The sequence below is a fragment of the Bombyx mori genome, chromosome 23 (assembly GCF_030269925.1).
Source record: "Bombyx mori chromosome 23, ASM3026992v2".
NCBI classification, from domain to species: Eukaryota; Metazoa; Arthropoda; class Insecta; order Lepidoptera; family Bombycidae; genus Bombyx; species Bombyx mori.
This window is the reverse complement of record NC_085129.1, coordinates 10100017-10172105: the sequence shown is the minus strand read 5'-3', so window position 1 is coordinate 10172105 and position 72089 is coordinate 10100017. Positions and strand designations below refer to the sequence as shown.

General features: G+C 38.4%; 1 protein-coding gene across 1 annotated transcript; it reads right to left on the bottom strand.

Moving 5' to 3' along the window:
• Positions 1-16439: 16439 nt before the first annotated feature.
• Positions 16440-62988, bottom strand: LOC101735978 (trace amine-associated receptor 1). Its single transcript, XM_004932613.5, has 9 exons — positions 62774-62988; positions 25209-25602; positions 24732-24857; positions 23160-23276; positions 21685-21824; positions 20217-20385; positions 19109-19237; positions 18901-19026; positions 16440-18822 (listed from the first exon to the last, which is right to left on the bottom strand). Exons 2-9 carry the CDS (start codon positions 25428-25430, stop codon positions 18349-18351), a joined length of 1503 nt encoding a protein of 500 aa, XP_004932670.4. The 5' UTR covers positions 25431-25602; positions 62774-62988; the 3' UTR covers positions 16440-18348.
• Between the last annotated feature and the right edge of the window lie 9101 nt (positions 62989-72089).

Sequence of the window (72089 nt, the reverse complement as noted above, 5' to 3'; positions counted from 1 at the left end):
GCTTCTGCATTGAGCACCGCAGCCTCTGTCGTGCCTGCCGCTCCCGTGTCGCCTATACTGGCGAGAAAAGCTGCTGCGTCGTCCGCCGTGACCATCGTTTCAGCTGAGCGATCATCCGCGGCCTCCGTCGCGCCCTCTAAAACACCTACACTTGCTCGTAGGTCGCCTGCACCCGCCTCCTCGTGCTCCGACTCTGACTCGGACATGGAGGTCGACCTCGCCCCCGCCTCATCGACGAATGGATTCACCCTGGTACAGAAGGGTAAGAAGCGTGCCGCGGAGTCTCGAGCTCCCGCGGCCGCTAAAATTAGCAAAGCCGTGAACGCGTCGCGCCCCCGCCCTCAGACTCCCGTTGCGCCCCCAGCCCGTGCCACTCCGTCGCCGCGTCCGGTGGCACAAAATAAAACCCAGACCCCTCCCCCGGTTATCCTTCAGGAGAAGGCAGCTTGGGATCGAGTTTGCCTGGCCCTTAAGGCCAAAAATATAAATTTCACGAATGCCCGTAACCTCGCGAACGGCATTCAAATTAAGGTTCAAACACCCGACGACCATAGGGCCCTCTCTTCTTACCTCCGTAAGGAGCGTATAAGTTTCCATACGTATACGATCCAGGAGGAGCGCGAACTCCGCGTTGTAATACGCGGAATCCCTAAAGAGTTAGATGTAGAGCTCGTAAAAGCCGACCTGTTAGAACAAGGCCTACCAGTGAATTCTGTGCACCGTATGCACACCGGTCGCGGTAGGGAGCCATATAATATGGTTCTAGTCGCTCTCCAGCCTACCCCCGAGGGTAAGAAAATCTTTAACACACAGACCGTCTGTAGGCTCTCTGGTATCGCTGTCGAAGCCCCCCATAAAAAAGGCACTCCTAGCCAGTGCCATAACTGTCAATTGTACGGGCACTCTTCCCGTAACTGTCACGCGCGCCCCCGATGTGTTAAGTGTTTGGGCGATCACGCCACGGCCCTCTGCGCTCGCGACCAAAAAACCGCGACGGAACCGCCTAGCTGCGTCCTGTGTCGAACACAGGGTCACCCCGCGAATTACCGTGGTTGCCCCCGAGCCCCTAAAATAAATCGCCGCGTCGCCCGCCAAAACCGCCTCCGAGCTTCCGGCCCAGACATCAAAGCCTCGGCACCCTCTGCGTCGCAGGCTAAGCCAGCGTTCGTTCCGGCGGCGGTGCCCAGTGTCTCGGCCTGGGCAAAACCGCTGCCGTACACGAACACGGCTACAACTCCCTCCTCCGCGATTCGTCCCGCCCCCGCGACTCGTCCCTCTCCCGCGACTTGCCCTCCGACCGCGTCCGACAATCTCGCTTTAGCGATCGACTTCTTTCAGTCGATCAACTTTGAGCGCGTTAACGCTTTGGGCGACGCCATTCGCGCTGCCTCCACTGCACAACACTTTATCGCCGTTGTGCAGGAATACGCCGACGTATACGCGTCATTAAATACGTACGTCCTCCCCTCACTCCGCCGGTAATCAATGGCGTATATAAGTAGAATAAAGCCCCTATCCGTAACGATAGGATTTTTTAACGCTTACGGTCTCGCAAATCAACGTGATCAGGTTTCTGACTTTTTGCGTGACCACCAAATTGATATCTTTTTAGTGCAGGAGACCCTACTTAAGCCCGCGCGCCGTGACCCTAAAATCGCGAACTATAACATGGTCAGGAACGACAGGCTCTCTGCCCGTGGTGGTGGTACCGTCATTTACTATAGAAGAGCCCTGCATTGCGTCCCGCTCGATCCTCCCGCGCTCGCTAATATCGAAGCATCAGTGTGCCGAATCTCACTGACGGGACACGCGCCGATCGTTATCGCGTCCGTTTATCTTCCACCGGATAAGATCGTTCTAAGCAGTGATATCGAGGCGCTGCTCGGTATGGGGAGCTCTGTCATTCTGGCGGGCGACCTAAATTGTAAACACATCAGGTGGAACTCACACACCACAACCCCGAATGGCAGGCGGCTTGACGCGTTAGTCGATGATCTCGCCTTCGATATCGTCGCTCCGCTAACCCCGACTCACTACCCGCTAAATATCGCGCATCGCCCGGATATACTCGACATAGCGTTATTAAAAAACGTAACTCTGCGCTTACACTCGATCGAAGTAGTTTCAGAGTTAGATTCAGACCACCGTCCCGTCGTTATGAAGCTCGGTCGCGCTCCCGATTCCGTTCCCGTCACGAGGACTGTGGTGGATTGGCACACGCTGGGCATCAGCCTGGCTGAATCTGATCCACCATCGCTTCCGTTTAGTCCGGACTCTATCCCGTCTCCTCAGGATACCGCTGAAGCCATAGACATCGTAACGTCACACATCACCTCGACATTAGATAGGTCATCGAAGCAAGTTGTAGCGGAGGACTTCCTTCACCGCTTCAAATTGCCCGACGATATTAGGGAACTCCTTAGAGCTAAGAACGCCTCGATCCGTGCGTACGATAGGTATCCTACCGCGGAAAATCGTATTCGAATGCGTGCCCTACAACGCGACGTAAAGTCTCGCATCACCGAAGTCCGAGATGCCAGATGGTCTGATTTCTTAGAAGGACTCGCGCCCTCTCAAAGGTCTTACTACCGCTTAGCTCGTACTCTCAAATCGGATACGGTAGTAACTATGCCCCCCCTCGTAGGCCCCTCAGGCCGACTCGCGGCGTTCGATGATGACGAAAAAGCAGAGCTGCTGGCCGATACATTGCAAACCCAGTGCACGCCCAGCACTCAATCCGTGGACCCTGTTCATGTAGAATTAGTAGACAGTGAGGTAGAACGCAGAGCCTCCTTGCCACCCTCTGATGCGTTACCACCCGTCACCCCGATGGAAGTTAAAGACTTGATCAAAGACCTACGTCCTCGCAAGGCTCCCGGTTCCGACGGTATATCCAACCGCGTTATTAAACTTCTACCCGTCCAACTCATCGTGATGTTGGCATCTATTTTCAATGCCGCTATGGCGAACTGTATCTTTCCCGCGGTGTGGAAAGAAGCGGACGTTATCGGCATACATAAACCCGGTAAACCAAAAAATCATCCGACGAGCTACCGCCCGATTAGCCTCCTCATGTCTCTAGGCAAACTGTATGAGCGTCTGCTCTACAAACGCCTCAGAGACTTCGTCTCATCCAAGGGCATTCTTATCGATGAACAATTCGGATTCCGTACAAATCACTCATGCGTTCAACAGGTGCACCGCCTCACGGAGCACATTCTTGTGGGGCTTAATCGACCAAAACCGTTATACACGGGAGCTCTCTTCTTCGACGTCGCAAAAGCGTTCGACAAAGTCTGGCACAATGGTTTGATTTTCAAACTATTCAACATGGGCGTGCCGGATAGTCTCGTGCTCATCATACGGGACTTCTTGTCGAACCGCTCTTTTCGATATCGAGTCGAGGGAACCCGCTCCTCCCCACGACCTCTCACAGCTGGAGTCCCGCAAGGCTCTGTCCTCTCACCCCTCCTATTTAGTTTATTCGTCAACGATATTCCCCGGTCGCCGCCGACCCATTTAGCTTTATTCGCCGACGACACGACTGTTTACTATTCTAGTAGAAATAAGTCCCTAATCGCGAAGAAGCTTCAGAGCGCAGCCCTAGCCCTAGGACAGTGGTTCCGAAAATGGCGCATAGACATCAACCCAGCGAAAAGTACTGCGGTGCTATTTCAGAGGGGAAGCTCCACACGGATTTCCTCCCGGATTAGGAGGAGGAATCTCACACCCCCGATTACTCTCTTTAGACAACCCATACCCTGGGCCAGGAAGGTCAAGTACCTGGGCGTTACCCTGGATGCATCGATGACATTCCGCCCGCATATAAAATCAGTCCGTGACCGTGCCGCGTTTATTCTCGGTAGACTCTACCCCATGATCTGTAAGCGGAGTAAAATGTCCCTTCGGAACAAGGTGACACTTTACAAAACTTGCATAAGGCCCGTCATGACTTACGCGAGTGTGGTGTTCGCTCACGCGGCCCGCACACACATAGACACCCTCCAATCCCTACAATCCCGCTTTTGCAGGTTAGCTGTCGGGGCTCCGTGGTTCGTGAGGAACGTTGACCTACACGACGACCTGGGCCTCGAATCAATTCGGAAATACATGAAGTCAGCGTCGGAACGATACTTCGATAAGGCTATGCGTCATGATAATCGCCTTATCGTTGCCGCCGCTGACTACTCCCCGAATCCTGATCATGCAGGAGCCAGTCACCGTCGACGCCCTAGACACGTCCTTACGGATCCATCAGATCCAATAACCTTTGCATTAGATGCCTTCAGCTCTAATACTAGGGGCAGGCTTAGGGACCCCGGTAACCGTACTCGTCGAACTCGACAAAGAGGTCGACGTGCAACCTAACCCATGCATCAGCCCGCTGAGTTTCTCGCCGGATCTTCTCAGCGGGTCGCGATTCCGATCCGGTAGTAGATTCATTCGCGAAACAATTGCTCTTGAGTTGTTAGGTCTCCTTCGGAGGCGCTCGGGCAGTTGTTAGCAAATCCCACCCCTCTTGGCTGAGCCTTTGCTCGCCCACCTGTCCTGGTGAAACTGGAAAGGCCTTCGGGCCACCAGTAAACTTTCAATCATAAAAAAAAAAAAAAAAAAAAAAAAAAAAAAAAAAAAAAAAAAAAAAAAAAAAAAAAAAAAAAAAAAAAAAAAAAAAAAAAAAAAAAAAAAACATATTAACATATTTTCCACAATCAGTTTCCACTAACAAAAGGTGTGTGTTGTTCAGTCAAAAAGTTTTTAACTATAAAAATATATGATATATAAAACTAGAATTTTTATTGTGACAAGTGTATCAAATTTACCCGTTCGACGGTGCATCGCGTTCCGGCCGTTTGGTCCTGACTCGGCGGGGTATCCCGGAACATCAGCGAGACTGCGAGGAAAGCCTGACAGACTGCCGTACCGTGGAGACCAACGCTCAACGACCTGTCGACCAGCGGAGACCTGCGGATACCGCGAGTCTAGATATAGTGCTGATCGTGGGAACTACTCTACTCTGACCAGATTCTGATCTCGAGCGGAAGTTGGATGTCGGATGAGAGAGTGCAAGAGGAGTCGCTTAGTGGACAGGACCTAAAAAATTAAGTCTGCTCCCAGACTGTGAAATCCCACACACTCTGCGCCCCTTAGGCGCCTAGACCCCTACACATCTAGTATCTAAAAAAAGTATGAAATTTATTTTCTCTAAACACCAATTACATAACAGAAAGAATGTTTAAAAAGGTCACAAGTCTACAAAGTAAGTCTTCGTAATAAAACATTTCTAATATAAAGCTACAAGCTTGAGATAAATTTTAGATGAACAAATATTGACAGATTTTTTCCATTACTTATTCATGCGAAATGTCTAGTCTTCGTTATACACCTGTGAACCTGAAATATTAGATATTTATTGGTAGATGCCAAGTACGTTTTTCTGTTACATTTACAGTACTTTAGACAAGTACTTAATGTTAGATGAAAAATATTGTTGTTGTTATAGTCCTAGGGTACATAGGGGGGAGGGTGATGGGAGAGATGTGCTCCGCACTAAACGCTTCACTTTCCTTCCTTTGCCTTTTCATGAGTTCTATCTCATGCGAGGTTCGGACGTGGGTTGCTGAGCGACAAGAGGTTTTAATCGGTTCGACTCCGACATGGGAGCGGAAGTCTGGCAATTTCCTTTTGACAAAAAAAAGGGTACATAGGGCCCTCACAAGCGTGTCCACTTCACCCTGTCTTATAATTGCTTCTTAACATCACTCCAGGTCAAGTCGGCAGTCCTCATCTCGCTCTCCACGGTGCGTCGCCAGGTGTGTACAGGGTGACCAGGTCTTCTCCTGCCACGCGGTTGTTACTCAAAAGCAATTGATGTTGCGTTGACTCTGCTGCTCAGTAGAGTAGAGGAAAAGTATTAATTAAAAATACATCTTATGTACTTTCTACTGAAACCAAGATAGTTTTGGTAAGTTTTTCTTTGCTTAGACGGTAGGACGAGCTCAGAGTCTACCTGGTGATAAATGGTTACCGGAGCCCATAAATATCAGCAAAGTAAATGCCGCGACTCACCTAGATACATAATTTCGAAGTCTCAGTTTCATAGTACAACGGCTGCACCGTCCTTCAAACCGAAACGTTTGCTTCACGGCAGAAATTGGCAGGGTAGTGGAAACACCAGGACTCACAGTACGCTCTACCACCAATAGGTAAGTATCAATGCTGCTTCTTCTGCAGTGCAGCTTAAAATGTCAGATATCTGCTATTTTAAAACAATTACAGTGACACTTTACAAAAACCTTGTGGGATGTGAGCTCTGAATGTGTGAATTTTGAGAGTTTGCTTTTGAATAATACATTAAATTAAGACATTCATTCGCAAATGTTCTTATCTATAAAGATTATTTTAGATGAATAGATGCTATGAATATTTGCTAACTAGAAACGAAGTACGAAGATAAAAATCACCAAGAATTTTAATCTCAACTTTCCTTAAGTAATTAGAAATTTCAAAGTCAACATTCTGTGTAAGCCGATCTCAAGAAGATGTAATTTATAGCTGAAACATAGTAAAATATTACGCTTCTTTCAGTACTTCAGGCTTGCAAGATAGGTTTCGGTTGAAAAAAGAAAAATACATTGTAAACGAGAGGCCGGTGCTGAAGTTTTCCCTTGAGAGCGCCTTTAGATAAACACTATGAATATACTACTTCTTCTGTATCTAATAAACGTCTAGTGTTGTTCGTGCTGTGTGAAATATTAAGAGCCAATAGGAAAGGACAAAATCGATTTACTACGTTTTAATCAACACTCCTTGTGTTAGCAAATAAATACGTTTCAAATTGAATATTACACTTGAGCGATTTCTATAGTTCTTTATTTAAAACGTAAGCCATTAAACACAAACTCACTTTCACTCCCGCTTTTAGGTTTCAACATATTGATATTGAATTAAAGTAAAATATATTGAGTTTTCTTTCGCACGTACAATACTAGATAGTATTGGATACTACTAGATACTACTAGATAGTACTAGATAGATATTTTACATCCTAAATAACTTGTTTTCGTAAAGCCTTGGAATTATCGCATTAGACGATAACGGTGCCCGATATAATACTGGTTTGTTTAATTATTCATTAAAGTTCCCTATTAGTTATTTTATTATATTATTATAATATAAAACTTAAATTTTCTGTTACGCGTATTAAAAAAATATTGGGCACATCATTCATGGATCTTATAGCCCCTCTGATATTAAAACATGGTCGAAAGCTCAATCGTATTATTTAATGGCTATTCTACCCTTAAAACAGAAACACATGACATCTTCCCGGAAGATATTATATGTGGGCTGGTGATTGATACCTACTCGTGTAGACTACGCCTTAATACTGGTACAACGAAGACCGCAGTACAACGATACAATACTCAGAGAATACTGCTGCTCATTCTCCGGCAAAGCCTTTGGTCGCCTTTATGACACCCACAGAAAGAGATGGGATAACACCAATCTAAGATGACATGATATGAAAAAGCTATTTTAATTATTTTTTGTATAAACACTTTTTTACAATAATTTAAATATGGTAAAGATTATCTGATATTTTTCGTGAACCACAAAAATACAATAATTTCGGACTCAGCTTATGTTGTAAATATTACAGTCAAAAAAGGTACCGTAGGTAGCACTGGTTGTTTTTCAAAATTAGGATCGTTGGCGGACTGTTTCGTATAAATATTATTTAGACGAAACTTCTTGAACATTCAAATCACTAATCCCGTAATGGGCCGTGTAGAGCGATTCATTCAATGAGGCTATAAAAGGCTTACTTTGTGCGTCTACATGCGATATTCGTATCTTAAACAGTCAAACCTTCGAACGCACTTACACGTTTTTCATTTTGATTGTAATGCTTTGAAATTATCATATTATCAACTTTTATATTTAAAGCAGTATGTATGTACATATTAATTATTATATTAATCTCAAGTATAGTACTGTATAAGAGTGTATAGAATCTGCAGGTATTTAATGTAAAATCGGAAAGACAACATGGTATGGCGTGTCATGGTATCAGTAGTTTTAAATATTTTGTGAACAGATACCTATGAGTAGAAGGGTTATTTCGATAATATCCTGAAAAGCACCCCACGCTTTTTTACAATAAAATCATTTTTTCTTACACTATTTTTAATTAAAATTTATTTTTAATTTTTTAGTTAGATTTTCTATAAAAGTGTATTTTTTTAGTTTTTTTAAACTATTATTTATTTTTAATTTTTTAATTGAATTTCAATTTTTTCAATTTTTTTTTAATATTGAATCGTCATCGATCCTTAATAAGTATGCCAAATTTCGAGTTAATCCGATGTTTTGAAGGGGGTCAAAATCATGTTGAAAGATTCCGTTACATACTAACGTACAGATGTCTGAACCTAATAAAAGCGTAATATCTTAAAGAGTGACATAATATTATTAAAGTATTGCAAATATTAGTTTTATTCTACGCATTATTATTTTTTTGTTTTTGTATTGCGTAGACGGGTGACTGAGGTGCCGGCCCATTTGATGTCAAGTGGATACCGGAGCCCATAATCGCGTAAATCCTTTTTTTTTTTTTTTTATGATTGAAGGATTACTGGTGGCCCGGAGGCCTTTCCAGTTTCACCAGGACAGGTGGGCGAGCAAAGGCTCAGCCAGGAGGGGTGGGATTTGCTAACAGCTACCCGAGCGCCTCCGAAGGAGACCTAACAGCTCAAGAGCAGCTGCTTCGCGAATGAATCTACTACCGGATCGGAATCGCGACCCGCTGAGAAGATCCGGCGAGAAACTCAGCGAGCTGATTCATGGGTTAGGTTGCACGGCGAACTCTTTGTCGAGTTCGACGAGTACGGTTACCGAGGTCCCTAAGCCTGCTCCTAGAGCTGAAGGCGTCTAGTGCGAAGGTTATTGGATCTGATGGATCCGTAAGGACGTGTCTAGGGCGTCGACGGTGACTGGCTCCTGCATGATCAGGATTCGGGGAGTAGTCAGCGGCGGCTACGATAAGGCGATTATCATGACGCATAGCCTTATCGAAATACCGTTCCGACGCTGACTTCATGTATTTCTGTATAGATTCGAGGCCCAGGTCGTCGTGTAGGTCAACGTTCCTCACGAACCACGGAGCTCCGACGGCTAACCTGCAAAAGCGGGATTGTAGAGATTGAAGGGTGTCTATGTGCGTGCGGGCCGCGTGAGCGAACACCACACTCGCGTAAGTCATGACGGGCCTTATGCAAGTTTTGTAAAGTGTCACCTTGTTCCGAAGGGACATTTTACTCCGCTTACAAATCATGGGGTAGAGTCTACCGAGAATAAACGCGGCACGGTCACGGACTGATTTTATATGCGGGCGGAATGTCATCGATGCATCCAGGGTAACGCCCAGGTACTTGACCTTCCTGGCCCAGGGTATGGATTGACTAAAGAGAGTAATCGGGGGTGTGAGATTCCTCCTCCTAATACGGGAGGAAATCCGTGTGGAGCTTCCCCTCTGAAAGAGCACCGCAGTACTTTTCGCTGGGTTGATGTCTATGCGCCATTTTCGGAACCACTGTCCTAGGGCTAGGGCTGCGCTCTGAAGCTTCTTCGCGATTAGGGACTTGTTTCTACTGGAATAGTAAACAGTCGTGTCGTCGGCGAATAAAGCTAAATGGGTCGGCGGCGACCGGGGAATATCGTTAACGAATAAGCTAAATAGGAGGGGTGAGAGGACAGAGCCTTGCGGGACTCCAGCTGTGAGAGGTCGTGGGGAGGAGCGGGTTCCCTCGACTCGATATCGAAAAGAGCGGTTCGACAAGAAGTCCCGTATGATGAGCACGAGACTATCCGGCACACCCATGTTGAATAGTTTGAAAATCAAACCGTTGTGCCAGACTTTGTCGAACGCTTTTGCGACGTCGAAGAAGAGAGCTCCCGTGTATAACGGTTTTGGTCGATTAAGCCCCACAAGAATGTGCTCCGTGAGGCGGTGCACCTGTTGAACGCATGAGTGATTTGTACGGAATCCGAATTGTTCATCGATGAGAATGCCCTTGGATGAGACGAAGTCTCTGAGGCGTTTGTAGAGCAGACGCTCATACAGTTTGCCTAGAGACATGAGGAGGCTAATCGGGCGGTAGCTCGTCGGATGATTTTTTGGTTTACCGGGTTTATGTATGCCGATAACGTCCGCTTCTTTCCACACCGCGGGAAAGATACAGTTCGCCATAGCGGCATTGAAAATAGATGCCAACATCACGATGAGTTGGACGGGTAGAAGTTTAATAACGCGGTTGGATATACCGTCGGAACCGGGAGCCTTGCGAGGACGTAGGTCTTTGATCAAGTCTTTAACTTCCATCGAGGTGACGGGTGGTAACACATCAGAGGGTGGCAAGGAGGCTCTGCGTTCTACCTCACTGTCTACTAATTCTACATGCACAGGGTCCACGGATTGAGTGCTGGGCGTGCACTGGGTTTGCAATGTATCGGCCAGCAGCTCTGCTTTTTCGTCATCATCGAACGCCGTGAGTCGGCCTGAGGGGCCTACGAGGGGGGGCATAGTTACTACCGTATCCGATTTGAGAGTACGAGCTAAGCGGTAGTAAGACCTTTGGGAGGGCGCGAGTCCTTCTAAGAAATCAGACCATCTGGCATCTCGGACTTCGGCGATGCGAGACTTTACGTCGCGTTGTAGGGCACGCATTCGAATACGATTTTCTGCGGTAGGATACCTGTCGTAGGCGCGTATCGAGGCGTTCTTAGCTCTAAGGAGTTCCCTAATATCGTCGGACAATTTGAAGCGGTGAAGGAAGTCCTCCGCTACAACTTGTTTCGATGACCTATCTAATGTCGAGGTGATGTGTGACGTTAAGATGTCTATGGCTTCAGCGGTATCCTGAGGAGACGGGGTAGAGTCCGGGCTAAACGGTAGCGATGGTGGATCAGATTCAGCCAGGCTGATGCCCAGCGTGTGCCAATCCACCACAGTCCTCGTGACGGGAACGGAATCGGGAGCGCGACCGAGCTTCATAACGACGGGACGGTGGTCTGAATCTAACTCTGAAACTACTTCGATCGAGTGTAAGCGCAGAGTTACGTTTTTTAATAACGCTATGTCGAGTATATCCGGGCGATGCGCGATATTTAGCGGGTAGTGAGTCGGGATTAGCGGAGCGACGATATCGAAGGCGAGATTATCGACTAACGCGTCAAGCCGCCTGCCATTCGGGGTTGTGGTGTGTGAGTTCCACCTAATGTGTTTACAATTTAGGTCGCCCGCCAGAATGACAGAGCTCCCCATGCCGAGCAGCGCCTCGATATCACTGCTTAGAACGATCTTATCCGGTGGAAGATAAACGGACGCGATAACGATCGGCGCGTGTCCCGTCAGTGAGATTCGGCACACTGATGCTTCGATATTAGCGAGCGCGGGAGGATCGAGTGGGACGCAATGCAGAGCTCTTCTATAGTAAATGACGGTACCACCACCACGAGCAGAGAGCCTGTCGTTCCTGACCATGTTATAGTTCGCGATTTTAGGGTCACGGCGCGCGGGCTTAAGTAGGGTCTCCTGCACTAAAAAGATATCAATTTGATGGTCACGCAAAAAGTCAGAAACCTGATCACGCTGATTTGCGAGACCGTAAGCGTTAAAAAATCCTATCGTTACGGATAGGGGCTTTATTCTACTTATATACGCCATTGATTACCGGCGGAGTGAGGGGAGGACGTACGTATTTAATGACGCGTATACGTCGGCGTATTCTTGCACAACGGCGATAAAGTGTTGTGCAGTGGAGGCAGAGCGAATGGCGTCGCCCAAAGCGTTAACGCGCTCAAAGTTGATCGACTGAAAGAAGTCGATCGCTAAAGCGAGATTGTCGGACGCGGTCGGAGGGCAAGTCGCGGGAGAGGGACGAGTCGCGGGGGCGGGACGAATCGCGGAGGAGGGAGTTGTAGCCGTGTTCATGTACGGCAGCGGTTTCGCCCAGGCCGAGACACTGGGCACCGGCGCCGGAACGAACGCTGGCTTAGCCTGCGACACAGAGGGTGCCGAGGCTTTGATGTCTGGGCCGGAAGCTCGGAGGCGGTTTTGGCGGGCGACGCGGCGATTTATTTTCGGGGCTCGGGGGCATCCGCGGTAATTTGCGGGGTGACCCTGTGTTCGACACAGGACGCAGCTAGGCGGTTCTGTCGCGGTTTTTTGATCGCGAGTGCATAGGGCCGTGGCGTGATCGCCTAAGCACTTGACGCATCGGGGGCGCGCGTGACAGTTACGGGAAGAATGCCCGTATAATTGGCAGTTATGGCACTGGCTAGGTGTGCCTTTCTTGTGTGGGGTTTCGACTGCGATTCCGGAAAGGCTACAGACCGTTCGGATGTTGAATATTTGCTTACCCTCGGGGGTAGGCTGGAGGGCGACGAGAACCATATTATATGGCTCCCTTCCGCGGCCTGTGTGCATGCGGTGTACGGAGTTAACCGGTAGGCCTTGTTCGAGAAGGTCGGCCTTGACGAGCTCGGCATCCAACTCTTTAGGGATGCCACGTATAACGGCACGGAGTTCGCGCTCCTCCTGGAGCGTATATGTGTGGAAACTTATACGCTCCTTACGGAGGTAAGAAGAGAGGGCCCTATGGTCGTCGGATGTTCGAACCTTAATTTGAATGCCGTTCGCGAGGTTACGGGCATTCGTAAAATTGATATTTTTGGCCTTAAGGGCCAGGGAAACTCGTTCCCAAGCTGCCTTCTCTTGAAGGATTACCGGGGGAGGGGTCTGGGCTTTATTTTGTGCCACCGGACGCGGCGACGGAGTGGCACGGGCTGGAGGCGCAACGGGAGTCTGAGGGCGGGGGCGCGACGCGTTCGCGGCTTTGCTAATTTTAGCGGCCGCGGGAGCTCGAGACTCCGCGGCACGCTTCTTACCCTTTTGCACCAGGGTGAATCCATCCGTCGATGAGGCGGGAGCGAGGTCGACCTCCATCTCCGAGTCAGAGTCGGAGGACGAGGAGGCGGGCGCAGGTGACCTACGAGTAGGTGTTTTGGACGGCGCGACGGAGGCCGCGGATGATCGCGCTGCTGGAACGGTGACCACGGCGGACGACGCAGCAGTTTTACTCGCCAGTATAGGCGACGCGGGAACGGCAGGCACGACGGAGGCTGCGGTGCTCGATGCAGAAGCTTTGCACGCAGGTACAGGCGACGCAGGAGCAGCGAGCTCGGTGGAGTCCACGAGAGGGCTCGCAGTGTGATCGGCCTTGAAGGCCTGAAACTCGGAAGTGAGCTTTGGGTAGCGAAGCCGGAGAAATTCCGCAAATACAGCGTCCATGATGTCTACGTGCCCAGGTGGGGCTACCCTGGGTCTTAGAAAACACTCGCCTTGCGGCGAGGCCCCAACTTCTCGGACCTGAGCGGTTCTATTGAACACAGGTGGCGATGCGGCACGATTACTGCAGGACAAAGAAAAATCACAACAAAACGGAAATAACAAAAAGAAACAAAACAATTAAACACTTCCAGGAAGACAGTTTGTCGGCAGATGTACCACGAACACAGAAATAACAAAAGGAAACAAAACAAATAAAAACTTCCAGGAAGAGCACTTAGTCGGCAGATGTACCACGAACACAGGCCGCGCGAACAATGGCCGGGCTAACAAAAGCCGGGCGAACAAAGGCCGGGCGATCGAGTGGTCGATGAGCACGTCCGCGCGTGACGGGTGCCTCTATCGGAATGCGTAAATCCTGCCACCCACCTTGAGGCATGAGATCTAAGTCTCAAGTGTATCAAGAGTGACCCACGCCTCAAACTGCATTACCGCTTCACGGTAGGAATAATAGCAGTAAGTGAATGTATTAGTAGCTCTTGGTGTGGTCTTCGTGATTTGATCTACAATATGCAACCAAAGCACGTATCAGTCATCTATTATGACCGAGACAGTTCGCCTGCGTAATAAATATGCCTACACATTTACACACCGCGTTTCTTTAGTTGCACAAAACGCCTTGAAAATATTTAAGCCAGAGATTTCTCCGTGGCTATACCATTTGTTACAATTTCCTCGTTAAATACGCCCGTAAAAAATGCTGCTAAATTGTGACAAATTATTATGTCTCTCTTGGATATAAAAAGAGCGTTAAAATTATAGCAGCTTAAAGATCTTACTTTGTAAATATTGTTTTGTTTGTGGATAGGTTTAAATAATGCTTTCAAACAAAACTATCTGGTTATGTAGTTAGCATTTGTTTTATAGTATTTTCAGAACTTTGGCGCACTAAAGTAACATCTTTTGAGCTTACTAAGGTAATAGTCATTATTACATAAAGACTCTATCTCTCTAGTTCTCATAAATTTAAAACAGAGCATCGCCTCGTTGGGGTTGTGGATAGCCATTTAGATAACATAGTATTGAATACGTACTCTAAATTTGATGTGTAGTCGAAAACAAATAAATAAATATAACAATGCTACAATATACTGAAGATTTCGACTTGACGTATAAAAATTAGTCACGGAATTCAGGTTGTGAAGTCTATGGACGTAGCCATTTAATACCGACCCTGGGTTCGTTTACCTCGCAAACCACTAAAAAAATATTTTAAAAGTTTTTGTTTTAATTCCTTACCTTATTCACTGGTAGAATGAGGGGCTATTCCAGCTACACTGTGGAAGGTTTTTATGATTTTTTAAAGGCTCTTTCTTGGTGTAATTACATCAAGAACAGGTGCTCTTGTGATTTATGCTTTGCTAATAGGCATATGGCGAAATAATATTCTAGTTTCCGTTGAATATAAATTTTGCCTTTGTTTAAATGTGAATGAATTACCATGGTATTAATAGTAACGCCAAACGTATTAATAGTAATAGCCAAATCTACACGACAGTTCTCAGTGAGCCATACGAAACAACAAGACTCTAGATCATCTGCTTCCGACGAATTCACGGGTACTTTGAAGACGAGATCCCGAGTCTAGAAAAGCTTCTTGTGGTAAGTAAGGTCGACAGGAAAAGACAACGACATTAAAAAGGTCTGAGCACACAATCCAATGGAACGGGTTGATGGAGAAATTGGTCTGGGAAAATGAAGTCTAAATATTTATTTTATTGCCTAGATGGGTGGACGAGCTCATAGGCCACCTGGTGATAAGTGGGTACCGGAGCCCATAGACATCTATAACGTAAATACGCCATCCACCTTGAGATATAAGTTCTAAGGTCTCAGTATAGTTACAATGGCTGCCCCACCCTTCAAACCGAAACGCATTAGTGCTCCACGGCAGAAATAGGCAGGGTGGTGGTACCTACCCGTGCGGACTCACAAGAGGTCCTACCATCAGTAAAATACAATCTTCTGCAATGAAAACAAAGAAGAAGATTATATGAATGACGCTTTGTCCTCTTTTAAGATATATATTAAATATCTCTATTGTTTGAATCAATTTTATCCACTGAGACATCTCGGACGTAACTCCAGACATCAAGACGTTTAGTACTGCTTACGGCGCGCTCCCAACAGTAAAATGTTGCGGATTGGCAATAAAAAACCCTATAAACTCGACGTATAACAGATGAACTAGTTTCAGAACTGCAGCTTTACGACAACTTCACACTTAAATATAATAGAAATGTCGAATAAATTTCATGTTGCTTTTTTGTTAAATTTAAATTATATGGTTTTGTGATTTTTTCTGGATGTCATTTTACGGCAGTTTAGTAATGTCATCCTACATATGCTAAAAAGTCGTCACAGGTTCTAATTTGAAGAGGTAGCTAATATGGAGACCCATTCTATGAATATTTTTTTTATTGCATAGTAGGGTGAATGAGCTCACCCTACCGCATGTCATGGACATGACAATGTAAATACCACCACTCGTCTTAAAACATATGCTCCAAGTCTTATTGTATTGTAGGTATAAGGGCTGGTCCACTCTTCCAACCGATACTCGTGACTGCTTCGCAAAGAAAATAGACTTACTTGTGACACCTATCCAGATATTCTTAAGAGAATATCTACGTTAATGTTTGATAAATCCTTTTATAACTGTAACAGTAGTTGGTATACTAAATACTGGAATGGAAGTGTTGAATTTGGAGTAATTTGCTATAGTAATATAGTTGCAACCAACGGAAATGTCTGCGCAATTTTTATTTTTTTTTCGAATTAATATTGGCATTAATAATAAATAGCAAGGCCCCCCATAACCTAAGTCTGATAATAATATATTCAAAAGCTGTGCACGGTGTGTGGTACTTGCACTTTTCTCTACTCTTTCTCTATTATTTTATGATTAGTATAGTGAGATACAGGGCAATGTAGCCTTTTCATATGGTTCTTGTTCTGGCTAAAAATAACTGAAGCGAGAGGCGAAGTATTGCAAAAAGCACAATTTTGTGGATAAATTAAACAAAAGACATTTTATTTAAAACAGTTTATTATCATTCTCGTCTGCTTCTTAAACATTATTTTAGACGTCAACAATAATATCAATCAAATAATTATACATATTAATACAGTAGGTATACAAGGAAAACGATTGTGCGATTCAGATCAATTTCAAGAATTTTCCCATCAAACAGTCTTATTATTTACATTATTTGTGGAGCTATCATAGCATGTTAATTAGTATGTCTATTATATACTATGTTTCCACAAAATACGACTTTAGTTCTCAGTATAACTAGATTATAATGTAGGTCGGTCTCATAGTGTCATTTATTACCTCAATGTCGATGATTGCAGTTCAAACCATTTAGCACTCCTGCCTACAATTGGTGCATTAATCTGATTAATAATTCTTACAAACAAAAATTAACAACTATAATATGAGCCCAGTATCATTTTCCCCTCTAAAACTTCAAGTTATGTAACGAATGAAAAAATCACAGTAATTATGAATCTTTGCCTAAATATTCTTAAGAACATTGCATTGACGTTAAAATGTTACAGCAATACCAGTTACAACTGGCATACGCTACAGTAAATTTTATTATGAGGTTGATTACGTACTATCCACAAGCTCACGGCACATTAATTAATAAGTAATAGTGAATTCCGCCAACATCCAAGAACGAATATAACCACCCACATTGAGATAGCGAAGTATTGTAATTTATCGAAATATTGTAATTTCGTCGAACTTCATCGAACACTCTTCGAATCAAAAACATGAATACTTGACAGCAGCAATTATGCGTATAGTGGTACTAATCCGAATGTTCAAAGTCACTCTGCCATCACTAAGTAAGTCAATAAGTTAAATTGTTTTCGAACTCAGACACATTGACGACAACTTTGGCCAGAAGTCTTTGAATGCAGTATTAACAGTATGCTATGTTTGTTTAAGAGCTTTAATATAAGTGTAAATATCTCAATATATTTAAGTCCTGAAACAGTTTTCAGATTTAACAGCATTAAAATTACTGTTTCGTGAGCAAGATTTTTTATGACACAAAATCTCTAGTCGCTCTAATCACTATTTATCGTTACCTTCACCTTACATATATACATCATTATAAAATTCACATTTACCTAAGTACATGTTATAAACCTTATTTTTAAAATAATCTTTCATAAATTTCTGTACTAATATTATTAAATAGAATACTAGAATTTCATTGTTCAGACTACCCACAGACACGTAATAACTTGTTTTGAAGGCTTTAATAAACCTCCGAAATGTTCACACAAATAAGACCAGATACTAATGGTCCACAGATTCTACATCACTAGTTTAACGAAATAACAAAAAATATTAACTACAATATGTTTCTTCTAACACTCATCACACATTCTGGGTCACACTGATGTCTTTGTTCTGATGAATAATCTAAGTGAACCACATTCACTGCTTTATCAAAAGTAACCCTCGGTGTCGTCTCGAGTCATCGAGTTAATGTCACTTCCGTGTCACTGGAGCTTCTAGAACTCTCCTTAATAACATCTAGTTCTCTATTAGACAATGAGGAATTTCGAGAAAATTTATTCACAACACCATATTCATTTTGTCGTCCGTCTGCCACAGTGTCACAAGATTCACGAATACATCCATTCATTTCTTTATTCTCATCAGAATCATCTTCTGTTGTATCATTCACTTCTACTTCTAGCAAATTATTTGATTCACCGAGTCCGTAGGCGTTGAAACTTCGTTCATGACTGAGACTACGTATCCTATCGAGATTCTGTTCAAGAGTATGTATGTCATCATCGACACCATTAGAATCATCAAATTTCCATTTAATGTTCGAATTAAAGTGCTCCACTCCAGGATACATACCTATACTATTACTTCTATGCCCAAAAACTGGGCAGTTTCGGTATTCTCACAATTCCGGATGCCGTCCGTTACAAGTCTTAATAAAGTTGCTCTCATCTAAACTAAGGTTAGAGCGCGATCGTCCGCAGTCCAGGCTTGGACTCGGTTTAAACAAACAAAAATCAGAATTTTTTAATCGACAGTGTCTCGAACATGATTCAATTTGAAAAGCTGATCTATCCAAATGCCGGTAATCAGAGGGACCGTACCCTTCAAAGTATCTATGATCATATTTACAAGCATTTGTGGGGCAGCCTTTGAAGGACCCTGTACATCGGTGAGGGTGCTCTCTGTGGCAAGCTTTTTGAATAGCATGGAGAGATGTTGAGGAAACGGTGCGTTCCAAAATTTCACCCCAATACTTTTCTCCAAGTCCTTCGAATTCACCTTTTGAATTCAAATCAGATGGAATAGGTGAACCGCAGCATCCAGATCGTTTTTCATAGTTTTGAGGAAAAGGTTTCGTTCTCCTGCAGCATACCTATTTAACAATAATTACCAAGATTTAAATATAATAAAATACTTAACATAAATTATGTGTTTACTTGATTTTGCTTACATAATATTGTAACAGCTCATTGCTGATTCTTCTAAAGTGTCCATTTAATAGCCAGTACAGGAAAGGATTCCAGAAACTATTACTCAACGCCAACCACGTCACGATAAAGTCCAGAGAAGGTGGAACCTGTAAATAATATTGGATAAACTGTAAATTATATATTAAAAACGTAATATTTAATTTATAACTGTGTATAAAACAAAAATACCTTGCAACCAGTACAAGCCGCAACAACTTCCTGAATAGTAGCTGGCGTAACCATCACAATAAAACCCAAAGACATAGCGGCCATTGTTCTGGACGTGCTGACGCTATGAGGTCTCACAGGAGCTTGTATCTAAGAATTTTTACAAAATGTTTTAAATCTTTTTAGTTTATGTTATTCAAATTGAACATAATATGTACTTAGGTTTTCATCACAATTTAGATTTTTTGTTTGTCTTGCACGTCAATTGAATATGCCATCCACCTGACGTTGAGTGATTGCGGTCGTTTATAGAGATCAGTAATTCCAGGAGCATCACTTATGTTCAAACTTCATTTGAAAAACGACATGTCATGATGTTCGCGAAATAGCATGGAGAGTAGTTTATTCAATGGTGCAATGCCAAAAGGCATGACCGCATAATCTCAAACAATTAGATTGAGCACTCCCCACGGAATAGACGGGTGTGGTAAGAAAAAATGAGATACAGTTTTTGAAAGCATTTTTACAAGAGTGAAAATATCAATAACAAAGTAGAATAAAAAAGAAAGGAAAATTGAACAAGGAATAGCTTATTCTGTATATTGATGCAATTACTACGCGAGCGAGATTTTATTTATGATTCCAATGTAAAAAGTTACCCTATCTGAATAATGAATGTTCTCCTTTATGAGACCGTAAATCAAATACATTTTTTGAGTGCTCCGGTAATAAGGATTATTATTAGAGGTATTTCACTACAGATTCTTACCTAACGTAAAAATTAAGATACAATGAACCTTTAACATTTGATAACCCAATGTCACATAAGATCTAAACAGCTAAAAATACAGTGAAACTACTTTAGTTACAGTATATCGAATCCCATAATAATTTTATTACAATCTTCTAATTAAAACTTGCCGGACGCTATTGGATAACTATACATTTTTTTGTCTTGAATTCAAGTGAAACCTGTAATTGCCATTGTATAAAAATTACTTTAATTACTACTACTAAATTAAAAATACTTTGATTTACATCAAAATATAATCATCAATATAAATTTTAATCATCAAAATAGTTCATCTCATAGAAATATTAAGAGTGACGATGCAAATCAACATCTTACCACAATTTCGTGATCGCCATGTGTTGTTTTCGTGCACGGCACGGGTACACCATTAGGTCTTATAGGCTCATCACATTTGGTCCTAGTTTTACTGACGTGAAATCCAGACCCGTAACAGTACATTAAGGCCATTGTTGTAGGGAAATAATAGGCACAGCATGACAATATCCTAAAAATATTTATTTCATTAATTGATGAAGTGAGCGAAGAAATGCTATATGATGGGGAGTATGGATGAAGAAAACATGTTGCGCCGACTCCAGGTTACGGAGAAGGGCAGGAGAATGGTGAGGATGAATTGATCAAAGACTATGTCAAACCAAATGAAAATAGAAGATATAGGAATTGGTTTTATTACGTGGGCTTCAAAACGGTCATAACATTCATTCTACGAGATGTTCTGTATGCTTCATTACATAACTGCATTCGTTAACAATAAATAAAATGACTTATTCTTCTGGTTCAATTCTAATATATTTATTATTTGTATCAAATGGTCACAAAAGCTCTGACGACGCAATCCAATTTTTATTTTTAATTTTTTTTTATTGCTTATATTGTCCACTCGACGAGCTCACAGCCCACCTGGTGTTAAGTGGTTACTGGAGCCCATAGGCATCCACAACGTAAATGCGCCACCCACCTTGAGATATAAGTTCTAAGGTCTCAAGTATAGTTACAACGGCTGCCCCGCCCTTCAAACCGAAACGCATTACTGATTCACGGCAGAAATAGGCAGGGTGGTAGTACCCACCCGCGCGGACTCACAAGAGGTCCTACCACCAGTAATTATGCAAATTATAATTTTGCGGGTTTTATTTTTAATACACGATGTATGATTCCTTCACCGTGGAAGTCAATCGTGAACATTTGTTGCGTACGTATTTCATTAGAAAAAATGGTACCCGCCTGCGGGATTCGAACACCGGTGCATCGCTCAACACGAATGCACCGGACGTCTTATCCGTTAGGCCATGACGACTTCAAAATTCAATTGTTCAATTCACGACTTCAATTGTTCCCGGAATCTATGAGCGTCGCTACGCAAATACCTCGTATACCTTAAAATATCAGATAAAAATTTCCATTTCTATAGCTTAAACTGCAACGGCTTTGTAACAAACAGATGGCATATAGGCAAGTTGGTGGCACAAAACGACGCTTCCAGGCTTACAGTACATTAAAGTACTTTTTGATTACACTTTTTAATGCACTATACAGCCCACCACAAGATAGTAGTAAAAATAGTAGCGGGTTGTGTAAAACTCATCGTGGTAGGTAAGTCAATATTTGAAAAAAATTTAATCTAACTATCGAGCCACAGCATAATCTACAAATACATAAAAAACGTTACAAATGTCAGCAAAGTTTCTAAGAAGTTAGGTATACGCTATACGAAGATAATAGCAAGATTCCAGGTCACTTGAACCGCAATTTATGTATGAGCTATTATTATGTTGATACGCACCTGAACGCAACCCTACTGTGGAACACGTCACAAGCCATAAGCCCAGTTGAGTTGAAGTAGTACCCGGATCTCGGCAAAACCATGATTGCGAACAGCGAAACAGAGAGTATCCAAGTTATACTTATGACTAAAACACAACCCTGTAACAAATATTAATTCTTTAATAACAAAAATACTGTATTTAGCATAGGATATTTAAAGTATGCTAGTTCTTTCATTCTGACAGTTGTTTGGAAGCGATACTGGTCTCTTAAAGTAATAACAAAAAACGGGTCTATTCCACTACCACTCAAAAGCAAAGTACATATTATTTAATACAAATATACTTCCAACTATGACCTATGGGTGTCAGACCCGGGGCTTTAACTCACAAGAACCTCAAAAACCTACAGACACGCCAACATAGTATTGAGAGAAGCATGTTAAATGCTAAAAGAAAGGATAAAATAAAATTAAAAGATATCTACGTACGAAAACTAAAATAGTGGGTGTATCATACACAATTAAAAATTAAAGTGTAAATGGATAGGTCATCTAATAAGAAGCAAAACAGAAAAATGGGCTAAATTACTAGTAGCTGAGTGGTATCCTCGATAGGGGAAAAAATTAAAAGGACGACCGTTCCAAAAGTGGGTAGACGATATAAAAGCCGTTGCAGACTACTTGAAGAGGAAATGCCACGACCGGGACTTACGCGAAATCAAAACAATATTTGCCGATGTCAAATGTTTAAAAAATCTACATTAATAGTATGTACCTAAATACGAATTAAGGTTGTTAATAAAGGCTTCTTTATCTTTATCTAGTTCTTTCATCAAAGTTGAATTTCTTGATTGAATGACACCGTGTTTTTGTAGTAGCCTAAATAGTAGGCTGGCGCAGTGATAATTTCATGGCTCTATTGAGGCAACAAAGACCTGGTAGTTTCTTCTTGGGAACTTATAGTTCAGTTTATTATAAATCTATTCACCACGAAATAATTACGCGTTGTGATTTAATTAGTTGGTCTACTGTAATTGAGACTTAAATCTGTGCATCATGAGACATTCGTGTCGTCTATTTCTTAAAATAATTTAAGGGAGGAACTGCAATATTGTACTGCCATTTATAAAACACGCTGGTTACCAAACCAAAAACAAAAAAAAACACATGTAAAATGTTTTCGGCATTAGATTAGAATGAGATTCATTACCCGTTAAAAATATACTTTCGGAAAAAACTTTAGATTAAATTGAGTTTTGAGTTTAATCAAAAATAACATTTTTCACGCTAACTCTTAAATCGTATTTAGATTTATACTCAAACTAATACAGCTTTTCATACATAAGCTACCAGTTAACCGAGAAAATAATTGTGATTATTATTAAAAATAGAAAGTGCGATTGTGTAACAATAGATAGGCTTGTGACATATTTTTTAATTTTGCACAAATCACATACACATATGTACATTACCAAAAATCATAAGAATCTCACCTTTTTGCTGGAATGCTTATGATAAGTATTCGGGTGTAACAAATAAAGGTAACGGTCAATCGCCATGCAGACGAGAATAACGGCGTTTTGTTGACTCACGGCTCCCCTCAACAGAGCCTGGGTAATAAAGTTCTTCCTTTAAACTCAAATAAATAGGGAAACGGGTTACGTTAACAAAACAAGGAAACATTTCAGAGATTCTAAATGGTCTAAGTACAGATACAACAAAGGAACGTTAAGGAACAAGTCAGCGGTTTCATCAGTCACAATGCTGAAGCAACTTTGTGCTTGGTCACTATAAACCATTAGGGGACATCGTATTATTTTGATAATGTAGCCGAGTTACAAAGGTTTTATTGTTAGGTAGGCGTCGTACGTCGCTTGTGGAACATCAACGACTTTATTACCCAGTGGCAAATAATTACAAGTATAAACACGATAGAATTGTTTCTTGTAATTTTTGTTTATTTAATTTAATTTTTTTTCTTCTTTTTTTTTATTGCTTAGATGGGTGGACGAGCTCACAGCCCACCTGGTGTTAAGTGGTTACTGGAGCCCATAGACATCTACAACGTAAATACGCCACCCACCTTGAGATATAAGTTCTAAGGTATCAGTATAGTTACAACGGCTACCCCCTCCCTTCAAACCGAAACGCATTACTGCTTCACGGCAGAAATAGGCAGGGCGGTGGTACATACCCGTGTGGACTCACAAGAGGTCTTACCAGCAGTGCATTTATGAATACTAATTTTACGAATTTACTCTTTATTGAATTTAATGATAAACAGATTTCAAATTAGTTGCGAATTTGATTTATATTTAAATGATTTTTAAAATCCGATTACTGTCTGACTTTAGCACTTCAATTGAGAAGTTTTTTCTGTGTAGTTAACTTTCCTCGTTTTCTCTACGGTTCTTGTTTGAGCGAAGTTTTGAACTCAAAGCCACGTCTAGCTACGACTACATCTTAAATAGATTAGGGAAATTTCCAGTAACGCAATATGCATTCGTTTCTGTTACTTCAAATATAAATCATATTTATAATGATGTTGCTTATTAAATACGTCGAAATACCATGGAATTGACAAGCCTGCTAATTTTAACACAGTATTAGGATAGTCGACAATGTATTTTTCAACTATATTTTAAAAAAAACACGTGTGGCACTCGGAGACTACCGCGGTAAAGCTATTGCATAGCATTTTTTATCAACTTATGCAATTATAAATCGACAATAATAATTTAATATTAAAAGAACAATAAAATAAGACCACGCTATATTTATAAAGATTAACAAAAGCAAAACATTAACTGTGCCCTTCACACTCATAACCTAGACCGCGCGAGGGAGAGATGGGCAGACTTTCCATGATGTGCATGCGGCAGTGCGACGTCAGGCCGCGCGGTTATTCACAAACACTACACAAGCGTAGTAGGGGTGTCAGGTTATTTTCGTTACGGAATTTCTTGATTCAGTCGCCGCGCTCAAGGCCCGCGCTAGAAGCTATGCAATAGCTTAAAAAGAAAATTTACATTTGTGCAATATGAACATCCCAGATAAAGTCTTACCTGTATCTGACAAAATATCTCGCCATACGGCCAACACTTGTAAAGGGCAGGCAGAAGAGCCACTGGAGCTATCAAGATTCCGGTGAACAAATCGTTCAGAGCGAGTGACGTCAGCAGGTATCTTGGCTGCAAATATTTAGATTCACGTGAAACTTTTATAAAGCCTCGTAAATGTTAAAAACACATATTGTTGATAGTCCAGATAACCACAACAGTAATTTTAATAGTTACCATAATAATATGTTTATTTATTAGTAACCTGACCAATGAGCCAATGCTCTAACCAAGACAACAGTGAATGTGAATAAAAACAAAATCCCATCAACAAAAAATACAATTTACATATATATACGTTACATTTAACATTTTGAACTCTCAGAAAATGTAATCGTGTAATTTTATGATTGTGCTGTTAGGTACCTAAATATTGAAAGTTGTTTAAAATATCTACACAAGTTATTTTTCACATTCTGCTACCTGATTTCCAATATATTTGATGTAACGTCGATTATTCATAACGCAGATTAAGATGAGATTCCCAAGGACAATTGAAGTGGAGAGTGCAAAAATGAATAAAGCCTTTACGATGTCTCCGGGTGCTGGTAGAGTCGAAGGCCAACCTTTGCCATTCATCCAGCACGAACTGTTTGATAGAGAAGGCGCTACCAGCAATGCGCCTTTTGTCGTCGAGTCGAACATAGTCGGCGCATGCAAGCTGCAGCGCGCTCTTCTCTTGAATAAGGCATTTAGACTTCACTTTGTACTGTCTACAATCTTTGTCTACGATTTTATTGAATTCAAACACTTAAGTATGTGCTTTAATAAATGAGAATTTATCTTCATATCTTGCTTGAACTCCGTTCTGTTTTACCTGAAACAATGAATTTTGATTGCTAACAAATTTAATTAGTTAAACATAAAATATATCTAGCTTAAGTAATTCGTTGTAGGGCACTGTTGGGCCCATCCTCATTTCATTAAACTAAAATATTTTTCGGAAAGAAGACAAAAATAAATCAAAAAGGGCATAAAAAAAAATAGCACACAATATCAACACAAACAAACGAAACTAATGTAATTGAGTGTTAACGGCAATAAAGTATTCCAGTTGCGTTAAAAACGTGGCTCGTAAAATAGAAAAAGCTTTAAGCTCCGGTTACTGAATCAGTTTTACTCTCTTCGCAACAAAGATTATAGTGATAAATTGACATTACCCATGAAAGCTGGGATTATTAGTGAAAGTGTTGGAGACGGGGTTTTCGAAAACAAATTTGAGTAATACAAGTACTTTCTACAAGAAGTTTACGATGTAAGATCACATTGATAATACCATCGCCCGACTTCAGATATGAGTTACTTCAATGCTTATGCCTATGACATAGCTTCTATATGACAGCAATACACAGGAAATAAATGTACCTACAGCTAATATTAATTAGTGTTTGCGCAGCTATTAATATCAGAAGCAATCAACTGACCAATATTTGATTATATTATAATTATTATTTTGTTAGGAGGTATTTTATCACGTAAAAGGATAGTAGAACTCACGACCCATTTAATGGTGAGTGTTCGCGTATTCAATAGAAAGTTGCGCTTGTTGTCACCATTTATGGCTATTCAACACTTCAAAACTTATGGCACAGTGTATTAGTTCGATTACCAATGACTTCTTTGAACAAACTGATGTATTTCATTTCTTCAGGACTTGACCAGAGTTTTGTGAGCGTCGCTAATTTATTTATAACATGATTTTAACCTTCAATTTTGTTCATCAACACTATCTCGCGTCTTAATTGAAGACTAACACTTGAGGCGAAACCAATTTGTAGGAGACCATTACTCGCATTCGCAAACTTGTTAACAAACCGAAGCTCAACTTTAAAGTGATAAAAGAAATACGAAGTACTGCGAAGTGTCGTGCGTGACAGGATACGGGCTGAAAATCTTTTCACACGTTTCCTCTGAGAGTACATTTCGTTGTTTTATTTCTTTACCAAGTAGAATAATAGAAATACCTCGTACTATCGGAAAAGAATCGATAAACGTAGGTACATGACCTTTGATATAATGTACATAGTTCTTTCATACGTTTCATAGAGTACACAATTTTGTACTCTATAAAACAACCCTGTAGAGTTCTAGCGGTAGCGTTTTCAGGTGACAGATCCATGATAGACAAGATTAGACGGTAATAATAACTCTTGAAGCATGCACCATCACCACTTAAGGAGTTAGGTAGAAAGGCAGAGAAAGATATTTTGCTACTAAAAACGAACATTAAGGACTTTAGGAGGATAGTGTCACACATATTTTCTAATTATTTATAACATAATATTATTATTTTTTAGATAAACTAAGATAAAGTGTTTTAGTCTCTCGAAAAACGCCTAGACAAAAGCTCCTATATCAGAATGAATCAATCATCTATGACGTCGCATGAAACGTTAAGAGTTCACATTATCGGTATTATGTTTCCACCAATTTTTTTTTCTTCAAGCCCTCACTTTAAAACTATTCTTTACTTCAAATAAAGCAGTTGTGATTTCAATATAATTCGAACTTGGAAATTATTATTAAAACTACATTTAAGGCTTAGTATCCATTGGTTATTCAGTTTATTAGACTTCAGTTTTTATCTTCACTATATGATCCTAACAAGGATCGCAGATATTAGAGACTCTAAACATCTTCGCTATTAAAATTTGAGTTCTGTTTTTTCTATTTCAATGGCCTAAGAGATGGAATCAACTTGTTTTATTTACGCCACCGGAGTAGAGCTCATCCATACTACCTGGAGCCACTGCGGTCATCCACAGTGCGTTTCCAGAGGTCTTTTTTGCCACGTACAATCCGGCTATGGAATGAGCTCCCCTCCACGGTGTTTCCCGAGCGCTACATATATGACATGTCCTCCTTCAAACGAGGCTTGTGGAGAGTATTAAGCGGTAGGCAGCGGCTTGGCTGTGCCCCTGGCATTGCTGAAGTCCATGGGCGACGGTAACCACTCACCATCAGGTGGGCCGTATGCTCGTCTGCCTACAAGGGCAATAAAAAAAATAGCGACGTATTTGAATTTTCTGTTATAAAATCTTGTAAGAGGTTGCCACTGCTATTCTAAGTATTAAGAAATCTTAGACACTAGCTCAGTTTCTTGTGAAGACACTCAACTATTTTATAAGCCTAGAAGATTTGACAAAAAAACATCTCCGAATTAATGCCCAAATGGGCGAATATCCAATCACATTCTTCGAATTTCGAGATATAAATACATATAACTTGTAAAAGCGCGTCATAGGTAGTTGGCAACGACTATGCGTTGGTTCCATTAGATCTTAATCTAATTTGAATTTAATTAGAGAATATAAATTTGCTTCCTCAGAAGAAAAAAAATATTACTTTCAAATTAAAAGAAAAGGGAAATTTATGAAAAGCATTTTAAAAGCATACGATGAGTTTCCGGTGAAGCTGTGTTTCCATAAGAGATTTTCAACCGTCGAATAAATTCGAATCAAATTATTTCTAAGGTAACTTCGCAAAGTTTCTTCTTTTTGGCTATGGTTTGAATAAAAATATTTTGCATTAAATTTACATAATTGTTTATGTAAAAGTTAGCCTGTCTTATATTATAGTACATGACCTAGTTGTAAAATAAGGAGCTACATTTTAAAAATTTCATTTTATTTCAAAGTTGTTTCATGTATGCGTTTATTTTTAATTTTTACAATCCGATTTCGAACAGACTTATTACCACGAGGCATTATTAGAGGCAGTTTCTTCTATAAGAGCTGTAAATGTTTTGAATTTTATTTGGTGATAAGGATCACAGTCCGTCCGATTTTCAAGGAACAACTACTGATTTAATATAATCTTAAGTATTTTAAGTACTTCAAAATTTCATTAATCCATTATTAAAGCAAGAAACCTGTTCAGAAAACAAAACTTCTTATACATAGTTACAAGTTTGAAGCCGGTGACCTACGTGAACTGTCCGCTCCGACGTAATGTCCATTTGGCGACGACGCGTCTGGAGTTTGGGCGACCTTTAAATTTGATGGCACACTTCAAAAAAAAAACAAGTTAGACGTTTAGATGTTGATGCCCTTGCGTGCATGTACTATACACAGTACTTACTTATTTTTTAAGTACACCACATCCATTTTTATGTATGCCGTATCTATCAAAACATTTATGTTTGGAAAGTTTAGTGACCTTCACAGCTTCAATATTATATTATGCACCCTCTAACGAATAATGCTAACAGATTTTTTACCTCGTTTCTTTTACACGGAACAAAAGCATTCCTAAATAATAGAGAGAGTGAATTAAATATCTTTGAGTGAACGCCTTAAAAAGTTTCATAATTTAATTTTTTTTTTTTTATCGACATGTCCTACATATTTATTTCTTCGGGTACCTATCGACACTTTTACTAAAAAGTAGTTTTACCGAGGAATTTTTAATGTATTCCAACTAAAAAATATATTTTAAGCCTGCATACACATAAAATCTTTTATCATCTATCTTCTTTTAAATATAGAGAAATACATTAAATAACTATAGTACACATTCAACACTAGCCGGCTTCATAGACCAAATATAATATATTGCTTTAAGTAATATAAAACATTTTATAATCAAATAAAAAAGAATTTTGAATTTTTTAAGAAATTTCCCTTTCAAGACGCGCAGGCCTTTGTGTTTAAAGAGATTATAAAACCCACCAAAATTCATCTAAAATGGGTCAATTTAATTAACAAGTCTCACGGGGCGTCAATTGGTCGCCATTTCGGAAGCTTCATCGAATATTTTGGCCGAACCGCACCGCCCGCTGTGAAAGCTACAGCGCGAATCACGATTCATTGTACCGTTTTCTTTCAACACCAGTGGTTTTTTTGTAACTTTGTTCTTTGTTTTGTTTCTAAAATATTAGGTTTATTGTGCAGATCTTTCTGAATGACATTAAGGAATTGTTATCTTTTCAATATTGACGGAATTTGGTACATTTTACAAATTGTAATTACCGCAGTCTGGCCACTAGCTTAATTGTTAAAACTCAAAACATTTATAACGTAGATACTATTGTGCCTTGTAATCTAATATTGTACTATAACCCCTGTTGGATTATTCATTGCAATCGTCTAATACATAATATTTTATTTAATGTTACTGGCGGTAGTACATCTTGTGTGGCCTCATGGGTAAACACAATCACCCTGCCTATTTCTGCTTGAAACTGTAATGCGTTTCAGCTTAAAGGGTGGGGCAGCCGTTGTACTGAAAACTGAGACTTAGAACTCACATCTCAAGATGGGTAGCAGAATTTACGTTAGGGATGTCTATGGACTCCGGAGACCACTTAACACTAGGTGATCAGTCAGCTCGTCCACCCATCTTAGCAATAAAAAATAAAAAAACCAGATGGGCCGTCACTTCGTCAGCATTCGTCAGAAAGCGTGAGTAGTAATTTCAATAGTAATGTAAAAAATAGTCGATTCAAGTTGATTGAGCATATATTCAAGTTGTTTTACCAGTCGTAAGTAAATCAATGAACGTCGTAAGTAAATCAATGAACGGGGTGTTTCAGAATGACTCTAAGGAAATCATAATTGTAATCAAAAAATAATATACGATCATAATACACGGCAATATATTGGATATCCTAAAACAAAATAGGTCAGAGATGTGTTAACCCATTTGGCTTCACCGAGAACTTGGCATAACGGCCAAGTCCGTCGAGGACAAGTCTTGTTGTGGGTTTGTATGCAACAAAAATTATTTCGGTCTTTGTGCCTCGATGTAGGATTTCGGCTTTATTACAGTTCTTTGGGTTCATGTGCTCGCTGATTAAAATCTTTTGTCATTTTCTTTTAGTTTACAGAATAGTATTCTTGTGAATTTCTCATTAGCAGGTAACGATTTGCTTGTATCATCAAGCCAAAACATTTTTGAAAATAAAAGGCTATGTTAATAAGTACAACAAAGAAAGGTCTGTTCAAACGAATTAACTCAAACTTGTAGATTATCTTGGAAATTACGTTAAGTGAAAAGCTTTGTCTAGGATTCCAATAACTCTCGTATGTTTTGTTTGAAAATTTCTATCCAATTAAAAATACATATTAAAATTATTATATATGTTTTCGGAGCTAAGTAAGCTATTTGATATTTGATAGAGTTGCGGTACTTAAAGAGCTCTAAGCTTTTTGTTTATGTTTGAAGGATTACCGGTGGCGCAGAGGCATTTCCAGTTGCACAGGGATAGATGGGCGAGCACGGGCTCAGCCAGGAGGGTTGGGATTTGCTAACGGCTACCCAAACGCCTTCAAAGGAGACCTAACTCAAGAGCAGCTGCTTCGCGAATGAATCTGGTACCGGATTGGAATTGGGAGCCGCTGAGAAGATTCGACTAAAAACTCAGCGGGCTGAAGTTTAGTTTAAGTTGCACGTCGAACTTTTTGCCGAATTCAACGAGTACCGTTACCAGGGTCCCTAAGCCTGCTCCTAGTGTTAGAGTTGTTAGAGCTAGACGTCTAATGCAAGAGTTACTGGATCTGATGGATTCGTGAGGACGTGCTTGATGAATCTTATGATCTGCTTATTAGCAAGCGATTAAAGGAAACACTTTATCCTAAAAAGGTATAACCACTTCACACCAGATCAGTTTAAGTCTCGATTACATTCAAATAACATTTATCCTATCCATCATACTAATCGCATAATGGCTTTTCAATAAAAATTAAGCCAATGGGATGATGTTACCAACCTTTGCGGACTCTTGTATTACCAATATTACAGTACTAATACTACCACAAAGGTCACTGTAATAATACTCTGGATGAATCTAGTGATTAGCTGCCGGAACAGACAATTATCATAACTGATAGTTTCAATTAAAGTTTCCTCTCTTATGTCTATACGAGCACCAGCATTTCTGTTCAGATTTTCTATAGGGTCGTGTAACCAATGACTATATACAGTAGCGGTAAGATTAATCCACAATAAAATAAAATGTTCTTAGTAGAGGTTTCTATAATGGCATGATCACATGAAACATTAAACTTGTGACAACAAACAATTTTATTGATAAAACCGAACAATTTATCCAATGAAGCAACCGTAATAGGGTAAATGTAGTTACCATAATAGGTAATAGTCTATCCGATACTGCTGTTTGCCAAATCAGATACACAAGCTAATACAAATCTTATCTCCCATTACAGAGCAATAAAGGGAAAACTTCGCAAGTAAATGGTGAAGTTAACTCGGTCAGCTTATTCCGTATTACAAGAAATAGTTGGTTTAGAACAGGCACGATTTGGAAAAACAACATTTCCCACGGTTCGGCTAACTCGTATGGGAGTACCTAATATTTTTATGATGAGTTGTTCTGAATAGAACTTTTTTATGGTTGGTCAAATACGGAAATATCTTTTAATGAATAATATTTTCATTGTTTTTTTTACCAATAGTTAGACGGACGAACTTATGGCCCACGTCCTAATATTAAGTAAGGATATCAACAACGTAAATACCTGCCCACCTTGAAACATGAGTTCCAAAACTCAGTTCTATAGAACAATGGTTGCTCCAACGTTCAAATCGAAATGTATTATTGATACGCGGCAGACGCATATAGGTAGGGTGGTGGCACAGTGAACTTTTCTGCCACGTATCATCCAGCTTTGAAATGAACTTCTCTCCTCGATGTTTCCTGAATGCTATGACATGTCTTTCTTCAAATTAGATCTGTGGACTCTGGATCTGTGGATGGCAGGCAGAGGCTTGGTTGTACCCCTGGTATTACTGACATCTATGAGCAATGGTAACCACTCATAATTTACTCACAATTCATACATTTGATACCGGGTGTCTTTTCTATTAAGCCACGACGACTACAAATTCAAACAAAATTCATACCTCCGTAACACTATGAAGGATATTATGACCATTGCTATTTCGTATACCCGTGAGAAAATCAAAGAATATAAACAAATCGTTAAGCGTAGAAGTAGACAATCATCAGAAGTAAGATAATCGACAAATAAAAAAGTTTTACGATCGAATTTAGAAGACATAAAATAAAATGGCGCTGAATCTGCACTGTGTAAGAACGTCACAGATTGTTGTTCTCCTGTAGACAGGTCTCTTTTCGTGCAATTATTATTAACTCAGTATCTTTCACGAATTCAATTCAAAATAATAAATTTCAACTTGATAAAATCGTAATCTGGTATTAGGACCTCTTGTGAGTCCGCACGGGTAGGTACCACCACCCCGCCTATTTCTGCCGTGAAGCAGTAATGCGTTTCGGTCTGAAGGGTGGGGCAGCCGTTGTAACAATACTGAGACATTAGAACTTATATCTCAAGGTGGGTGGCGCATTTACGTTGTAGATGTCTATGGGCTCCAGTGACCAATTAACACCAGGTAGGCTGTGTGCTCGTCCACCCACCTAAGCAATAAAAAACATTATAATAATAATAGATTCATTAAAAGATTGTCAATGAATGTTCTAAACGTAACGTTTTTATTTTTATTACCTTAATCATTGTCATCAAATCACAAAGATATGTATAAAAACAGTAGCAAATGTTATTTATTAGTCTTGATGTTTGAACTATAAGTATTCGTATAGTAAACGTAATATGCAAATCCAAGTGAGGTATTAGTTTTGAAGTTAAAACGTATTTGACTTACGCTAAGAACCATCGACAGCATTTATGATTAAATGAAATTGCTAGTACATTAGTCGACATTGACATGACATCGTTGGCAATCAAAACATTACTCATATTAAGATTTTTTTTTATCAATATTATGTGTTAACTATTTATAAAATCTAACGGTATAGTTTTACGTTGATGATGTTATTAAAAAAAATATTAAAATTATATGTATATTAATAAATAGTCAGAGGAAAAACATGTAACGGAATATTTTAATTTAATTTTTGGCAACTTCAAGACATCCGATTCACTTGAAATTTTCACTCCTATTTGAAACAATGAAAATTTTATTACTTTGACCTAATATCCTGACAAGGCCAAATTAGACAAAATATGTACTTATTTAAAGTTTTAGCTCGGTTTTATATCAAAGCGTATTTTTTTCGTTCCAAACTAAATATTTTTAGTATAAAATATTTTTAGTATACATATTATCAAACCTTATGTGTAATGAATAAAAAGCTAGAAAAGAGATTTTTTTGTAGTTTTACAAAATCACATAATACAAAAGAAAAAATGTACAAAATTAAATCAATTTGAAGCTTGAAGTGTTGGTGATTATAGTTTATTTTCGATCAATGGGCGAACACTCTTGAAGTCGTCGTGGCCTAAAGGGTAAGACGCCTGATGTACTTATATCAATCGATGCCATTGTGCCGGTGTTCAGACCTCACAGGCAGCTACCGATTTTTCTGATGAAGTTACGTACTTAACTCATTTCCACGAATGAGTTCCGCAATGATGGAATGGCATCATTTAATAACTATCAAAGCCGCTTTTTTTATTGCTTAGATGGGTGGACGACATCTTCCAAGCCGGCTGGTCCCCGTGGAAGAGTACGACCACAACCCTCCAGGAAAACCACAAAAACAAAAAACCACTAAACTGAACAAAGACTTTAAGAATTGTATAAAAATTGGAACTTATAATGTCAGGTCTCTGTCATCAATACACCGATACTTAGAACTCAATAATGCATTGAAAGATATAAAATGCGACATACTAGGACTCTCAGAAACAAGAAAAATGGGCTGCCACATAGAAGAGTATTCAGACTATGTTTTCTGCTATATAGGAGAAACAAAGGGATTGTATGGAGTCGGATTTTTAATAAAAAAGGCATGGAAAAACAATATAACTAACTTCACTGGCATTTCGGAGAGAGTAGCGCTACTTCAAATGAATTTTGGCGAACTAGACATTTCTATAATTCAGGCATACGCACCCACGGAAAAATCAGACGATACAGAAATACAAAAATTCTACAATGATCTGAAAAAAGCTCATACACTATCCAATGAGAAAATCATAATATTAGGAGACTTCAATGCAAAAATAGGGCAACCCAAAAAAGAAGAAAAACTCGTCATGGGACAGTACGGGCTAGGCCAAAGAAACGAAAGAGGCGAAAGACTGCTAGAATATGCATTGGAATATAGACTAGCAATAATCAACACTTATTTCAAAAAAAGACCCAGCAGAAGATGGACTTGGAAGTCACCAGACGAAAAAGTTAAAAACGAAATCGACTACATAATGACAAATGTCCCAAAAATAGTCCAAAATTATGAAGTTCTCAACAACGTAAAGTTCCAAACAGACCATAGACTACTTAGAGCAACAGTTCTATTGAGTCAAGCGAAAAAAAAATAGAAAAGGCTTTAAACCACCACCAAAAATCCCAAAAAATGAAGAAGAAACAAGATACTACATAGACAGCCTCAAATCGAACATCGAAACCAAACTAGCAGATACCAGAAACGTTCAATCTTACTATGATGCGCTAGAAATAGCTATAACAAAAAGTTTAACTAGCAAAAACAATACAAAAAAAGAAAAACGACACAAAATATTTAGCGAAGAAACACTAGCCTTAATTAACAAACGCAGTGAATTAACTCTAAGAAAGAATAAAGATGCTGATACAAAGAAAGAACTAAGCAAAATATATAAGGAAACTAGCAAAGCGATTAAAAGAGACTATAGTAAGCACAGGCAAAGGATAATAACAGAAAATTTAAATAAATTCCGAAGCACAAAGAGAGCATTTAAAGAATTAAACTTAAGAAAAACTTGGATACAAAAACTAGAAGGCCAACATAAAGAAATTACAACAAGACAAGAAATCGTACAGAAGGCAACTTCTTTCTACCAAGAATTATACAAAAACAAAAATAAAACCATCAAGGAAGCCAACGATTCACACAACTGTTATAACACGGAAACAATTAGACCGATAGAAGAAAAAGATACATACGCGCAGCTGAAGCATCTAAAATCAGATAAAAGTCCTGGTCCCGACGCAATAACCAATGAAGCTCTGAAAATAGGCGCACCAGTTTTACTTAAGCCTCTCACAGAATTATTCAATCTCATACTAGAAGCTGAAATCGTACCAATCCAATGGTGCACGTCGGACATCATATTACTATATAAAAAAGGAAACCCCCTCGATATCAACAACTATAGACCAATTAGCTTACTGGCAAATATATACAAAATCTTCTCATCTATAATTCTTAAACGCATAACACAAGAGATTGAAAAGGCACAACCAATAGAACAAGCTGGCTTTCGTTCTGGGTTTAGCACACTAGACCATATACAGGCACTAGAACAAGTTATAGAAAAATACGAAGAGTTTAATAAGCCACTCTATCTAGGTTTTATCGACTACAGCAAAGCCTTTGACAGCATAATGGAAATCACTAAAGAAATTAAACATAAATTCGAAATATATAAATATTATAAAATATATATACAACAACAGCATAAGTTATGTGAAGCTAGAATCTAGAGGTGATGCAATTAATATTGAAAGAGGAGTCAGACAGAGGGACCCCCTGTCACCTAAGCTGTTTATCGCCGTTCTAGAAGATGTATTTCGAAACACAGACTGGGAAAATAGAGGTATAAAAATAAACAACAGGTATCTAAGCCATCTCAGATTTGCGGACGACATAGTTATGCTGTCTGAAACAGCAAATGAATTACAAGATATGCTCCGCTCTCTTATTCAAGCGAGCTCACAAATAGGATTAGAGATGAATGCTACAAAAACCAAAATCATGACAAACAGCATAGAACGACCCATCAATGTAAAAGGAAAAACTATAGAATATGTCTACAGTTACATCTACCTAGGCAAACAAATATCTTTTTTAAAAACGCACAATGAAGACGAAATTGAAAGAAGAACAAACATAGCCTGGAAGAAATTTTGGTCACTCAGAGAAATTTTAAAAGGAGACTACTCAATAAACCTTAAGAAAACTGTATTAGACACCTGTATACTGCCTTGTCTACTGTATGGCTGCCAAACTTGGGTATACACGACAAGAGCAAAACAAAGAATTACAACAACACAAAGAGCTATGGAGAGAAGTATCCTAAACATAAGAAAAATTCAAAAAGTCAGGAGCAAAGTAATAAGACAGAAAACAAAGATAACAGATGCCCTCACACAAGCTCTAAAATTGAAATGGCAGTGGGCAGGTCACGTATTGAGATACACAGACACCAGGTGGACAGTCAACACTACAATCTGGAAAGGGCCAATTGGCAAAAGAAGGGTAGGAAGACCGAAAAGACGATGGGCTGACGACATAATCGAAATAATAGGAAAGGACTGGCAAACGATCGGCAAGGACAGAGATCAGTGGAAAGGACTGGAGGAGGCCTTCACCCGAGATGAGGGGTCCATATCCAATAAGAAAAATTAACTCGTACTAACATTTAGACAATAAGCATTAATAACTAACTAAACACTAACAAATAAATACCACATTTCAAATGAAAGAAGTGCAGGATAAGGAAATACAGGCTTTTTTATTTTTTTATTTTATTTATTTTAGATGGGTGGACGAGCTCACAGCCCACCTGTTGTTAAGTGGTTACTGGAGCCCATAGACATCCACAACGTAAATGCGCCACCCACCTTGAGATATAAGTTCTAAGGTCTCAAGTATAGTTACAACGGCTGCCCCACCCTTCAAACCGAAACGCATTACTGCTTCACGGCAGAAATAGGCAGGGCGGGGGTACACACCCGCGCGGACTCACAAGAGGTCCTACCACCAGTAAAAAACCATAAATTATAAATTGCGTAATTGTTATAAAATTGAGACCTCAGCTGTCAAGGTGTGTGAAGGTATTCACATTATTATACTTATTTTAAATAAATTAAATAATATTCGTATTGTACGAGTATTATAATATTTGGTCGAATCTTAACTTAATTTTTGCCATTTTTCCCAGCTATCCATTTGTTAGATATTCCTCTGAATAGCTTGATAATAAAATTTAACTCAATTAGAATAATTATTCAAACGCCGAGTCTATTAAAATGTAAACTAAACACTCGCTAATTTAATCTGTAAATCATATCTAATAAAACACGGGCTATACAGACTGGATTTCATATTTAATCTATTTAATATTTTTCCGAATATTAGTCAGTATTTTCATTATTGAGTAAGCCATCGACGTTGCTACTTCTGACCCCCACATCAGTGTTGTGAAGCCGTCTAATCCATCTCCGTTCGAGTTAGTAGAGTTAGTAGAACCGATATTAGAATGTAATCGATACCCCAGTGCCCTAGGTATCAGTTGAATCAAGAACTTCTCTGAATATTTACGGCAACAAAAGTAAATTCAATAGAGAAAGTATTTTCAAATGGTACAGCATTACTCGAATGTGTTAAGACATCATATCCAACTCTGGAATGTTCTCTTTCTCGTTACGTGATGGAAAATCAATAACGACATTTGCATATCTCTAAACTAATGAAAAGGCTGATATCATTTTATTATAGTCATTATACGGTCATGTGTATACGAGATTCCTAAATATGACATAAAATCGCCTTTGTTTTATCAACCACAAGCCAGTCATGCGAATCGGCCTAATCTTATCGAATAAAATAAACTACAGTACAATAAACTAAGGACCTACTAAATAGTTACAACCGCTCCAGTGAAATTACATCTATGACTGGTGGTAGGACCTCTTCTGAGTTCGCACGGGTAGGTACCACCACCCTGCCTATTTCTGCCGTGAAGCAGTAATGCGTTTCGGTTTGAAAGGTGGGGCAGCCGTTGTAACTATACTGAGACCTTAGAACTTATCTCAAGGTGGGTGGCGCATTTACGTTGTAGATGTCTATGGGCTTCAGTTACCACTTAACACCAGCTGGGCTGTGAGCTCGTCCACCCATCTAAGCAATAAAAAAAAATAAAAAAACTTTGTCTTGTGGAAACGCTAGCAAATCAAAAATCGAATCTGCACATAAATCAAGTCTAGTAGTAGTAAAAGAAAAAAACTTTGATAAATTAACTTCGGTGGTATTTCAATTAAATATCTCGAGATAAAACGTAGAGCGTAGGTGTCCATTCGCTTAGTGTGATCACTCTCGTTTGTCTTTGAACGTCACAAAGGAAGCACTGGATAGTGTGAGGCAGGCCAGCCTAATGGCGTGTACTTAGCGCGAATCGACGTCACTTGCTTTAACTCTCATAATGTGTACTGATGCTGTAGATATCGCAAGGACATAATTCGTTTAAAGTCTACGTGACAGTACGGCGTGCTAATGAACTAGAAATTCGATAAACTCATGCAATAATGACCTGAATCGTACCTGGGGAAATCACCAATTTCCGGTGATTTTCAGCTGGTGATATCTGATCCTAAAGCCGCATAGGATCACGTAGTTCGACCTAAGCTACGATGCTCCAATGATTCAAATTATCGCTCTACAGCTTTCATGGTATAAACGAATCTCACGCCAGACGAAGGGAAATGAAATGGAACTCAAAATAAAGTATGATTTGGTTTTCATATATTTACAGACGACTAAGTAAATATACACCGAAGAAATTCTAGCAGAATATGAATATATGATTTTTTTTCTTGATTTCACTCGAAGATGTGTGTAAATATTAAATAAGTCTGTCAACTGAAACTAGTCGTTCGGAGTGTTATGTAATATAAAAGAACAAATTAGTTTTACTTGAAAAAAACCCACCTAATTTAAACAAACAATATTTTCTAGCTTACTGCATTAAATCCATGGTAATTACAAAAACATTTTACCAGTCCAAAAGAAATATTGAAAACTTTTTAAATTGTAAGGCTGTTGAAGTTACATGTTGAAGAATATCGGAAAGGAAGAATAATTATTTTTTGAATTCTTGAAATATTAAATTAACGCGGTAAGCTTACGCAACGCCTGTCACTTCAAACTACTACTCCATCTTTAAGTCTTATTGACCCCTGCTATACTAGGAGTTGGAATCTTAATTCCTATTATTCTTTATTCCCATTGTCTTCTGATTAAATTCGTCGACTTAAGACAAATTCGAATTCCTTCGAGCTGCCCACGTCTCATCGTTCAGCCTTTTTTTACGGTCACCGCTGTACATCGTAAATACACAGGAGTTATAGTGGGGAGTGTGAGTGGCGGGAAATGTGTACCGAATACTATTTCTTTATCTTCCATATTCTGAACTTGTTTTTTCTACTTTTTGAAATGTGTACCGAATACTATTTCTTTATCTTCCATATTCTGAACTTGTTTTTTCTACTTTTTATTTTCGAACGCAGCTGACATTTGCTTACCTAAGTGATTAGTCACTGGAGCTTTTGGAAATAAGAATATAAGGGAAACAATCAAGGCCCTGCCTAATGCTGAGGCCTTGTAATCTTTGTTTGACCTTGTATTTTTTGTTGAAAACGAACTTATTATCATAAGGCTCAAGATACACCGTGATGAGAATTTCATCCCAAAATTAGAAGAAGAAATCCGCTCCAACATTTTAAATTCCTGGCACTGATAAACTGTGTCCACTCGTGGAAGCTGCCATTTTAAAAAGAGAATTGGAGAAATTAGCCCTTCCATAATGTCCTACTTTCCTCCATTGATTTACTTTCACTCTGAATTTCCAAGGAAAGCTGGCTTTAAACTAAACCTAATCGAACGATCCCACCTATATGAACAGAGCACAAAAGCTATCTTAATTTCATTTGTGAAAGTATTAAATTGAAAATGCATAATTGTTAAGTTCTATTTTTTAATACGCTTTTATTAGTTTCATACGTATGTTAGTATGTAACGGAATCTTTGAATATGATTTTGACCAACTTCAAAACGTCGGATTAACTCGAAATTTGGCATACTTACATTAACATGACATTAAAGTCCGATGACAATTCAATATTTTAATCAGTTTTATCCGTTATCCTTACTAGGATTATCAGGATTAGCGATTTTTGGGTTTCCTGAGACCCAGAGTGTCTGCGTCAAGACCAAGAAGGGAAACTACCAGGCGCGCCGATCACCTATTTTTCGGATAAGTTACTGACTGATTCAGATGAAGAAAAAAGATTTTATTCTAAAAAAGCATAGGGTGCAAATATTTATATATAGCAAATATTTTTTTCTGACACTATTTTTAATTAAAATTTATTAAAGTTTATTTTCTATTTTTAGTTGAATTTTCTATAAAAGCGTTTTTTTTGTTTTTTTAAACTATTAATTATTTGTAAATTGAAAATGCATACTTAAAATACTAAGTGATATATTAAAAATAATTGTTGACAGTGACTTCGGTTATTCAAATTTTAATGGTGGCGTCACCTTTCCCGTTGTTTGTATATAAATTGAACAGCGAAAACTGTAATTCACAGTGAAAATTCATTCTCAGAACTCGAAAAACAGATTTGTATTCAAATACCCAAACCCTCAAACGTCGCAATGCGGTGTGTTCTTGTCAAATTATTCATGATTACCGCCCGGCAATCATGCATGTCGAATCCGAGAAATGAACCCGTTTTTCCTTGAGTAAACTGGGCATCAATGCTTTTGATGGCCAAAGTTATGTTCACGAATTCGCCTTCCTGCGAGCGGGATTCCCAATCATTGGAAGAGGTCATCCAATATAAACAAATACTTTTTAATAAAATCATGTTGGGATTTTTTTCTTCCTGAATATAAAGAATATTGCGGGCATTTATTTGTTTACAAAAAAGAAAAATATGACATTTCTACATCTACGAATTACTTTGAAGTCTAAATCTTAATAACCGCGATAAACCACGGAGTGAAATTTAGACCGTGTTAAAATGTGTTATGAGATAAATTACAACTAATTATGTTTGTATAAATTAATGTGTCTTGTGATTCATTTCCACTATTAAGAATGCATACAACGTTCTGTAGCAACATCAAAAAAGGTCTAATAAATTCAGTCGTTTAATTTGTCTGTCTGATGCCACAGCATTAATATGAAAACATTTTTGGTATTAATTAGATTAAATTTATAAGGCACATGACTTCCATTAACCTTTATGCAATGTTCATTTATAAAAACAATTTAGAATGTAGAACTTAAAGAGAACTTGTCGTTAAAATTTGTTAAATTAAAATAATAATTTCCAGAATAGTTCTAAGTACTTTTGAAACAAATTCCCCTTTACTATAAATACATATTTACAATAATTTCATGATTTGTTCTAAATGTTAAGCCTTTTTCATTGCGATCTCTACTATGCACTTGATTTTTACAATATAAACAATAATAGTAACAGTAATTTGACTGTGTGTTGTCGGCTTAGAATTATACAGCTCCATCACTTTGCGTGGATATCACAATTTTGTCTTTTCTATCGCGAAACCGTCAGGCGTTCGAACCTGAAGAGTGTGATAGCCGTTGTACAAAACCATTGGGATTCCGACCTCATGTCTCAAGGAGGGCAGTATTCACACTTTCTGTGGGCACCGATAACTCCTTAAACTAAAAAATACCATAAGTTCGTTCACCCACAAATGTAATAAATAAGTACGTATGTAAGGTAATAGAAATGTCCATTTAGAGTTTACTCTGAAACAAATGCGAACTCTGTTCACGGCAACATTTGAAAACTTTTCGAATTGAAGAAACAAACTGTGAAACTTCACAGTCGCTACGTGCTTCCTTCTCGACTTTCATATTCATATCTTATCTATCTTTAGTAACACAACGTTGGGCCCATGTTTGGATTTTTTGTCACGAAACAAAACTTCCAGAACTCCTGCTGCGTTCATGTAAATATAAATCGTGACTTGAGTGTATTATTTCGGAATTCCGTAAATGTAATGTTGCGAAGGGGACATCAAACGGTATAGCGCTTCTGACAGCATACTAAACTGAAATAAATTTTACATTAACATACCCAAATCTGAATAGTTTGTGAGGCTTTAGTTCGGATTACTTCTGTATTTGGTCGTGTTTCATTAACACGCTTTGAATAGCTATTTAGGTAATTCATAGCGGCACACGTTAATTGAAAATCGAGACGGGATGTAACAAGGGCAGGACACATACGCAAATGAGATGGGCGCTGTTAAACTACCTTTAGTAATTTGAACCTCCTTAAATCCTGTATACATGAATAATTTATACCTGAAATTAGAATTTAAGGTCGTTCATCAGTCAAGTGCTTTAAGTACAGTGGGGTATCCAGTATACAGTATATTTATACTTGCATAATAATATATAACACCAATCCCGTTCCAAAGTTTAATGTTTTCCTTCACGGAGTTGTATTAATAATATTGAATTATTAAATTGGTTTTACGATTCATACCTCAGACTAATAAACTTGAGCGGTTTCTTTTATTCGAAATTTGTTTAAAAATTCAGTTGAATTTTTAAGTTAGACTCAGAATGGCGGAAGTGAATAATAAGCAACAATAGATTTCATTGTTCACAGTATTCTTATCTAGCACACGTGATTTTGTCTACAGAAAGATTATCTAACCATCAAGTTTACTGGTAATGGTATGACAAAAATACAAATAAGTTTATTGTTAAACATAGTATAACATTGCCATCAGACTGTTAGTATACGCACGCTAAAATAATTTGTCAGACAAAACATTCGTATTTCGATTGTACCACTAAGATAAATCGTAACAGTTTGAAAAACAATACACTTTTCTATTCCGTATTAATTTACCCGTCGTGTTATCGCTTTATTTATGTCAATGCCATGACACAACATACTGTCATTAGATAGGGCATGCAACAATGGTGACGAGTCATTGCTTCCCAATGGGGTGCCCTTTACTCTACTGTCTGTATCAGACAGTCAGTAATCAAGTAGATTTCGAGGCTCAATACCGCTTATTTCGTTTGAAACTACGCCGTATTTACCAACATTATTTAGAGTTGGCATATATCTACGTATTGTTGGGAAGCCACAAATAATTTAGAATTACGTTTACAAAGGTCACACCTTCATAAACCAAGTCCTTGGTTAAACCTGCGAGACCTTATTAATGATAATGGTGTACAAGACTAGTTAGATCGTGGATGATTTTCGCTGATATCCAGCTACAAGCATATTATTCGTATTTATAGTCAAACCTCGTTTATTAATAACACCATTGAGGTTTAAGCGGTGCTATTACATGTCTCTCTTCAACCGAGACTTGAGGAGCCTGTAACTTTAATATTATTACGCGCTGGAGTTTGGGATAAATATTTTTTTTTACGAATTACAAGTTAACACTGTATTAGAACGTAGAACACCTAAAACACTTCACAAACGCTTTAAAATTCTCAATTCACTTCTTCCACTTCGCTTCAGGTGATCCGTTCACTGTTTTGCTTCGAGTGGTTGCGATTTTTGACTGACTGCGTACCATCTCTGCAACGCTTTTATAGCCGATACCACATCGCTAGAATTATCGAGAATATTCCACACAAGTTGAGTATTGTGTTTCCGCTATGTGACAATAGATGGCGTTGTATCTCTCGAGCGTTCTAGGTGCTACTAGATCCTTTGATATTCATTCTACTACTTGGTAATAGATGGCGTTACTCTTACTGGCGTAACAATATAATTAGTATTGTGTTGCGAAACAATCGCATCTTGCAGTTTAATAAATATACCCCTATTAAAATATTATTATATAATGACACCCATGTCAATACTATATATAAATATATATATAACATTCAAGTTGCGAGGGCTTTAATAGTCACCTTCAACACATTATTAACTAATTAAGAATACGCAAATAAATTTAGTAACTTTTGTAGAAATTGTAACAAATTCACAAAATATCAGTTTTTTTATCAAATAAATAAGAACTCGTTTGAAAATATTCTGATCAAGTTAGATTATATATCAAAACTGAAATCATCTTTCTGGGAACTTTGTTAATCACTTGAGTTCAGCAGTCAAGGCGTGTTTTTGATTATAAGCGTGGAATTCTTGGTATCGGAAAGTAACTTGGAGAAGCGTCTCTTAAAGCCTTTTATCTAACAATAATATTGCCATTCATCATCGAAGTATTTTTTTTCGGATTGAGGCTACTGCATCTACAAAACAATATTGCACAGAAACACTATTCTTGGTGATGAAATAATCATCCTTAATAAATTTTACCGAGGACAATAAATGAAGTTTTAAAACTGTCAGGGAAGTAAATAAAACTGTTCGTTTTTCGAAGCACATTATAATTTTATGAAGACAATTATAATAATAATAATAAGCCTTTTATTCAGATCTTTTAGTACAATGAATTTGTAAACTTAAAAAAACTAGCATTAAAATCTTAAACTTAATAGATATGAATAAATGTAAACTAATATTTGTTGCTTGGTTATCTTTCCTAGATCTGTTTGCCAGTCGGCAAAGGCCTCCGCCAACCTTTTCCATTCGTTGTATTTAGACGTTGGAGGGTTGTGGTCGCTTTCCCCAAAAAAGAAGAGATAGAATTCACGCGAAAAATAATGATTAGTGATAATAATTTAAAAGTTTTAGAGGTAATTTTTCGTGTCTTGAAGTTTCGGTATATAGCCTATGAAATAATTAAGATAAAAAATTAAAGACGGTTTTATGAAATTTTCAAGTCTAATTCATTATTAAGGCAGAATTTTTTTATTCACGTACCCTTTATCCCAAGCAATTTGGAATTTCCTTGAATTCTGAACAAAAAGAACAACGAACAATGAATATAAATGAGTGTTCAATGAAAATTCAACATTTCTCGTTTTAATTACTTAAACATATATAATGTATGTATATTATTATGTATTTTCACATTATTCTAAGTTTGAGTGTTAATCTCAGCGAAGCGCGGCGTTTTACACTAGTAATTTATTAAAATCATACAGATAGTTACTTTTCTTTGCCAAAAAAATAATTAAAAATCTCTTAGGCCAGATCTCTCAGACAGTTTATATGATTTGAGGTTTTTTGTATTTTTTTAATTGTCCTTGTAAGTAGACGATGATATGGCCCACCTAATAGTGAGTAATTAACATCGTACATAGACGTCAGAAATGCCAGGGTCACAACAAAGCCACTGCCTACCGCTGAATATATTCCGTAAGCCTCGTTTGAAGAAGAATATGTCATAGCGCTCGGAAAACACCGCAGAGGGGAGCTCATTCCAAAGCGTATGGTGCGTAGCAGAAAATATCTCTGGAAACGCATTGCGGAGGAACGAAGTGGTTCTAGGTAGTATGGATGAACTCTACTCTGGTGACGATGGGTACGATGGTAAAAACGACATGTTTGCTCGTTACTTTTGCCAATGGATGAAAATTTATTATTTTTATACGCTACGCAAAACAATCGGTGAGAAATTAAAGGCGTACTATAGTCACTCATCCTGCCGAAAATCTTGGCCTACATTATGAGAAACTCTATTCGACCCCCTTCACAAGCGTACGTCACTTTTGCATCGGACGACTGCGATAGTTTTTCAACGTCATCGAGCCACTGCCATACCCGATCCTGTAGACCGAATGGTCAATATTTAGTCGACGTTGCCCTAAGCACGTCATTACGGAACCTCCCGATCTATTCACAGTGCTTTTACGGTAACGTACCGGTACGGTACGGTACCTCAAACACCAGTCACCGACTTCGCCGAACCCGTCGCTTGCGATGAAGGGCTCGACGAGTAAATTAACCCATAGACACAGCCCACTGAGTTTCTCGCCGGATCTTCTGAGTGGGTCGCGTTTCAGATCCGGTGGTAGATTCTGCGAATGCTCTTGCTAGGGCTAGTGTTAGCAACACACCCGGTTTGAGTCCCGTGAGCTCACCTACACGTTAAGGAGAAACTGAAACAGCCTCTCAGGGCTACCAGCATAGGTAGAAAAAAAAAGAGCCACTGGTATCTTGGTTGGCCGAGCGGACACGTGTTGTACGGCGACCAATATGCTGGCGTATTCGCAAATAAATAAAAATTAAGTATACAATTTTAATATCAAAGCAATATGATATTTTATAACCAAGAAAACAATTTAAAATTATTAACATAATGAACTATAATAATTATACAAATTATAATAATAAATACTTAATTTTATTGGCCTGTTTATCTAATATATGTTCTTGTTTCGAGTGATACCTTATATCTGATATTATATGGCTACTTTTACTTTACAAAAACTAAATAAACCACAATGAATTGTGACTTGAAACCGATTTAAATAAGAAATTTATTAATTCGAGACAAAAGATACAAAACTACAGCTACAAACAAAGCTACAACAAAAGATAGCCGGGCTTACCTAATATTTCATGAAGTATCTAATATCCTTAACTAAAGATCGTGAAATGGAACTAAAAAATGCGAGCTTGGCCCAAAAAATAGATAGAAACATGTCCTCGATGCGCAAAAACAACGAAACACAATTGCATTTGACATACAATATTGATTTTCAAGTTCATTTTATAACCATGTAATCTAAAATTTATTACCAGTGGCTGGCTGTAAGGAAAAAAATCATATCTAAAGTCGTAAAGTTATTTAAGCTCGTAAAGAATGAAATCTCAAATCTCTCTCGTCTGTAAAACCACTCACAACAATATTCCACATTACCTCTGACCTAAACTTTCCCTTCTCAAACATTTCGCCCGAAAACATTCTACCTTCATAAAACGTCATAATGGAAAACGTTAGCACAAAAAATCTTGAAATCTCAAAGAGAAATTCACGTCAGGGAAACTCATCTACAACTCTGTCACGTCAGGTAACCGAGTATGGAAACTGAGGGCATTATAAATAGGTAGGTGTAGGGGAAAATTATTTCCTTATCGTGCAAAATTGATGGTTGGGTCAGCTTGAATGTGGCACGTACCGAGTCACGTCCTAAGGAATCCCTCTTACCATCTCAGATATTCAAATGCCCGTCTATTTTAAAGGACGTCATTGAAGCTTATGCTCCTTTGAATAGATCCATTTTATTAGAATTAATGGAAATAACTTTATCACCATCACGATTCTGTGATATCTTGTGAAAACTTTACTTACAGTATGGGTCACAACTTGATCATTTTATACGCTTTATATTAGCTTCACTTGTATGTATGTTTGTATGTTTGTAACTGACTCCTTTAGACGCGATTTTGACCCACTTTAAGCGGCTAGATTTCATTCAAACTTTGTAGATTTATCGAGGACCGATGACAATACACTAATTTGGTAAGATTATTCCATTATTCAATTTCTACGCTTTTTTTACAATAAATATATTTTTTTACACTATTATTCAATTTAACACACTAATATTACACACTAATATTCAATTTAAATTTATTAAAATTTACTTTCTATTTTATATAAAGCGTGTTTTTTAGTTTTTTTAAACTATTATTTATTGTTACATTAATTTGCATAGAGAGTTGTGTTTTCTTGCTTAATGTTTTCAGTAGGATTCTCAGTGCAAACTTTAAAAAAAAATCATTAATCTTAAAAGTTGCAAACAAACTTACTTAGAATTATTCAAACAATGGCAGTGCATTTTTAATCCTTGTAAAACTATGCCAGTACTTTTTTATTAGATCTGTTACGGAATTCCTGTCGACTAGCACATTACAAAAACAAATTCCACAAATCATATACTATGTTCATGTCGGGAATAGGTCTTTTCACCAGGGTAGAATTTACTTAACTATGTAACTATACTTGAGAACTTAGAACTTATATCTCAAGGTGGGTGGCGCATTTACGCTGTGGATGTCTATGGGCTCCAGTAACCACTTAAAACCAGGTGAGCTGTGAGGTCGTCCACCCATCTAAGCAATAAAAAATAAATAAATAAATACTTCATTTCGGTCTTCGTAAATCAGAACAGACACTTTTTTCTTAATATCGAAATGTTTCCTCTTCTGCAAATAATGTCGCTTACATCTCATATGAAACAGTCTAGTGCCATTTGTCTTGTCCCTAAACGATCGCATATGAGGTCGCCCTCGGTCCATTAAGAAGACCGAACTAATGGCCATGGGCTCACGCTAAGCCGACAAATCACTGACCTTTTCAACACTTTCGGCTCATCTGCCTTTAGGGTTCCGCTTTTCCATTTATATTCAAAATTTCAATATTGTCTACATTATGAGGACATAAATGTTAATACTGATTTAATCAATATAACGACCACAAACTTTTCATATGTGGCTTTTGACAGTGTTTTATTGCATTCAATAGATACTCGTAAATGAGTTGTCAGTCTGTCTAATACTAAAAGTTTAAACGCTGCACAACGATAACGCAGCCGGCTTTGACATATGTGGTTCAAATCACGGGAAAGCTATGGGACGGGATATAAAGGAGTATTCAGGATTTAGCCGCGCAGACTCGCAGTACCACGGAAAAAAACTAACACCCGAAAAAACTTCATGTTAATAATTAAATTAAATTAAATTTATCTCGGCCAAAATATTATAAAAAATATCACATTCAAACACGTTTTTTTATTTTTTTTATTGCTTAGATGGGTAGACGAGCTAACAGCCCACCTGGTTTTAAGTGGTTGCTGGAGATCATAGACATCTATGACGTAAATGCGCCACCCACCTTGAGATATAAGTTCTAAGGTCTCAAGTATAGTTACAACGGCTGCCCCACCCTTCAAACCGAAACGCATTACTGTTCACGGCAGAAATAGGCAGGGCGGTGGTACCTACCCGTGCGGACTCACAAGAGGTCCTACCACCAGTAAAACTAGTTTTTTTTTTAAAACTTTGGAACGAATCGAATTCTATTTCCTAAGTTATACCAATATATACCATATATACCAATATATACCAATTACCTTCTTATAGTATTACTAGCGACCCGCCCTCGCTTCGCTTCGGAAACATTAAAACACACATGAAACCAAAAAAATAAAATAATTTTTTTTTATAAAAAAGTAGCCTATGTTCATCAGGGACAATGTCGGCTTCTAATGGAAAAAGAATTTTTCAAATCGGTCCAGTAGTTTCGGAGCCTATTCGAAACAAACAAACAAACAAATCTTTCTTCTTTATAATATTATTAGTATAGATGTATATAAACTCGAAAAGCTATCCAGGTTTCATTTCCTGAGCAAAGTCTCACTTCGGGATCTATTCAGGAGCATCGATTGAACTTTGTTGTTAACTTGTCAAAATCAGAACATCGTTGGAAGAGACGACTGGTCGATATGAAATCCATGTCAGGTAAAATTGAAATGAAAAGTTTTGAAGCGAAACCGATGTAGTCAGGCTACTGCAAACACCAACATAAATAGGTCTACGTTTTTTTAGAACATGAATCAAGAGGTTGATATTGGCAACAAATTACTTGATACTAGTATTTCATAAATAGAATATAGTTTGATAATGAACACATTCTGAAGCCGAAATGCTGTTGGTAACTACTGTCAGGGTCGTCGTACTGCCTTAAGGGGGTGCGGACTTGAATACTTATACATCATAATCCAGATCTTCATGCAGGAAAGAATGACACCCGGCAGCAAGTCGGCTGTCGTCTAATTAATTTTTTCCTTAATCTTGTCTATCCCAATTATACTAAATAACTACTATATACAATAGACAACAGCCAACCTACTAGAGGAGCCCACCACCGGCTTCATGATGCGACCCCACCTCTACAACCCAGAGGAGGAGCCGCGACACTTTATTTTCGTGCTCACCCGCTCCGGTCTCCCAGAAAGGAACACAGCGAGAAGGGACCGACATAAAACCCCTTGACCGGGGAGTGGCCTACCTACGTTGGTAAAAGCGGGTTCACATGAGGGGGCATAGCAGGGGGCTCCGGGTGCTCCCTTGATAAGGCCCGACCATCAGGTTGTCTGGCGTGCAAGGGAGCTAGCTATATTGCGGAAGTTCTGTGGGGTCCACCGTCAGCCTTCTCGTAAAGATTACGAGCTAGCCTCCGGATAACCCCCTCGAGTGATTCCACAGAAGCTGTCGGTAACATAACATTTATATTGGTTGTAGAACACTTCGTAAGCTCTAATAGGTAGAAACCACATCCCTGCCTATTTCTACCGAGAACCAGTCACGTGTGCCATAGTCAAGGGTGGGATAGTCATCAGAGTAGAATTGAGATTTTATATCTCATATCCCAAGGTGGGTGCCTGCATGTTGAGTTGTCTATAGGCTCCTATAACCACTCAAGACCAGGGGAGCTGTAAACTCATTGATCCATCTTCACAATAAAAAATACACTTTAAAAGCCACTTTTTACTGATATTGAAATGCATGCGTACTAAACGTTTCAAAAAAATCCCATGTGGTAGGACTGTGAGCTCATGGGAGAGGGAGAGCTCTTCCCTTTCCGCACCGATCCGTCGCCGTCGAGCCGGGGGCCGGAGGAGACATTACGAGCGTACGTCCCGGTCCCTGTAAGTGACGGCTTCCCCCCAGTGAAGGTCGAGGGGCGACCTGAGGGGGTAGAGGCTACGCGGCGCGCTACCAGCACTCTAGCTTGCCGCCAAGGAGATACGAAAGGGCAACCGGCTGACAGTGTATCATGTCCCGACCTGGCAGGCTGGTTCTGGTCCAGCGGGGTATTCCGGGACACTAGCGGCACCGTCTGGGTGGCCGGACGGGCTGCCGTCCAGGGACGGCTGACGTTCCCGAACCTTCGGTTCGCCTCGAAGACTCCGGCGGCCGGGCGTCCTTGGGGTGAGCTTGAAGTGAACAGCGGTAGCACCCTTACCTCATCCGGGTTCTTACTTCAGAGGGGATCTGACTTTTGAGCGACAGTGCCGGGGAGTCGTTTAAGGGTAGGGCCCAAAATCCCATCCCTTGAACCCGCGATTCTAGCATCTGCGGACCATTCAATCCCACACACCCTATACATCTCATAGGCACGAGAACCTGCTTAGAGGTTGCAACCTTAAAGCCTTAAAAAAATAATTATGAGGTCATGTGGCATCTTAACCAGTAACACTATGAATTCCAGTTCAGTTCATGGAACATTATACGAATTTCTACATATATTATGAGAGAAAAACTACACAATTCAACCAGTAAAACGTTATTACTTACGGTATAATTTTCAGTTAACGCAAACTCAAAACATAGGTACTGAAAATCCCTAGGAAAACAATCTCAACGAATTGTTCAAACAACTATGTTTAAGCACATCGTGAATTATTAAATTCAAGATTTTAGCAATTTAATATCATAAATACAAAATGTTCATGGTAATTTCTAATAAAAACATGACGTGCTTGAATCGAGGATAAGTAGACGATGTGATGTATTACAATGGGACTAAATAAGGTTTGTCTTTGTGAGATCTCCCATGGAATAAATAAACGACCTCCTGAAGAGGAAAGGTAAACAACTGGTTTATTTCCATCATTAGTATAATATATCAGGACTAAGCAAACCCGCGAGCTTAATTAAATGCCGGTTAATCCGTAGACACTTTGATAAACCTCTACTGGAAATTTGTGCGAACTTTGTTAATGAACTTAAACGTTTCAGTAATCTGTGTGTTCCACTGTTTTCGCATCTAGTAACGCTTTTTTTATGCATTAAATAGGTCACCGAACTCATTGCCAACCTGGTTTTAAATAACTACGGGGGTCCATTGGCATCACAACAAAAACTCCACCATCTTTTTTATTTTATTTCTTAGATGGGTGGACGAGCTCGCAGCCCACCTGGTGTTAAGTGGTTACCCATAGACATCTACAACGTAAATGCCGCCACCCAGAGATAAGAGTAGTATAGTTACAACGGCACCCCCACCCTACAAACCGAAATGCATTACTGCTTCACGGCAAAAATAGGCGGGGTGGTGGTACCTACCCGTGCGGGCTCACAAATGGCCCAACCACCAGACTAGCCATCTATCTTGAAAGAGCTCGTAAACTTAATTATCTTGTATAAAGGCTGTCGGGTGGTCAAACTGGGATACACGTCTGCTTTGCAATAGTAACAATATTTACCCGCGCGAGCCCAAATAAAAAAACACTATGTGTTTCCGACGCCAACAATACCGAAGAAAAACGTTAAAGGTGGACTTTTTTTTATAGTAGAAAAATTCGTTCATGCTCTGCTGTTGAGAACATTGATTTCTTGAATCTACCCACCACCAATCGTATTTTAGGTGGTACTACGACAAAAACTTTCTCTACAGTGCCAATAACAAGTTGTATTTGTACCAAGTCTTATCATAATCGTATGAATAGTTTATAAACGCATAGAGCATTACATTTTCTTTATAACTAGCTATCATTTACCCGCATAAACTTCTACGCTTTTTCTTAAAATTTGCCAAGCTTTTGCCATTAATATAAATCACTTTTTGACATAACAACTGTGATAGTTTCACCTTTTGTTTATGATAACACAAATTAAACATTCAAATTTTTTTGGTTCATCGCTCTTTCTTTTAGTAAAAAACGTATCAAAATCGGTTAAATGGTTTGAGCTACTTAAAATTTAGCTTCAAAGTAAATTAGTCAGTAAAAAGCTAATAGAGAAGTAGATGAGAGCAGATAGCGACTTTACTTTAATTTTAGAGAGGGGAAAACACATTTAAATTTTATATCCTGCGAAGAGATAATCAAACTATCTAACAAATGCATACTTTCGTAAAATGCGAACAGAATATTTTCAGACCAATTAAATCAAGTGCTACAGACTGTTCCAGTAAGTGGTCTTTAAAAGCGTCTGTAAAAGAAGTGAAGAGGCAAACATAGGACCGCAAGAGGACTGACTCCCAGCGGTGTTACTAAGAATAGATAAGTGACTGAGAGACGTACCGGGTATTTCTTTAGGATGGATTTTCGAATGGTATTTTTCCGAATATTGCTGGAGGTAAAATGATTGAACACTCTCTGATATATTTCGTATTTTGAACTTTAATGTGATTGTACTTAAATCCTGTTTCGATATCATGCAAATTACTACATAATTGTTTTTTTTTACTTGAGCTTTGTTAATTGCAATATCATGTCTTAATTTAATCGCTGTCGTAAATTCTTCGAAAATTCTACCAGATATTTAATGATTTTAATTAAATATTAGGTAATATAAAGTTTTGTTTTGGTTGATTGGTGGATTGAACTAATCGGCGGTCATGAAGTTTTGCCACGTAACATCTGGTTATGGAATGAACTCCCCTCCACGGTGTTTCCCGAGCGCTATGACATGTCCTTCTTCAAAGGGTAAGCGGTAGGCAGCGGCTTAGCTCTGCCCCTGGCATTGCTGAAGTCCATGGGCTACGGTAACCACTACCATCATGTGGGCCGTATGCTCGTCTGCCTACAAGTGGAATTAAAATTAAAAAAGTTGACGAAAATTACATTAGAAAATTTGATTACACAAATAGCTATCTAAAAAGAACCAGGTTAAAGTTAGTAAAAGTGTGTTAAAAAAATAAAAGGGTTTCATTCGCAAGCCCTAAACACGTGACAAAACAAACTAGTTGTTAGTTATAATTGCCCTGATAAATGCACTATGTGCTAAAGTAGCGATTAATGGTAATAGTCACCTGTCGAACGTAGAAGCAATTTATTCAAACCATTCACTTTGTATTTGTCGGTGATTCATTGTCTAATTACTTTTAATCCTGTTTTACGGTAGCACCCTTATTTTTGGACGAGATCTTTGTAAATGTAATTTTCAGAAAGAAAAAAACAGTGAACTGAGTGGTGTGTTTGAATTTAAATTAAATTGAATGATAATGAATTAAATGAAATATAGACTTTTTTGCAGACCATATCACGCATTGACTTTATTAGACGGTTACAGGAGCCCTATGAGATGACGCCTAGATTGCAACGAAAATGAAACCTTCCGCCACCGTACATAACGGCCGTCCCAGTCTTCAAATGGTTAACGCCTGATTGCTTCGAAACAAAAACAGGTGAATCTCGACGGAATCACAATTCGTCCGACCAACAGTAAATGCCGGTTCCTGATCGCGGTATATGTGTCGAAAACTCAGAGAACGTAACCTCCAATTTTCCGGTGAACCCATTAGTCACGTTTATGACGCCCACGGGAAAAGATAGGGTAGTACTCTTTCTAGGCCAATGAATTTTAAAAGTAATAATTTCACTCACAAAAGATCCAAAGACAAAACTCTATTCTTTGTTATTTTTTATTGCTAAGAGGGGTGGACGAGCTTACAGCCCAGTTGGTGTTAAGTAGCCATCGGTCTACCACGTCAATGCCACCGCCCATCTTAAGACATGAGTGCGAAGTCGCATTTTTACAGTACAACGCCTGTTTCACCCTTCAAACGGAAATGCATTACTGCTTTACGACAAAAATAGGCAGGGTGGTAGTTCCTACCCGTGTGCACTCACAAGACGCCCTACCACCAGTAAAATGTATATTCCTTTTGATATTGGACAAAGACAATGATAGAGTTTTCTTTTCAATTTTCAGTTCGTTTATTTTTATCTAAAATCATGCCATTTGACTACTGTATTTGTGTTAGCTCTACTCACCACTAAACGCTCAGAAATTTATCACGTTGACTGTCAAATTATCTGTCTAAATTTACAGTATCAAACCAATTCTATTTTGTTGGTAGAATTAACATATTAATTGGGAGAACCTCGAAAAAGGTAAAAGTAAATTCAGGAGTTTAATTGAAAAAGTTTAACAGGCAGGTAGTAAAATTTATATGAGAATTTATGAAAAAATCGATTGAAATTTGTTTACTTGAGTTTTATTCCGCGAACATAATTTAGAAGTGTTGTTCTGGTAATTTATTGGAAACTCTATAAATAGACACACAATGTTTGAATTTTTCATACAACTCACATCCCACATATCGCTCCAAATTGCATGAAGTTATTTGTTTAAATTTCACTACAGGTACAATTACAGGTGTTTAATACTCGCCTATTCTATGAAGTCAGCGTGGCCTAGAGGAAAATATGCCCTGCACACTACAAGTAATGCTACACCGGTATTCAAATCCCTCGTACAAATATAGAATGCCCGAATGCATAATGTTCGCCACTTTTACCCTTTTGTGCAACAAATATTACATAAATCACAATATTAGGCTACAGGAAAATCATACAGAAATTTGATGAACGACATACAAAAAATACTGAATCTTCGTACATTCGCTTTCACAACCTTCCACTACTATTCAAAATAGCTAAATGACGGGATAAGTTGCGGGAAAATACTTCACACGTGTAAAGTAATTTGTTGCTTCGTAAGCGGCCCACGTGAGCTTGTTAGGTAAATACGTGTGGTAAATTTCGAAATGCCATTACTACTTACTTAAAGACGTGTTCTTGATTAAAAAACAATTTTATTTATCGAACATGTCAGTGTAATCTTTTAAAACTAAAGGAGCAACAGTATGAATGTTGGGTAAATATTAAAGAAAACTGAATCCGGAATGGACGTTTTAAATAAAACCGTGATTTCGAATAATGTTTCTATGTGAGATAAGAGTGTTTCATGTACACAAACATTAACTTAACTTATGATTGTTTCTGCTCACGAAAAAATGTGCTTGATGACTATTTTTGCCATTTTTATTTTTCTCCTTTGGGAATCGTCTTTACTCACCTAAAGAGAAACACGTTTTTGCAAGTTTTCAGTGTTAGTGAAGAATCTACCCAAAGTAATACATTCTGGGGCCGTTGCGTTAATTCACATTAAGCACCTACATCTCCAAATATCTTTTTTGCCACATACCACCTAACTTAAGAACAAACTCCTCTAAGCGATGTTTCCCAAGCGCTGTAAGATATCCTTCATTAAACGAAATTTACGGAGAGTCCTCAGTAGTACCCAGTACGGAAATAAATTAAAACCTCAAATAGTAATATAAATCGCCAAAAATATCGAATATTTATCTTATAATTAGTTCGTGAACGATAGGAGATTAATGAATTTGCGAAAAAGCCTATAAGCCGCTTATACGTACAGGAAACTATAATCTTTATTGTAACATGTTGAACGTATGTGGAATTATTGTAACAATGACTTATGGATTGTCTCGGTAAACCACTCATGTGCTTCCAAATTATAGTTGTTGGTTGTAAGACGTGAGCACGCACGGGTAGGTGCTACCATCCCACGTTAATCTGCCACAAGGCAGACATGTGTTCAGGTTTGAATTGTAATATGACAGTTATCCGTTGCAATTTATACGTATACCGCGTGTCACAAGAAGAATGACGAAATTAATGCTGTGAATTTATGGATTTTTGTAAAAGTTTCTCACCGGATGTGCGGTGACCTCATCACACAACGAAAACCATGAAAGAACTGCCAAAAAATGTATTCTTTGGATTAAACAGATATGTGATCTGTTAATGATGATCTGTTAAACAGAAAGTTTTATGTGTGAGCTTCGTCCGGACCATCATGGGTATCTCTGAATCCTGCATGAAAAACTTTAAGCGCCTATCTCTCAGAGCTTTATTAGTAAACTAGCGACCCGCCCTCGCTTCGTTTCGGAAACATTAAAACACACATGAAGCAAAAAAAAAAAAAAAAAGAAGTAGCCTATGTTCATCAGGGACAATGTCGGCTTCTAATGGAAAAATAATTTTTCAAATCGGTCCAGTAGTTTCGGAGCCTATTCGAAACAAACAAACAAACAAATCTTTCCTCTTTATAATATTAGTATAGAAGTATAGATAATAATGAGTTCTACAATATGCGTATTATATTTAAGTAACATTTCTCACTTAATCTACAATAATATCAGACAAATATGCAATTTAATTAGCATGATTTTGAAGAGTAAGCATTCGTTAATAGTTGAAACGACTCAAAAAATACTGGAACATTTTTCCGCGGTGATTCACAATTGTGGATGTTTACGCATCCTCTAGCCGTGATTTGCTGGTTTTATTGTATTATTTTAGGGTTCCGTACTGTGCTGTATGATAAGGGTTTGTAACAATTATTTATGACCGCGAATGCATATTACACAAGAACCCCAAGTACAAATAAGAAATAAACCCTTTAACTAGGTCCAATAGAAGGCTTCGAAGCCATATAAAGAATTAAAAGATCAATGTTTAAAAAGAGAGATATAAAAATAAGATTATGTGTGCCAGCCAGTTCATCCTTATTTCACGGATCAAAAGAACGAAACGATTCATAGAGATTTTTATGATTTGTTTTTTTACATACACATTTTTCTATTAGGCCAGCAGAAATGACTGATGTAAGCCTAATGTAAATTGGTTATTGAAGCCAGACATAAATATCGCTTACCTTAGTACTTGTGGTGGAAGTTTCAGTGGTTGATTTCGAAATGACAATAATACTTAAAGAAGTATTGTGTCTCTACTCTTTTTCGCGGCACATTATACGGAAGGACTTGTAATAAACCTTACCAGTAGATGTATTTATTATGATTGGTCAGCCCACTGAGTTTCTCGCCGGATCTTCTCAGTGGATCGCTTTTCCGATCCGTTAGTAGATTCTGCGAAGCACGGCTCTTGCTAGGGTTCGTGTTAGCAACGTCGTCAGGTTTGAGCTCCGTGAGCTCACCTACTCCTTAAGGTTACGCTGAAATAGCCTCTCAAGGCACTCAGCTAGGTAGGAAAAAAAAGCGATTGGTCAAATACAGTTTCGTTGAAAGAATAATATTAATGTCCCGTTTATTTTCTCTGTCTATTAATATTGTAAGTTTAGGAATTTTAAATTTCAAGGAACCGAACAAACTTAACCCTTAAATGTAAAGACTATTATAAGATACCTAAAGCCCGCAATAAATTCTTGTCTCCAACTAAGTTGTTTTGATAAGTTCATTGAATGTAAATGTGACAAAGGCGTTTTTTAATTATTTCATTACAATTCTAGATATTGTAACCAGTATTCAGACTAATTTAATCAAATGACTACAAAAAAATGCACTGGTTTGTTGTAAACGATTTTAAGAATCGGCGGAAAACAAATTTCTAGTTAGTGAAGTCGGTAACTATTGACTTTGTCCGGGTTTGATTTCTGGTTTCAGTTACTGACTGCAACTTGGACTGCAAAAGATGGGTAAATAAAAAAAAGTTGTTAAATTTGCTAACTCTCGTCTTGTGCCCGCGACAAATTTCTAGTCTGGAAGCTGCTAACAATGGAATGTTTGTTTGTTTTATTTTGTCGGAGCGAATACTTTTGTCAACAGTAGTGTGTACAGGATGAGAATCTTATAGCAAGCGATACTATAATATACTACTATAATAATATACTACTATAAAAGTACCTCATAATAGATTTCTAGTTCGCGTGTAATATAAATAATTTTCTGAGGAGGGCCAAACATCAGTTTGTAAACTTAAATGAATAGTTAAACTCACAGCTCAACTGATGTTAAATGGTTACCGGAGTCACACACATAGCAAGATAAATGGACCTTGCCTATTTATATTTCACATTATTATCAGGTCATACTTTTTGACACAATAAAATAAATTAGATATCTGTCAAATGCTATCTAATAATAATATGTGAATTGTAAAAATGTTTATGTGTTTTATGTAATGTAATTAATTACCATATTAGAAGCCTTCTTGCTCAGCTATCAGATATTATGGTTGCCCAGTGCAACAGACTTTATAGTTTTTTCTGTTTCTTTATTTAATTGTGACGTTTCAATAAAATTATTCTATGCTACATTCCGATGTACTACACGAAAAATGAAATGAAAAATGAAACCTACGAGATGGACCGACGACTTGGTAAGAACCTTGGTAAGTCACGTTGGATGCAGGTGGCAACGGACAGGCTGAGATGATGATAACACGAAAAATAGGTATTCAATTCTTTTCTAATTCTAAAAATAAAGTTATGATAAAAATTCAAAGGGTTCCGCACTCGATTCTTGTCGCGCTTTCCTCGAAACAGATATTATACGGTTCTCTGAGTTTTAATTGAGAAATGTATTTATTGTTTGAGTTTTTTGAGGCGTCACACTATTTTTGTCGGAATGTTCGTAACTTATTTTGATTGCAAAATAAAGTTTATGTACCGTTATATGCTTCGGTTTATTGTTTTTGTTCGGTTTATTAAGATTATTAATAATTTTTTTTGTTGCTGCGTTTAATAAGCAATAATAAAATTTTATGAATTCGGTTATTTTATGGTGTTGCATGTTTTTTTTTCCTTAGATGGATAAATTAATTCCAGTTGACCCAGTATTAAGTGGTTACCGAAGCCCATGCATATCACAGCGTGAATGATACTGCCACTAACTTGAGTCTTGATTGAGTTACAAGCCGAAATTACATCAGTCGTTCCAAGTGAACGTAATTGCCAAATCATAACCCGCTGATTACTATGTTAAGTACTAGTAAATATTATATTACGATACGAATATATATTAAAGGTGTAAGTTCGTATATTATTGTTTTAATTGCCTTTGTAGGTAGAAGAGCATACGCCACCACCCACCTGATAGTGAGTAGTTACCGTCGCCCAGGGACATCAGCAATACCAGGAGCAGAGCCAAGCGGCTGTCTACTATTAATTACTCTCCACAAGCCTGTTAATACGTATGTATAGGTCCATGAATTATGGATTGGACAACCATTGTACCAACTATGGATCGAAGCTTAGCAACTTTTTGCTCAGACTGCATAACATCAGACAAGACCGTTGCAATTTCATACAATTAATACAGGCAGCGGCATTTACTTTGTTTCAACTCCCATAAACATTGAACTTCAAGAATGCTATGAGTATGTTTGCCCTCAAACAATAATAAATGAAATACAAAAAAAAACTTTACAAATCAACCTCTTAACGGAGCAAAACACTCGTTAATGTGGTCGTATTTATTTCATTAACCTCCAAATAAACTGTATTAACTGGCACAAAAAGTTACTTTTTTTCTAGGTAAAGAGGTAGGCATTGAGGCTTACCCTTGTTAGGCAACAAAAAGTCTATTCAGACCTACATCTAAAATGACAGTTGTCAAATTATATTACCGTCTTACTCTATTTCATCTTAAATTTAGGGAAAATCAGTTTAAGACGAAGCTTTCAGCGGGAAAGTAAGTGGCACGTCGAATTTAAACCAATTACACGGACAGAATGGAACAAATTTTCCCGAAATGGTAAATTTTGATTGAACATTTGACTTCCACAGTGACACGGCTTTTGTTATACTCTAATATGCTAATTTATTGTTTTCTGAAGAATGATTGTCTTTATTATTAAATTTTATGAGACGTAACACAAACAATATATAAAAAAATACTAACTATTCGTCGAGGTCTAAAGGTTAAGATGTCCGGTGCATTCGTATCTAGCGATGCACCGGTGTTCCAATCCCGCTAGCAAATAACAATTTTTCTAATGAAATACGTACATGACAAATGTTCACGCTTGACTTCCGCGGTAAAAGAATAACATCGTGTAATAATAATCAAACCCGCAAAATTATAATTTGCGTAATTACTGGTGGTAATTACGGGTAGGTACCACCACCCTGCCTATTTCTGCCGTGAAGCAGTAATGCGTTTCGATTTGCAGGGTGGGGCAACCGTTGTAACCATACTGAGACCTTAGAACTTATATCTTAAGATGGGTGGTGAATTTTCGTTGTAGATGTCTATGAGCTACCAGAGCCCATTAACATTAACACCTGTGGTGGGCTGTATACTCATACACTCACTTAAGCTAAAAAAAATGCTTATGCATCAAAAATGGCATTGGTTAGCATCAAGCACGATACAGCGAGATCTTAGACCATAGATTGAAAGAAATGCGTAGAAAACTACATACAATAGACATCCCAGTTAAGCTTAATACACTAGCTGTCTGGCTATCTGCCTGTCATTGCTGATATCCTCGACTAACGTTGACGACTTACTATTACCAGCTGCCAATATGCCAGCCTTGCATGCCAGCCTTAGCAAAGAAAAATGTACATAATTCAGTAGAACAGTGCGTTTCCAAAGATCTTTTTTGCCACATACCATCCGGCTTTGGAATGAACTCCCCTCCACGGTGTTTTCCGAGCGCTATGACATGTCCTTCTTCAAACGAGGCTTGCGGAGAGTACTTTATGGTAGACAGCGGCTTGGCTCTGCCCCTGGCATTGCTGACGTCCATGAGCGACGATGACCACTTACCATCAGGTGGGCCCTATGCTCGTCAGCCTAGATTGGCAATAAAAAAAAAGAACAATGACTTTATTTGTAAATTATGTTTTACATTAATCTTGTTCGTAGTTCAATGAGTAACATTCCCCGTGTGCACATTTCAAATTATGCCACGATCCCAGTGTTAACATGTACACACATTTATTTCTAAATCAAATACGTACTAACGCAGCACTTCAAAAACTTCTTAGTCGGATGAAGTATGTGGTTCCCTAAAATAGTAACAAGTTTGTAGTACCACTACCTTACATAATATTTTGGTGGGATGGCCGATATATGTATATACAACGAAGTGTCGTACCTCGTGTCTACATAGTGTATTAATCTCTTCTTATCATAGATAATGTGATCGATGAAAGAACCACGTAATATCAGGAGAATTTTATAAATAATCAGGCTATTAAATAATCCTAACACTAAGCCGAATGGAATTTTTATTATTATTTCGAAGCATTTATCTAATTATTCGACCTTAAAATAGGCCTAATTAAAAGCCACTCCACAGAAGTCTCCTCTGCCTATTATTTTGTTACATTTCGGGACACATAAGTAAACTACAAATTCATGACAAATTAATAATTTTAAAAAATTAATAAGAATTGATTAAAATCAAATTATGAATCGCTAGTCATTCAGAAACCGCCCAACTCGGTAATTAAAATGAAAAATTACTCTGAGAATTCGCTTCGTCAATCTCATCTCCTACTTTGTTAGCTTGCGTTGACGAATCACTCAACAAGGGATGAATCCCTAAGAAAATACTCTTTCGACTTGGTGATTTTAAATTTTATTTCGCTATCTCTCTTGAACAAAATTGAAAGCTTTTATGTCTTTGACAATTTCATTAAAACTATGTACTTATATTTCCACTCCTATTTTCAGTAAATCGTTTTCAAAATACAATACTACACATTTTGTTTTCACTTACCAAGCTCCTCTGCCAATCATGTTAGAAATCATGATTCTTAGTACAGGTACTTCAACTCACGAACATGCCTAAAGTATCAGAAATCACTTAATCCACAAAAATTTAAAAAGAGAAAATCAAATACAACTTCGACATTCGAAATTAGGCTTAACTTGCGAATCGGCACCTCACCGACTTTCAATGCGACCGACCCCCACGGAGTTTCAGCGGAGACTGCACATTCTGAAACTGGAATTCTGAAACACTCGATGTTCTATACAGACGACACCCATCCGCGTAGATGAGTCTAATAGTGCTTGCGCTAAGCTGATCATGGATCATGTTTGGGTTATGTTATTTTTCTTCATTCAAGCTTACTTAAATACCCATACTGTGCAAATTAATTTCGAGGACATGAATAAAGCTCTGAAGTGATGAAACTTTATTTATCCTTACGTTTTTGATATTACATTAAGAATAACAATCTCCAACTTAGAAACAGCTCTGAACACAATTTGTGTTACGATTAAGGAGTTAGAAATAGTTTTGACGGTTGTCATTAAAACTAATTGCGGCTCGAAGCTTTCATGATTTCTAGTTTAAAGGGGAGGGCAGGTTCATGCTGTGGTTATATGGCTTCAAAATATGCAAAGCCAAATTAATACGCGATTTTGAAACAGAGTGTCAATTAGATTAAAATATAATAAAAATTACTAAATAATTAAATCGAAATTTGATTTCAAAATATTAGAGGCTTGATCGCTTTTTTATCCTTCGAAGCCAGACACCATACCTGAAGGTTAGTAGCAGTTGCCATCGTATCTTGACTTCAGTACTGTTAGGTACATATCCAAACGGCTTTTTTCTTATCAGCCCACAGACTTCCACTGCTGGACATAAGCCTCTCCCAAGCCTCGCCACAAAGATCGGTCCTGCGCTGCCTGCATCCAGCGGATCCCCGCGAACCTCAATAGATCGTCGGTCCATCTTGTGGCCGTGTGTGAGATCTACCCAAGCCGCTTCCTACCAGGTAAGATTCATAGAGATTCTAAAGGATCCGTAAGATTGGGATCGGGATTGAATCGGAACCGTTCCCGAAGGATGAACGGGAATAAATTAAACTTAACATAAATATTTATTTTTATGATATTTCATGAGCCAACGAAGGACAGCTAGTGGCCGTCGTCGCCATATTTGCATTTCATTTCGTACAATAAAAATTTGGAAATATTATATATCCGTACAATTCCCGAATACGATATTTTGTAAGGACGTATTCGTCGTCTGGAAAATTTCCTGCCTATATCCATAAATCCAGGTAAGCCAGAATCAGCTATATGAAATATAAGGAACAATATGATTTCGTTTGTAAATTAGGTATGTTTGATAATTTGAATTCATTTTTTCATATAAGAATTTATTAGACAAATGAAATGATCTGTATGGGAAGCTAAAAATGAAATTTCATACAAATGCTATACAATAAATGAATCACACATTTTTTTACACAAATATAAGAGAAAAGCGCAGTCGGTGCGAGATCTTACACTCTTATTCAGTCAAGGTCTTCCTGCTGTATAGGCTCTTTGTAAAACAATGGCCCTATTGAAAACCGGGTCTTTGTAATTCGGAGCATCAAGGGAAAATATATCGAGAAGCGAATCTAAAAGCGGACCTTTGTTTCTGGTTACGGAAAAGTAAACTCGATTCTTCCTAAATTCCTACCGTGTTTGTTACCAGAACAAATTGTTATTAACACTGGATTTATGGTTTTATTTTAATACTGTCGTTTGACTAGATCTTGCAGCAAATAGCATGGCTTGTGGTGCGGCTCAGTTTTTATGCATTACAAGTTGTGACTACGAACTCATATCTCATTGTCAGAGATGGTATTCACTTTTTAATTTCAAATAGACTCCGGAGACTATTTTATACCAGATAAGCCATTAACTCGTCTGCATTTGATAAAATGCATTCTAGAGGAAGTATTTTTCAATTGGCTACACAGAATCGAATTTTTAGCGTAGATAGGTAGATTTGGTTTACCAGATACTCCAATGCAGGCCGAGATATCATCATAAGTTTAAATTATAATAATTAGAAATTTACGTAATTAGTGGCGTCATTGATCCTATAATATGACGCACCACCTGTCTATATTCACCATTAAGTACTGATGTGTTCCGCTACGAAGGATAATACTGCTGTTGGAGGAAAGGAAAGCTCTTAGGTGGGCGGCGTCATTTATGATTTTATGATTTCTACGAAAAAATAATAGTTAAAAAATAAATAAAAATATACGCTTTTATAGAAAATCCAACTAAAAAATTGAAAAGAAACTTTAATAAATTTGAATTAAAAATGGTGTAAGAAAAAGTGATTTTATTGTAAAAAAAAGCGTGGGTTTTTTTTTTGCATGCGTGGGGTGCATGGTATCAGTAGTTATAAATATTTAATGAACAGATATGAGTAGAAGGGTTATTTTGATTATATCCCGAAAAGCATCCCACGCTTTTTTACAATAAAATCATTTTTTCTTACACTATTTTTAAATTATATTTATTAAAATTTATTTTCTATATTTTAGTTGGATTTTCTATAAAAGCAGATTTTGTTAGTTTTTTTAAACTATTATTTATTTTTCACTTTTTAGTTGAATTTCATTATTTTCAATAATTTTTTTTCATTTTTTTAAAAATATTGAATTTTCGTCGGTCCTTAATAAGTATACCAAATTTCGAGTTAATCCGACGTTTTGAAGGCGGTCAAAATCATGTTCAAAGATTCCGTTACATACTAACATACATACGTCTGAAGCTAAAAGCGTATTAAAAATATCTGTATTACCCAAATAACTGATACGGGTATTCTACAATACGTTAAACAGTACCAGCGTTTATTACCCGTATTTCCATGCACAACTTTTTGTATGGACCCCTGACGAGTTTGAAACATGTTGCCTCGATGAGTAATGGCCGAAGTTGAAAAGAGTTTAAAATTGAGCTGTCTGAATTTCGCTTGCAGATTAATATCATAGATTCTAGTTGCGAATCGTAAAGATAATTAATTTTACAAAGAGAATTAATTGGAATTTGTCTTGAAGGGGACAAGGTTTATAAATTGGTGTTATATTTCAATGGGAATAATCGACTAGGAATTTAGTTAGTTTGAAGAAAATCTTACATCCTCATGTATTAGTAATGGTTTTCTGACTTCAAATTATCCTCTAATTTTTATCATAATGCTAGTGAAAAGCATGTGTTGTGAACCCACATAATTATCATCTTGTCTTTTTTAGCCATAGATATAAAGAGTTTCGGTGTACCAGACCAGAATTACCACTTTACCGATGTTATTGATATTCTTAATTACATTTCAAAATTGCGAAGGACAGTGACTTGTGGCATTGTGGCCTCTAGTAAGCCTTTAATACTAGATGAACAAGATCTAAGATATATTCCGGCATCTTGCATCAGATGTCTGCCAACGATAACCAATACAGAAATAAATAATATTTCTAGTATAATTTTTATATAACATTCTATTCCACTAAATAATTCAGAGAATTTGTTGCAAAATTAAGTAATCAGAGGCCATATTCTACATTGAGTATTCAGGCGTAATCATCCTATCCTTTGGGAGATAATTCATAATTGTTTTATGCAAATCACCACCCTTATAAGTAAGACCGTGTAAGTACCTAAGGGAGCTGTTAGGGGGTTAGATCGGGTTGCCTGATATGTGATTGATTATTTTTAAACTAAAAACAATCCGTATTTTTTTATTATCTGCGGTCATGTCTTCAGGAATTGTCGCCACATTTGGTAATGATTATAATATATTATATACTTTTTCTTTTTCAGTATTTTTAAATGTGTTTCTATTTTATTTGTTTATTATTTCATGGACATAAAAACGAACCCACGGCAAACTTGGTGCAAAGTGTTTAATTGTGCCTATAGATTAGATAGTTTTTTTTTATAGCTTATATTGGTGCACGAGCTTACAGTCCACCGGGTGTTAAGTGGTTACTGGAGCCCATAGACATCTACAACGTCGACACCCACCTTGATGTCTGAACCTATATTATTATACCCGCTGTTTTTCTAGTCTACGAAGTCTTTTAATTAAAAACTCTATTCGTACGCTAACTATATTTGAAACTCACATTTCAATCGTATCCGAGCACGAAAATTGTTAATATAATACAACAAACACTTTGTGTAACCACAAAAACATTTTGAGCGTATTAGTACTTAAAGTTTTGTCATGAATTATTCAGATACCTGTCAAGCCCTTTCAATACAATATCCTTAATAGTAAGACAGCGCTAACGAAGTTGATCCTCCGTGCAAGTGCCGAACAATTTAACAGAGAACATTTAGGTAATTTTATGACATTGTTTAAATTTCTAGCTATGAAAGAGCTATTTAGATTATGATTTCCAATATTAGAGAATGCTTCACAAGTTCTTTTTTTGCATATGATTCTAAATATTATAAAAATATTTCTAAAATTATGAAGTCATCCAGGCCTAAATGGTACCATCCAGGTAGCATTCTATTGAAGTACGTACTTGAAAATTTTTCACGAATTACTTCCACAGAAAAAATGACATCGTGTTATAAAACAAAAACAAAAAAAATACACAACGTTATTCCATCACCGCGAATGACTTTTTTGGAACGAAGTTCCTTATGGGACGATGCGGAGAGGCATCCTAACCGGAAAAAAACGTCCGTAACGTAAGATTTTTATTAGTAATGCACACAGTGTACGACTTAACTTTGTAATAACGTACAAAAAATAACATATTTTTTTATAATTCGTTGACCACAATCTCAGAGCGTTCGTTTAGGCAATACACTCGTGAATCCCCTCAGGCCGACTCGCGGCGTTCGATGATGACGAAAAAGCAGAGCTGCTGGCCGATACATTGCAAACCCAGTGCACACCCAGCACTCAATCCGTGGACCCTGTTCATGTAGAATTAGTAGACAGTGAGGTAGAACGCAGAGCCTCCTTGCCACCATCGGATGCGTTACCACCCGTCACCCCGATAGAAGTTAAAGACTTGATCAAAGACCTACGTCCTCGCAAGGCTCCCGGTTCCGATGGTATATCTAACCGCGTTATTAAACTTCTACCCGTCCAACTCATCGTGATGTTGGCATCTATTTTCAATGCCGCTATGGCGAACTGTATCTTTCCCGCGGTGTGGAAAGAAGCGGACGTTATCGGCATACATAAACCCGGTAAACCAAAAAATCATCCGACGAGCTACCGCCCGATTAGCCTCCTCATGTCTCTAGGCAAACTGTATGAGCGTCTGCTCTACAAACGCCTCAGAGACTTCGTCTCATCCAAGGGCATTCTCATCGATGAACAATTCGGATTCCGTACAAATCACTCATGCGTTCAACAGGTGCACCGCCTCACGGAGCACATTCTTGTGGGGCTTAATCGACCAAAACCGTTATACACGGGAGCTCTCTTCTTCGACGTCGCAAAAGCGTTCGACAAAGTCTGGCACAATGGTTTGATTTTCAAACTATTCAACATGGGCGTGCCGGATAGTCTCGTGCTCATCATACGGGACTTCTTGTCGAACCGGTCTTTTCGATATCGAGTCGAGGGAACCCGCTCCTCCCCACGACCTCTCACAGCTGGAGTCCCGCAAGGCTCTGTCCTCTCACCCCTCCTATTTAGCTTATTCGTCAACGATATTCCCCGGTCGCCGCCGACCCATTTAGCTTTATTCGCCGACGACACGACTGTTTACTATTCTAGTAGAAATAAGTCCCTAATCGCGAAGAAGCTTCAGAGCGCAGCCCTAGCCCTAGGACAGTGGTTCCGAAAATGGCGCATAGACATCAACCCAGCGAAAAGTACTGCGGTGCTATTTCAGAGGGGAAGCTCCACACGGATTTCCTCCCGGATTAGGAGGAGGAATCTCACACCCCCGATTACTCTCTTTAGACAATCCATACCCTGGGCCAGGAAGGTCAAGTACCTGGGCGTTACCCTGGATGCATCGATGACATTCCGCCCGCATATAAAATCAGTCCGTGACCGTGCCGCGTTTATTCTCGGTAGACTCTACCCCATGATCTGTAAGCGGAGTAAAATGTCCCTTCGGAACAAGGTGACACTTTACAAAACTTGCATAAGGCCCGTCATGACTTACGCGAGTGTGGTGTTCGCTCACGCGGCCCGCACACACATAGACACCCTCCAATCCCTACAATCCCGCTTTTGCAGGTTAGATGTCGGGGCTCCATGGTTCGTGAGGAACGTTGACCTAGACGATGACCTGGGCCTCGAATCAATTCGGAAATACATGAAGTCAGCGTCGGAACGATACTTCGATAAGGCTATGCGTCATGATAATCGCCTTATCGTTGCCGCCGCTGACTACTCCCCGAATCCTGATCATGCAGGAGCCAGTCACCGTCGACGCCCTAGACACGTCCTTACGGATCCATCAGATCCAATAACCTTTGCATTAGATGCCTTCAGCTCTAATACTAGGGGCAGGCTTAGGGACCCCGGTAACCGTACTAGTCGAACTCGACAAAGAGGTCGACGTGCAACCTAACCCATGCATCAGCTCGCTGAGTTTCTCGCCGGATCTTCTCAACGGGTCGCGATTCCGATCCGGTAGTAGATTCATTCGTGAAACAATTGCTCTTGAGTTGTTAGGTCTCCTTCGGAGGCGCTCGGGCAGTTGTTAGCAAATCCCACCCCTCTTGGCTGAGCCTTTGCTCGCCCACCTGTCCTGGTGAAACTGGAAAAGCCTTCGGGCCACCAGTAAACTTTCAATCATAAAAAAAAAAAAAAAAAAAAAACACTCGTGAATGAAGTGTACCACAATAAGTTCGCACGCTACCGAATGATCGTGGGTTGTTGCGAAACCTCCAGTTTTATTTTCTTTATACCTCGAATAGAACTTTGAATTGAAATCTCGAAATTGAAATCAGCGGAACATAGCTCAGGATAAAAGATGACTCATCTTTTATCTATTGCCCTTGTTGGCAGACAAGCATACGGTCCGCCTGATGGTGAGTGGTCACTCTCACCTATTGACGTCAGCAATGCCAGGGGCAGAGCCTAGCCGCTGCCCACCGTTAAGCCTCAAACCGCCAATAATAATAGTTTAGTTGTAATTTAGTTAGAAAACTGTACTTTTTCAAATTCAGTATATCCTTGTATCAATTAAATAATGCCTCGATTACTTTTATAAGTATCTCAACTCAAATCATAAATTCCAATCAAGATTCATTGATTTTCCATTTTATACATCTAGTTTCTTTTATTTATCTTTATAACGAAGTGCGGAGTCCCGTTAAAGTTCGACTCTTGTAATCAGGATTTTAAGCAAATTTATAACGTAAATATTTCATAGCTTTTGCGGTCGAGATTAAGTTTAAAGTTTTGATGATTAATTGAGAGTTTTATTAGTGTTTGACTTTGAGCTATGACTTTAGAAATTAGTGGAATTGTTGTTCTGTAATAATTGAATGGAAATTTTCTTTGGAATACGAATTTATTTATGCTTTATCGGGAAGCAATCAACAACACAATTACGCAAATTGGAATGTATTGAATACATCGCAGCAGAAATGAGAGAGATGTACCAATTTTTGTGACTTCAAAACAAGTCATCCTTCCAGTAATTGGGCAAATTTTATAAAATTGTTGATTAAATTTTACCACTACCTCGGAACGACGAGAACCTACATACAATAGACGTAACAGGTGCTTCTAAATCACACTTTAGTACTTTTTTATTATAATAATATTGATTAAGCGCTCGTCGAATGATAATAGAAACTTATCGTTTAATATTACTGGTGGTAGGACCTCTTGTGAGTCCGCACGGGTAGGTACCACCAACCCGCTTATTTCTGCCGTGAAGTAGCAATGCGTTTCGGCTTGAAGGGTGGGGCAGCCGTTGTAACTATACTGAGACCTTAGAAGTTATATATCAAGGTCGGTGGCGCATTTAAGTAATAGATGTCTATGGGCTCCAGTAACCACTTAACACCATGTGGGATGTGAGCTCATCCACCCATTTAAGCAATAAAAAAAACTACAATGCTTGTATTTCCACGAAATCATACATATCTTTATAATAAACAGCAAAATTAACATACCAAATTGCTTTAGATTAGACGGAGAAAGTTTACGTAGCTACTAATATGTATACATTTGCAGTCGGTCGCATTTATGCTGAACAGTAAACTTTAGCAAGCGCTTCTCTGATTGAGTTTGCGAATGTCACGCTGTTGTTCTAGAACTCTTGAAATTTTATCATACTTTCCCAACAACCAGACTAATGAGTTCACGGATTAGCTTTACTGGAATAATGTTAACGTTTCCTATTTATGGTTACAACGAATTTCGGTGAATATTTATTATTTTACTAGCTGACCCGGCAGATTTCGTAGTGCCTCAATCGATAAATAAAAGCCCTATACTTTTGTATAAAATAAACTTAAAACAAACAAAAGGAATTCGTCCGACGGGAGACACATCAAAGGAAAAACAAAATTGTTATTTTTATTTAATTTCGAGCATTTTCATATTTATTTACCTTTTAAACCTTCTCTGGACTTCTACAAATAAATTAAGACCAAAATTAGCCAAATCGGTCGAGCCGTTCTCGAGTTTTAGCGAGACTAACGAACAGAAATTCATTTATATATATATAGGTATTATTATAGAAGAAGAAGATAGAAGATAGAAGATTGGAATGTTTGTATTGAAGTAAGGCGCGTAATATTATCATGATATCAAGACACAAAAGGCATAAAACCACAGCTGTGGCTACACTGAGAGAAACCTTTGGCAATTACAAAATTAATAGCTGCCAAAGCGGACTAAGAACTAGTATTTGAACAACGAAATATTTGTAGCCTTAGAAATGAACAATGTCACTATATTTTCAAAATAGTTGTTTTTTTTTTCTATTCGTAATCAAGTAACATACAAAAACTAAGATTAAAATTTCATTATTGTGACCATATTGGTAATAATATATTATTTAATAATCATAAACCTTTGCGTAAACAGGTTGTGATCTCTACGTTCCAGATGTTTATCTTAGAGCCATAATTATTGGCAGTGCGTCTTATCCGATAGATAATATAAGCTTAGAAGCTTATCTTAGGGTAATGACCGGGTTTAAGGTAGGGCAAACGTATTAATCAACGTCCATCCATGAATAGGCAGTGACGTAGCCTTTGATTTCAGGTCGGAAACTTGGAAAATTCGTGGATCCTCCGAAGTTTGAACTAATCAAAGTTTCATTAAGCCGCTATATTACATGTAAAAT

Coding starts and splice junctions, on each gene's coding strand:
- LOC101735978 (XM_004932613.5), bottom strand. CDS start 25,430: ATGTTCGACTCGACGACAAAAGGCGCATTGCTGGTAGCGCCTTCTCTA. Junction 21,825..23,159: donor ATAAGCATTCCAGCAAAAAG/GTGAGATTCTTA, acceptor TATTTGTTACAG/GGTTGTGTTTTAGTCATAAG. Junction 19,238..20,216: donor ATGGCGATCACGAAATTGTG/GTAAGATGTTGA, acceptor AAAAATTCTTAG/ATACAAGCTCCTGTGAGACC.